Source organism: Anser brachyrhynchus, assembly GCF_964034855.1.
Source record: "Anser brachyrhynchus genome assembly, chromosome: 18".
Lineage (NCBI taxonomy): Eukaryota > Metazoa > Chordata > Aves > Anseriformes > Anatidae > Anser > Anser brachyrhynchus.
The window spans coordinates 2,060,591-2,132,276 of record NC_137711.1 but is presented as its reverse complement, the minus strand read 5'-3'; the positions used below and the strand labels follow the sequence as shown (position 1 = coordinate 2,132,276).

Sequence of the window (71,686 nt, the reverse complement as noted above, 5' to 3'; positions counted from 1 at the left end):
CTCACAGTGGGGAGACACAGCAGAGCTTTCAATTTAAGACTTATTGCAAAGCTATCCTGCTGCCCAGCTCCACGGTCTGCCTGGGAGCTGTTTAATAGACTGCTTGGGAGCAGGGTAAAAGCGTTTACAAAGAGATCGGGGTAAGTGGTGGGGATATCAAAGGAAATCAACCTGTAATATATTATATGCTCACTTTGTGGATGGGGGAGGAGGCGGTATATAAATGGGGAGATTATTCAGCACTGAATGAAACAAATGACAGCATGGACATGCTTAAAAATCTTAAAATAGGGCTTTGGGAATCCAAAAATAAGCTTTTCCTGAGTAATTTTGGCATACTGCGGTGCACAGCAGTTCCTTACTAAAAAGTGCAGACTTGTCATATAAAGTAAAATCAAAGAAATACTTCCTGCATCTCTCCTACTTTCCTCTCCTCTTCCTCCCTCATGCCTAACTTAGTGACTTTTGGAATCCCTTTTTTCTCTCTCCGTCTTGAGAAAAATAAGTGTCATCACCGGTCTGAGCATCACTAGTGGGTTACGTTTCCAGCTATAGGAGAACAAAACAAAACTAAGAAGTTCTCTATTGACTGACTGATGAATAAGGAACTCTGTTTTACAAACAGAGGTTCCCTCAGGCCACTATTTATTATAGGCCACTGAATTGCAAAACTACAGTAAAAATAACAAAAAAAAAATAACAGAATGTGTTGATTTTGCCTTAGTACAACCTGCAAATGGAATGGTACAAATGTATAAATGTAATACAACGCTAACAATAATTCCTAGCTTTTATGGAAGTGTTTTCTTTATTTAGTGGACTGTCCAGCCAGTACATGTGATGTTGTGAAACCAGTATTTGTATTGAATTGAATGGTATGGACCTGAAGTCAGTGTGAATCAGAACCTTTAGGCCCAGGGGAATGCTGCTGGCCAGCCCAAGGCTCCAGCTCTTGACGTCAATGGGCCATTTTCAGTCGTTTATTGAGATGGGGAGGTCAGTGTGAAGTTCTGATGGTTGTAGGAAGAAGCTTGAAAACATGACCTGAGATTACCCAGTTAACGAGGGGAGGGGATTCAAATTGTTATGATATAAAATCTATAAAATCGCAGGGGTTTTAAGTGAAACAAATAGTCTGTTTAAAGGGTTTAGGTGCTTAGGTGGTAACAGATTTCCATCTCCTACTACTCAGGGTATGTACTGAGCGTAAAAGACATGGCTTGTTTCATTATATAGGGACCCTGTCAGAAAAGCAGTAGTCTTTAGAAACTTGTAAGACTAATTCTTCTAATACATTGAAGCCACCTTGGGATGGGGGTAATGGATGGTAACTTCTGCTTTGGGCCCAGCAGCCTCTACAGCTCCCCAGCTTGTGCTGGAGAAGCAGCAGCTTCCTGGGCAGAAGGGGATAACTGCTCCCATTTGCCCTGGAAACAAGAGGGGAAAATGTTTGGCTTCCAAGATTAGATTTCATAGGCTGACAAATTATTTTTCATTCTGCATGAGAGGGAAAAAAAAAGGCAGTCTTCTTCATTTGCCAAACTCCACCACCTTTGCTCATGGTGAACTTAAGAACCCCAGGCATATGGGGGAAAGCTGTGGTGTGAGCAAAGGGAGCAAAAGCTGCACAGGCTGGATCGATGGAAAGTAAGCGTTTCCAGAGCGCCCTAACTCTTCCCAATTAGAACAAAACCAAAATTATTATTTGCATGAATAATGTACCATGTGTGTTTACACTGCAGTTGTTCCTAATGCTTTATTTTTATACAAAATAACAAGGCTGTAAAGCCCAGAATCCTTAGCCAGTTTATTGCAGTAGCTGAATTAAAAATAGAAGATCCTACTGAAGAATGTCTGCTCAGTGCAACCGATGTATAATTGTGTGTGGCTTCAGTTTGTTTGGCATAGGAAAACCCAGTGTAACTTGAGAATTCATTACGAGAAAAGTACAGGACTCCTGCCATCTTCTAATGGCCTTCTTACAGCTTTAAACGCAAAATTTACAAGAGAAGTCTTAAAGAAATGACAGGAAAATCTGAGAAGATAACGAAATCAGACAGGGAAATTAATAGAAGCCTTGGGTTCTCTAATCCACAATGATTAATATCTTTAAGTTCCATGATCCTTGGTTTCCACTGGAATTGATAAACTACCAACTGTGGCTTCTCTGCTTTAAATCAATACAAAAATTCTGAGTTGGCCTTGCTGGCCTATCTGTCATCCCTTTTCTAGCTGAAGGTTACACATAATACTTATTAGCTGCAGCAGCATTATATACTATTTTTTCCAGTTAAATTTTAATTTCTTTTTTTTTTTTTAACTTTAATTGTTGTGCCCAGGAGGAGATGGTGTGACCAACATACAGATGCTAATCAGTTTTCAGCATCTTGCCAAAGCCAAGAGGTTTAATGACATTTTGCCAATTTTTTCAGAGCATCCACCCCTGAAATATCAGTTGCCTTCAAGGCATCTCGGGTCCAGCAGCACAAATTAATTACTACTTTAGCGACTCTTGGCTGTCTGCAGGAGTTCAGGAAGTTCATGTGAACCAGGCAGGCGTATGGGGAGGGTTGTGTGCTGTTAGGTCCGTTTTTTGCAGATGTGGAGGCTGAGCCATGGAGAAGGGAAGTCCCCTTCTGCAGACCACAGAGCTGCTGAATAGCAGAGAGGGGGTCACACTTCCCAGCTGGGACAGACGGCTGTCTTCCAGCCACCAGTGTGCTGGTGAAGGAGCTGCTGGGCATTGCTTCTAGGCTGGTGTTGTCCTTCCCACCACTACTGTTTTTGTGAGCATCTCCCAGAGTCTTCCAGAAAAAATGCCCCCAAAAATACCAGGGAAAGAAGGGTACATTTCCACGAGCAGCTTTGGTGACAGAAGGTGCTAACTCTTGGCAGGGGAAGGAGGAGACAGCTGGGGGAAGTGATCAGTTCCCTATATATGTGGGGATCCGGATGGGGATGTCGGTCTGCAGCCATTGTCAGCCCGGGCCAACTGCAGGACTGCAAGGGAAACCTTGCCCTTGTTCATCAGCCACAGCTCACACTGCAGGCAGGAGGATCAGAAATGAAAGCCTCCGGGATTTCTGGCAGAGAAGCAGGGCTTGCCATCTCAGTCCCAAAAGATCCTAACCCGTGTATTTAAAATGAAGTGCAGAGCAAATCTGTCATGTTTAACTCTAAGGAAGAGGTATTCAATACCAACCCTGGCACTTCAGGCTGGAGGATGCAGAAGGAGATGTGGCAGGAAGCCCATGGGTGGGTTGCCCCAGGGACAGAAGGAGTTAAGGGCTGCAGTGAGCCAAGGTTCAAGTCACTGCAGGTGTTTGGTTAACAGCAACTGACTCCTAAGCCCAGTGCATAAATAGCAACAAGGCAGCTGGATCAAGGTGGAAAGGCTTAGCGCTGTGTGGGTGAGGCCAGGGTGATCTCTGCTTAGCAGGGCTGTGGATTTTGTTTCCATCTGACTGTGTTATCAGGGCTAACTTCTGCTAACTCTGCGCTAGGAGAGCTCAGAATTCTGAGCTAAAGCAAGAGAGAAAATGTACAGAGCACTAAAATTTTACTGACGTCTGCGAGTGTGAATCTCTTGGTAAATGAAGGGCATGGGCTCAGAGGAAGCAGGAGCTAGAGGGCGTTTGGCTGTACCACGCTGCACATGGCAGGGCCGTTCTGCTGCCTCTGTAGGAGTTGAGACAGGGCTTGCTAGAGCTGTAAAGCCATTTCAAATTGGGGCACCTGGCAGGGACCTGATAAAGCTGGAAAATTATGGGAAAAGGACAGTCCTACCCCTTTGATGGGTCTGTTCAGCAGGAAGTCAGGGCTCAGCTCCATCCTGCAATCAGGTCAGGGTGTCTGCTGCACGGTCCTCATGGCAAAGCCCTTCACTGCTTGTGTTTCCTTTGGTGACCAGACAATTTAGTCTGAGATTTGCCAGCAGGCCCCAGAAAGCTCCTGGGATTAGATTATTTGGGAATTATTTGCTGGCTTGTTCACATTTGCAGAGCATAGGACCAGTTTGTTTTCCAGTAAATAGCATCATGTTATTCTTCTCTTTTGACTCTGACATCTGCAACACTGGACTATAAGCATTCCTGTTAAAAAGCAACATATAAGCTCTGGGCTTTACCAGAAATCTGTCCCTTTTACTGTTTGTTTGTTTGTTTGCTTGTTTAAAAAAAGAATATATATATATATATATTATAAAGCAATTCAGATGTGTGCTGAATTGCAAACACAATTCTCTGATCTTTCAGACTTCTGATATTTTGTAGCAGCCATTACTGAATTGTCTTTAAATGCATGTTGTGGGATAGAGGTATCTCCAGATGTGACAGACAACTACCCTGACATTTTGCCCTGCCTGAATATTATCTGCCATAAATGCACCCTCACCTTCAGTGCTAGATGCACGCAATTGTAGCAAGTTACAAAATGGGGTGGGCTTATGGGTCTGCTCCAAAGCAGGATCTCTGAACAGTGACCATTGTAAGCTGGGTTTCTGTTTCAATCCTTACTTTTAAAAGTGCCGCCTCCTTCTTTGGAGAAAGCGGAAAAATACTGCGCCTTCCTGTATTTTTGCTACACACTCCCTTCCTCCGTTTAGCTGCGGTCTATTTTCCTTCACACTTATTTGACATCATGGAAATTCAATGGATGCCAATAAATTATTATGGTATATGTAGGAGACGTAGGTGTTTCTGCCATTAGAGCATTAGATCGCTTTCCCAGTTCAGTTCTCAGAAGAAGCACTGCAGCAGACCCAGCATGTCTGCCAGCTCCTGCGCCTTCCAAGCTCGTGGTGGAGCACGAGTTACAAAGCATCCTCAAGCTCACGTCTCACGTAGCTGGCATGGTTTAATGCTGTTCCTGCCTCTTGAGGGGCTGTCAGTCATTAATATTTAGATCTCTGTTCCCTAGTAATTATTCCTCCCAGATCCCTTCATAGAAGGAAAACTTGCTAGTCTGGAAAATGAACATGTCATGATGAGCTGCCTTGGGTAAATATATCTTTTTTGTTTTGTTTTGTATGAAATAAGCCCATAATTCAGACATACGTTGTGTTTATTTTTGAACATGGTTTTTTGTTAGTGAATGTGCAGCTCGACCTTACTCTCAACAGGAAAATGTTTATCCAAAGAGTTAATGCAGATGAGTAATCTGGGGCACTCCTGCCAGTTCTCGGGTGGTGGGATTCCCGTAAACAGCTAGACACTTTGAACTTATGGGTTTTACTTTATGTCATACTCCAACCACTAAAACAACACGCCACCATGGAGTTCTTCCCTGTTGAACCAAAACACAGATTAAAAAACCATGGAAACATAGGCTGAAAGTATCATTTGGGGGGACCTCCTGTTCATCATCACACCCTCTTTAATTCATTGCTGTCCTGAGATAGGTGGTAAAGTGCTGTTGTCACTGTTTGTATGGTATGGTGGTTTATTACAACACTAGTAAAGCTGTCCTGGGTCAGTGTAATACCTCTAGACATGGAGATGCAGAAGAGAGAGAGAACTGATCATAGGGAGCTGGAGGGTAACGTTTGTGCCTATAGATTTCCTTCTGGTTCCTTTAATTGGAAAATTAATCTTGAGCTGATTCTTCCATATCTCCCTGCTTTGAGTCTCCCCCTTCCCTCTGAAATGCCTGCTCTGAGGGACCATGTACTGGGCTGGTGGATCAGGGCTCTGATCCTACACAGAAGTTTCAATGTCTGTACAGGTCAGCATTCACCCTCTCTTATCTGTTTGTATCAATTATCAGTACTGTCCAAAATCACTTTGAAAAGCCTTGATTTAATGAAACCTGTGTTCATTTGTTGCGGGATATAATTACACAGGCATTATAAATTCTCTTATATCTTATTTTTATGTATCTTATATATGTAAATAGATATGTATCTATATATATAAGATATATATCTATATCTTATATTTTTCAGGCAGTACTAAAAGCCCAGTTCTGTCTAGTTGTGCTAATCGTGGATGTGGAGTTGATATGGGAGCTGTATCAATAAGGCTTTTGCAGATTTTCTGTGGGTGACAGGCAGCTCGAGTACTCGGATAATTGCTCAATATCAATACCATGTGGAATTATTAGACTGAAGTATCCAAGAAGTAATAATAATATGCATCACATGTTAAGGACATTACATAATCATTCTATTACACTGGCATGAGTCACTGTTAAAATGCCCTGTATATCTTTCAGGGTGGATAAAGGATACAAGCCACTGGGTATCATGAAGGCTGCTACAATGCTCCATAATGTCTCTAAAATGTGCAAGGTCTTTTGGAAACAACTATGAAAAATAGCCCGTTCTCATATTCAGTAAATAACTTGGTCACTGGGGAGGTCAACAGCTAAAGGCTCACATCCAGGTTGTGGATTAATGACCTGCAAAATATCAGTTTAAAAATAGGCTCTTCTTCTACTTAAAGACATGCAATAATGAAGCATCTCCTACCATTCCTTACTTGTCTTTTCAGACAGAAAAATGGGGCTTACGCTGGATGTACAGAGCTGAGTTAAGTAGTGATATAATGCACACTATGTAAATCACAGGCTAGTGGCACTACACCCTGTTTCTTATGCTGTCAGGATGTGGCACGCAGGACCAGAAACATCCAGGAGTCGTTCTTTATGTCAGAAACAATTGTGAGTGAAAAGGTTGAGGTGCGCGTGCTTGCTCACGATGTGTTTACATTGGTCCAACATCCGATGACAAGTTATAAATGTCCCCGCAGTGGACAAATTTCCATTGCGGAAGGGGAATATTTATTATGAGATTAAAAGGTATAGAATGGTGAAAGGGAAGGCAGAAAACCAACCTGTCCTGCACTGGGAGGATCGATGAGGTGACTTAGTCCTGCATGCTTTGTGTTGTAATGTCCTTGTATGTACGCCCACGACTAATGGACTGGGCTGGGCTGCTGAGAGTCGTTTTTCAGAGAATTCAGTGTCTTCAAGTTTGCCAAGATGGTTTTGCAATATGTTAGGAGGCCCTGAAATTAAAAATAAAATAAAAATCCCTCGTCTAGCTCTGCTTCTTTTTCTTGTCTTTTTTAATGAGGCTAGAAGCCACGATGAAGGGGACTATTTTGTGCCTTAAATAGGTGAAGTGGAGTCAAATTGAGAGCAACACTCGAGAGAGAGCTCCTCTCCTATAAGTTGACTAAAGGATGAAGCATATTCTGCTTTACATAGCCATGCAGATACGTCTCCATGACATTACTGGGCTGAGAACGTTAATGCACTAAAACATGGTTTGAGACCATTCAGCAGCTGTGAGCCGGTATCTCATATTTCCATCCAGTTAGCTCTTGTTTGAATGTCCCCTTCTCAGCTAGAGCAGAGGGAATCCACACGTTCTGCATGTCTGTGATCCTGTTTGTCATTTGGAGGCTGACTGCCACTCTGAGCGGATTTTTGGTTGGCTTTGTTTTCTTTTACATAGTCGTTTTAAAGCACGTAGAATACATGAGGTGGACGTTGGATCTGGAGATTTCCCATGCCTGTTTGTGGAAGGCACCTTCTCTGTAATACGGCGAGGATCAAGGCTCAGAGCAGGCTCCCTCTGAGGACAGCACTGGCTTTGCAAGTCCGCTGTAATTTGAGAAACACATTCAAAATTGTGAAATGCTTGCATTTTTAAAAGATTGTGTTTTCATGCCTTGCTTCTCTATAAAGACTAAAAAATTGCTTTTCCTCTTAAGGGAAAGTTGAGACCCACTTACAAAATATCATTAAACTTGGGATGAAGTCAACAGAGCTGGAAACGCAGACATCCCATTGCTGCCTCTACAATCACATTCTTTTTCTTTCAGTAAATGTTTTGCCACGGGTAGAGCTTTTGTCTGAGGACTAAGAGCAAAATTGCAACATTTATATATTAGCCTAACTAAGGGCAGGATTTACTGGAAAACCTCAGTGGTTTTATCCATCAGATGTGTGAATACTGCTCTCCATGTGAGACCTGTAGTGATTTTAATCCATCTGTTGTTTAAGGTGTAGCTCTGAGGAGGGCAGTGGAGCAATGTCGAAGCACATCAGCTGCAGGTAGAGCTAGGAGCACTGAATACGTGCACAGTTCACGTTGAAACAGGTTTCATCTGATGATGAAATAGGGATGGACAGAGGAAGAAAATTAGTGCATATTCTGCTTAATCAATCTGGCAAATAATAAGCACAAAGTCTTGGAGAAGGGCTGAACAAGTTCCCAGAGGAGTGCACAGGTCTGCGGAGAGGATGCATGGGCTGGGGGAGGTGGCTGGCAGGCACAGACAGCAGCTCATCGCATTCAGCTCTGCCGTCCCTACCAACATCCCTCTTCCCAGACTGTTTGTTTTTCCTTTCATTTGTCTCTCTTCACGTTCTGGAAGAACTGAGCTTTGTATTGCAGTGTTTCATCTTTATCATGAGCTATCACATAGTTAACCAGCAGCCTGGTAGCAGCTTAATTCCAGAGATCAGTAGGTTGCTCTGTGTTTCCAAAAAGCTCCTTTTATTTTGCCATTAGTGGTAATAACTAATATGAGTGAGGCTAACATTGTGTGTTATAGCCCCCCCAAAATATTAAAAATTAAAAATTGTTTGAGGAACACGTCTTGATGTGTTTAATAAGTTAAAATTAAAGCCACGTGAAAGTGTGGGACAGTGGAGCTAAACGTACTGTGGCACTTGGAGGTGCACGAACGGGGTCTCTATTATTCATGCTCACATGAGGTTGTGAGCCAGTGTTCAACTTCGAATTTCAGGTTTGAACTAATGAAAACCTTAATGCAAACCTTGAGCTGAAGCGGCTTAGTTTCATCAAAACCATATTTTGTGTGCATGTTTTCCACCTTAAGTTAGACAAAATTCACATGAAGCCTTGCTTAGCCTGGCTTGAACGTGAACCTCGGCAAGTCTTTCTAAGTCCAGCTAGGGATGTTGTGCGCTAGAAAAAATCTCATATAGTTGCAATACAAATAGAAAATAAAGTGAACGTGCGTGGAGGTTGTGACATGCATTTCCGTATCTGCATTTCACCAAACAATCCAGTTGGGCTTGGGGTTTGTTTTTGCAAGTTCCTGTTTACAGAATGTTTTCTAAAGTCCTGCTCCCTTTTGCATGGAAAGTATTCATATAGGAAATAATTTTATTTATTTGTTTATATGCCACTAACCACGTATGTTTAAACTCTTTGAGGTACTTGAAAAAACAGGATATTTCTTTCTCCAGCATAATTCCTATTAATATATTTTCTTCTCAGATGATGTCAGAATCATCTGTTTATGGCGTTATGGAGATTGTTACTTCCAAGTGGTAAACATTAAAATGTAGGTTTAAATCATGTCCAAATTTTTCTCAACTAATATTAATTCAAAATAATTGGATGCAAGACTCTTCAAAAATAATTTTTTTTTTTTTTTTAGTCTTGGCAGTGTTAGGGTAGCCCTGTTTGAGGCTATCCCAATGACAGTAACTCTCATGGAGTTATGTTTAAACCTCTATTTTATTTTTAATAAGAAGTAAATATGTGAGAAGGTTTGCAGAACCAGACTATTGGACTTCTGGAGGTAAAAGTAAATAAGGAAGTTCATTTCTTTTAAAAGTGTAGTGAAGTGTGTAAATTACAAAAATAAGTAAATAAAGGAAAGAAAAAAAAAAGAAAAAAGTTGATAAACTTAGCAAAAATCAGCATATGGAAATTCTGTTTTATTTTTGGAACCTACATACAGCTTCATTTCATTTGAGAGTTATTCACAGATCCTGTTCCTGAAACCACTCTGGCTTTGAAAAATGCAAAGCCGAGGAGGCATTAGAGTGACCTCTCTCTCAGGGCACGTTGGACACATCTTGCTCTGTTGCTGTGAGTGCCAGGGACGGCGCGGGTCCTGCACTGCAGCAAGACTGCGCCTCGGTGTGTGAGCAGCGATAGAGGAGTAAAGGGAGACCACCGGGCTCGTGTAAACCCCAGATAAAAATATGTCAATTTACACTTGAATGCACTTATTACAACTTTTCAAGTAATGTAATTTTAGAAGTGCCTTGGGTCCAAAAATATGACAATGCTTTAAGCGCAAAATCAAACTGTGGAGGTTCATTTTATTTCCATTAAATTCCACTGTGAATATTGCAGAAGCTTTGGTTTTATTATTGCTAATTCCAAGCATAATAAATATGCTTCAGAATATAGGCTGATTTATTATCACTTTAAACAGTATGATATTTGCAGCTTTTCAAATATTTAGGAAATAATATGTCTATTTCCAATTTCAGCCTTTCCTTTCATTTGAGTTAAGAGACAGCATCAGTACTAAAATCAGGTATTTAAAATATAATAATTATTTTCCCTGTATCTCTAGCTATATCTTAGATTACTCAAACTGAAGGAATATCAGAAAGGTTTGTTTTTTCTTGTCACTCTGAAGATTTTCAAAGGCAGTTAAAAATCAATGAGAACTGAACCACCGAGTTCTATTCAGAACCTTTTTATTTTTGTGCTTTTTTTGTAAGTACAAGCCAATGAAACCAGGTGGCTTTTTCATAATAATTTTTACTTTTCAAATTGTGGCTTGTACAAATCAAATACATTTTGTTCCTCTTAATATTAATTGATGAGTTATCAAATAAGAACAGATGTCAACATCTAACTAAGCCAAATGAAAACATTTCTCATTCTTAACAGTATCGATCATACCAAAATTAAGTGGTCATCTCAGACTTCTTTCTTTATCTTACGTGAGAATTTTCTATGCACATAACAAATGCCAGTTCTAAATGCTTTATATGACTCCCCATTTTTTGTTCTGAGGGTAGAAAAATATACATAGATATTCACCCAAAGACACATACAGTCAAAGGCTAGAAATGCCTACAAGTTCATTTAGAAAATGTGTTGCTTTTTTTTTTTTTTTTTTTTTAAATCAGGTTAGTCATAAATTGAAATCTGAACTCAATGGGTTGGCCCAGAAAATCCCCAAATTCAGGCTGTCACCCAGACAAGGCTTGTTAACGGGCTACTGAAGGACTGTTTGCTATTTTACACTAATCAGTTCAGCCTGCAAATAAGCAAAGGGCTGATAAATCAGAGTAGTCCCAAACCTCTGACCTTGTGGTCCAGAGAAATACACCAGAATAACTGATGCTAACCCCCTTCCCCATCTCTCTTGAGGTTGACTCTACTGTGCTTGCAGAAAGGGCTCAGCTACTCATGCTCTAGCAGGCGGACCTGAGCATCTGTGGTGCTGATTTTGTTGTTGTTCATATGAATATTTCAGACACGTAGCTTGTATACGACCTGATCCTGACACTGCTCATCTGCTCTGAAGCACAGTCAGGACAGCTAACATACCCAAGTCTCAGCATTTCGAGAAGAAGCCTGACAGCCCGGAGAATTAATGGAGCAGAGATAATGCAGTAACCTGCGGCTTTTAGTCTCGAAGTGATACGAGGGGCCAGTCGGAGTTTAAATAAAGGATAAAACATTAAATCTTCAGGGGCAATTAACTATGTCATTTACTGAGAGACTCCTCTGACTGCGGCTCGTCTCTGTTCCTATTCCTGTATATTATTAGTGTGACATGATTCTCTGATTTTGTGATGGACCCGATCCCTAGAAGAGCTGGCACAACAGCACCGCGAACGTCGCCCCACCAGGCTGGGTGGGCTCATGGGGACAAACACAGCTGGGCTGCTGCTCTCATGGGACTGTCTCCTGCCTGCACCAAGCCCTCAGCAGATCCTCAGTTTTATCAGCTGGAAAGGGCCAGGATGAACCAGGGAATGAATTAAATCTTCCTCTCAGTATCTATGGAAAACCGAATGTAAATCCCTCACAGGGCAGCGACAGGAGAGCACCGTGGGCATTTCCCTTCAGCGCTAAAAGCACTTAGTTAGATTAGAGTCATGCCCTAAATAATTTCTACCCCTGATTTATTCCTCATAGTGGTTATGGGCTATGGGAAAACAGTCCTCCTGCAAATTCCCATGTCCGTCTCTCTTCAGCTTACTTTGGAAATGCAGATCTGGATTGTCATCTCTCTTCCCGTTCAACAGCTTGTGGAGTTTTTTACTTAAATCTGTGTATTGATTTCAGCCTTTGCTTTATCACAGCTTACTTGTCCAAAGTGGCTGGGTAGATGATTTACTTTGGTGCTTGGCCAACGTGAATTCTTGAAAGCTGCTATGTTAATACACAAAATGAAATTATTCTCCTGTTGCTGAAAGTACAGGCATAGGTTCCTCTTCCTCATTGTCACACTGGAGGGCATCATGCCTTTTATATTTTATTTTCTTTGGAGAGCTGCAGCAGTTCATACGATGAGTCTTTATGATGTTGGCTGCTTAGCTGTTTTTTTATGAGACTCTTTCAAGATTTTACAGTTAGCAGTTAAGGCTTCCTAGAGAGCCATTTGCCTCTTGAAAATGTAGCAGGATATCACACTGGGGCATGAGGCAGTGCCTCAGTCTAAGGATGTATCTGATCTGTGCAGGAACATGAGAAGAGTCACGCACCTACAGTTACAAGCACAGAAAAGTGTATATAGGGATGTAAGATCTTAACACCAAAAATAAGGAAAAGGTATTCTTCAGGACATAAATGTGATTGATTGCTTACACCTGACACTGGTTTGCCACCTACGCACTGGTTTGCAGAAAACCTTCCTGCTCACATGTGCAACATATACATACAGGTCTGAAATCCTGCTTTGCAATGTGTTTTGTTTTACCTACCTTTCTGCCAGTATAATCTTGTCAGCCATTTTGCTCTTTATTTGCTAACTTTTATTCTGACACTTCAAATGTAACTTTAAATTCAGTTGTCTTCTACTGGATTGTATACAGGGGCTGTGCATAATCCTTGCATCCCGAGGATTATCCGAAGACACGTAGTACTAAATGGTGTGCAGACACTTCAAAGGTTTGTGCTGCATCTCTTCGGTCAATGAGCCATTGATCACAGCATCCACTTGAATCAGAGCAGGAAGGCAAGGAGGGATAATCAAACTTATGGAAAATGCTCCTAATTGGCAGCGAAATTTGACCAAAATAACACTTAAAGAGTAAAACAGCAGAGGCTGAAACAAATACCCCATCAGGAATCTCTCTTCTCTAACCTCTGGCATCATAATATTAGTTATTGATTAGGAGGGCAGGGTAAAGGCTGAGTGGTTTAAATTTGTATTCCTTTCTCTTAGTACATTTTGAATCCTTGAAGACTTGCTTTGATTCTGAGAGAGTTTCCTCTCTGTATGTAATGTTTCTTACCATGAAGACACTGGTTTGTGTTCTCCAGCTTGACGTTTTGGCCAGGACCCCTGCAGTTGGTGCTGGGCACCAATTGCTGCTGTGCTTGGCCTCCCCACATCGCGGTGTGCTCGGGCACAAAGAGATGCCCACGCACACACACCAAGAGGTGGGAGCCAAGGTAGGCTTTGGCTTTTAGAGGGTCTGAGCTGCCGTTTGCTTTTGCGAAGCACAATTTCTGCTCGACTCCACCCCTTCTCCCTCCAAACCAGATGAAATATTTATTGGGTTGGAGTGTAAGGGCTCAGTGTTTCGTCTGCAGAGGAACAGGGGAGTCCTGGTTCTGACCAGAAAATTCTAAGACTTCTTTGTGGCTACTAAACGTTGGAGGAAAAACCACAAATTACCATTGCAGTGGGGCTGGGCCTTGTGTCCTGGCTCCAGTGCTTCCCCATTCCCTTCCCCCTCTCCTCCTTTTTAAAGTGCACTGCATCTGTGTAAATAAGTACCCCGTGTATACGGCAAGGTAATATTTAATGTGGACACGGTGTGTACAGAATTAGCCACTGACAGGGCGGGGAAGTGAGGGAAGAGCAGAGTTGTAATTACCCACAAAATTAAGCGATTACTGTGATTAAGATATTTCTTTAATATGTAGCTGAGGAACCTCCTTTCCCCCTAAACTAGTCACAATTCATCGCCTGTATGTCATTTTCTGGCTACTCCTATTTTTTTTCCCTTGCCACACCTAATCCCTGCATTACCTGGGGCAGTCCCACCTCGCTCTGCCCATGGGCGAGGTGCTCCTGCCCCAGGGTGGCTGTGGCCCTGCTGGAGAGCCACCTTCTGCGTCAGCCTTGGGGACACCAGTTCATTCCCTCTGGCTTTGACCAGGTTTCTGGGGGCTCAGAAGCAATGTGTGTCCCCATGTGTCTCAGTATGGCTCATGGTACCTTCATAAACTCACCTTGAGATTAATTTACAGATAGTTTTAGGAATTAGTCCATAGGTGGAGTTGAGCATCCATAGTATAAGAGCATGATAGAAAATGGATGAATACAGGGAAATCCTTGCATATGTAGTGCTGACCTGTGCTGGAGATGGGAAAGAGAGGAAAACAGATGGGATTCATTATTTTGAGAGGATACAGCACCGGAAAGAAAGGTTCATCCACCCAATGTCTCAAGAAGAGTTTAGTAAGGATGGCAGAAGAGGGGGAGCAAAAATACCCATGTGAAATAAGGCTTTGGTGAGCAGCCTTCTCCTTGTCAGCACATACTTCAGTTTCAATACTGTAAATACCAATGTGATTTTTTGAGGTGATTGTTAGAAACACTCAAATTATAACACAAAACTATAAAACACGAACTATTGTGCTCCCACAAGCAACACTGCTTGCATTTCATCGTCTTACAGATGGCCCGTACTTTGCACTTCTTTCCAACATATCTTGTAAGTAAAAATGCTATGTATGTGATTAATTGACAAAAATTTGGTAATATTTCCAGTAAAATTTTCAACAAACGTTGATTAAAAAAAGGTCAACTGTTTATAGAAAAAGGAGTATTTCAACAATTTACCATCACGTTCAGAAAAATTATTTTCAGGAAAATGTCTTTTTTTAATGAAAATATTTTTCTTAGAAATAACATTGGTCAGCTCTATTAACGATATTGGGAGGGTATGAAGTGACAATGAGCAAATCATGAAAAATGGACAGAAAACAAACACAGAATCATTCCAGCCCTGGATTGCTTTTTAGTTATATTGGAGACATTCCAGAGCTTCCATTTTTCCACCGGTGTTTAATGGGCTCTCTGTTTGCATTTATGTTTTCCCGATCTTTCAATCTACAGAAATGGCTGTCTCTGGCAGGACTGTTAGCATCACCACCTTCATCCCCTCTTTTGTGTGTATGCGTGTGTGTATGTCTTTTTTTCCTGAAGTGGTAGGAAGGAAACTCCCTGATACAAATGTATAAAGGGTAAACATAAAAAAGGTTGGAAGTCAGGGGTTTCAGAGACTGCATGAGACTCCATCAGTGGATTTAGCTTGTACACGCACTCCCTGGAAAAAGTCCCTGCCCCAGAGAGTTTATGCCAATTAAAATTTAAAAAATGACATCAGTGAAATTAACCTAAATTTTGCTTGACCTGGAATTTAGGTCAGTTTAGATCATCGTCTCACCAGGGCTGTCTAAGATTCAAAACCACGTGGAGAGCTATAGAAACAGAAATGTGCTTCAGAGCAGAGGTAGCTCCTGCAAAGTCAGCGCTGAGGCAGTGCAGGACCGTGTGTTCAACGATCACCAGTACTCCTGTTGCTACCCATGTGCTGATATGAAAAACCGCCCAAAACACGGCTAAAGGGCACACAGTCAGTACCAGAGGTGTCTGATAGAGAGCTCAGCAAATGGACATGGTGCACATGGCCGCGTTATCTCCTTCCAGGACGGCTGGAGTGCAGCCTGGGGGCATTCATCTGAGTGTGTCTGGGTAGAGGCAAAGCCACGTCAGGTCCGTTAGGTGGGCACAGCACAAAAGTGACTGCTGGGCACCATACCCAAGTGCTTGGCAGCGACTGGAGGTGACTCCTAAGCCTAATGATGTTTGCTGTCTTTGACCTATAGCACTGCAGGGAAAGGAAAAGGTAAAGAATGTTTTGCTCGCTGTGTGCCATTGAGATCTGAATTCAGTGACAAAGCTCCAGCAAGCTTCACATTCTTGGTACCCTTGTAACACTTCGTACAGGATCTGAGTGCCAAAAGGGCTTTTTCAAACCCCTACGTATATATAGGTGACTAAACACACGCATGCATCCCTGTAGGCGTACATTACTGGAAATACAATGACTTTTTTCAGTTGGACTTGTTTATTTCCTGAGATGATGGTGTTTCCATAACTTGCTCATTAGATGACTACTGAAAACACTAAGAAGACAAGAAAACAAGTCATCAGTTGCCCTCTCCTTTCAATGCTTTCCACCTTGTAGCACAGCCTTTGAGGCATTCTATTTTCAATTTTTCTTGTAGTGATTTGTGCTGTCTTTGTCCTTGTGCATAATTCTAGCAATCATCAGAACAGAAAAAAATCTCATTAAAATAATGGGAATAGCTGGGTAGTGAACAGCATGTGGAAGTTCGATATCACGTACATGGGATATTTTATGCTCATTCTTCCTTCCTTGAGACGCCAGGATGGACACGCGTCCAACATTATGTTCACAATGCATTTAACAAGCAGCATAGTGCTTCTTTCTTCACAGAGTGCCACAAGCACATGCAATTAAATATTTTCCACTTCTCCAATTAAGGCAAATGGCCCTTGCAAGCAAGCTCAGTACTTTTTCCTGCAAAGCTTGCTCTGATCAAGTGGTGGCAGTAGGTTGCTTTGTTAGAATAATTTCTCCATGGATTTACATGCCCCACCCTCATGTAAATAGAGTTGGGATTTAGAAGGTGTGAGCTGGCATGGCAATGAAGTCTGCAAAATGTAAGCTGCAGTAGCCCTTTTTCCAAAGTCTTGACAGTAAGCAGAGTTAAATAAGAGACTGGGATCTCATTCAGTATCTGTGAGTGGGAGAAGTGTTGGGGAAAATAGAGTCATGCATTGCTCTAATCCAGTCCTCCCCTAAAGCTCGTTGTGGTTTTAGTTGTTATTGTTTGTTTGTTTTAACGGGAGGGGGGGTGTGCAGTTGGACGTGTTCCACAGGAATAGCTGTGAATTATCACAGTATCAGCACAGGGGTGTGGGTGGCAGAGACTGAGAGCTATCTCAGCGTGTGTTTCCTAAAGGTGGGAGGGATGTGAGGTAACCTTTTCAGAGTATCTGTGTGCTGTCCGGAGAGATGACAGCTTCCAAGGACTTCAGTCACCAAAGGTCCAGAATACCCAGCACCAGACCTGCAAATGCTACAAAACAATTTAGCTATACGTTCTCACTCGCCAGGACTCAGCCCAAACTCTGACTGTCAGACTCTGGAAAGAAGTCTCCCTTAGGGTTAGGTTATCCCATATCTGGCTGCTGTAAGGTGTCCGCAGCTCCGCCGAAGCAGCTGGTGCCACTCGCTGCTGGGGTACCTGGAGCACTGCAGGCAGGTTTTTTGGAGCCCCTGCTGAAAGCGTTGAGCTCCGCAGCCCTTGCAGTAAGCTCTGCGAGCATGTAACTTGGCAAAGCAGCAAGGAGAGAAATGCTGATTGCCTATTTCTCTAATAGACTGGCTGGTGGAGCTTTTTGTCTGTCAATGTCTCTCCTTCATGAAGCAGAAACCTTGGGTGCTCCTTTCCCCCAGGAAATGCCTAGCACAATGCAACTGCCATTGTCATGCTGCAGACAGCTGTAACACCATGAATAATACAAATTAGATTGTTCAGTAACTTTAGATAGTGATAAGGAAACTGCCCCACCCTTCTCTTTCGATAGTGGGACAGATCTGCCCGGATTATGCTACTCCTTGGCAGGCAATGGAGATCTGTATGTGCAGCTGCCTGGTATTAAGAGATTAATTATTAATTTCTATAGACCCTCACATTAGGTGATTTTTCTTATTGTGTTTAACAGCTATCCCTGTCAACTTCTCTTTCCCAAATGGCATCCTTTTTGTGATACTTTAAAGTGATGTGTTGACATCATTCCAAAGAAATAAAAGCCCGTGTGAATTGTTCTCAGACTTTGCGTACTTCCTGAGCTGGTTTCAAAGCATTGATTGCTCCAGGGCAAAGAGAGGACAGGGAGCACGAACACTGCCAAATTGGCACTGCGTTCAAAAGGGGACTTCGCATCTGAGTGGGGTTTGGATCAAACCCTTGCAGAAGAAAAATGAAGGCACTGAAACATAGTCTGGGGTAATTTCCTACCTGCACTGCAGGATGTTACACAACAGTGGGCCGGTGGGTGAGAACGGGGCTCAGCTAACCTCGCCATCCATCCAAAGTTACGTAGACTCCCTTGATAATCAAGGGGAGGATGAATCATCCTTCTGTTAGACAGCTGTCCAAGATGAGTGGGCTGAATTGTTTTCTGGATATGTCTGTCTCCTCCATTAATTACAGAGAGTTTAGGTAACTAGTTTGGACTAGAGCCCTAATTTTTAGATGGCCAAAGTGAAAGAAAACAAATCCACCCTCAATCTCTCTCTGCCTCAACTGTCCACCTGTAAAATGCAGGCTGTTTGTGTGCTTGAGTTTTGATAGTAAGCTCCTTGTGGATCTAGTGAGCCTGCCTGGATCTAATGCTAGTGTCACTACATTTGTTCACTACAAAAGGGGATTTGAGTTGGGTCCTCTATTCAGTGCAATAAGAGAAATGAGCAAAAAGCTTGGGAGCTGCAGGTGGCAGATCTCTTGAGGTCCAAGGTGTGCACGTGTGGTGGTTTATTGTTTTCATGGGGAGTAAGGGGGGGAAATAGCTTCTTGCAGGGAAATAACGATACAGCTGAGATCCTCATATTTCACGTACTATGTTGTCCTTGACAGCTTGTGGAAGTTCAGGAGGACAGGGGTTGTAGTTGCTATGATATATTGTTAGAGGATTAGTACAATTTACTTAATGGAGTTCTAGTCTTAAAGTTTTCTGATCAAAACTCACGATTAGAGAAGCAGGTTTCCAAATTGGTTATTTCGTTTAGTACAAAACTTGTTTTCAGGTACTAAAGCAACATGGAAAAGCACATTCAGTGAAGACTTTGCCCATTTTTTTCCTTTCAAAAGTGAGCACTTATTTTGAAGAGTTACAAGAAGAAACCTTATTTTCTTGCTTTTGTTTTCATGTGCAGTCTCCTTAGATTTGTTACACAAACCAGTGGTTTATTTTTATTTTGAGTAATTGCTCCAGAAATTTACAAATATGCACAATGTTATTCAGACATCATTGGAAGGCATGGGGGAGTCGCCAGAAGTTTGGTGACTCTTGTTCCACAGTTTTTTAGGATGAATAACGAAGCTGTGGTTCAAGACAATCAAAGTCTTCCTTTGGAAACAGACGCTGCCTAAGTGTTATCACCTAGATCTGAACCTTGTACCCTTCGTGGTAGGAGTTTCCATTTCCAGTTTCTGTTTCCTCTCCCATGGATATTCACCAATGTCCCGATAATCTCCGCAACAGCAGTACTGTGCTTTTTTCTTCAAAAAATACAAACGCTGGCACTGGTGCGTTGAGTCGCCTCGACATTGTGGTGCTCAAAGAAAACCTGGCAATGACCTCGCTCTCCATCTAACCTCACCTCCATTCGGCGGGCAGAGGCTCCCCTCGGCTCCGTGTAATATACAAGCACATTTTGTTTCTTCATTTGCCAGGTTGTTGCTGGTTTAAAGACATGACTCCGTTAGGCCACTCTGGGTACAGTACGGCATCTCCCAGCTTGGGCGGCTGCTTGGGCTTGGGTGATTGCTTTGATCATGAGAGCCAAGACAAGTCCACGCAGGGTAACCGTGCTCTGTGCTCACTCCGTGTCGAGCCTGCCCGTATGACTTGTATGAGTATATGTTGTCATAGACTCCTAGATTAATGTGCTGCAGTGCTGTATGAAAGAACTCCACTTCCTGGTGAATAAGGCTTAGAGGTATCTTAACACAGTTACATAGCGTGTTTAAAGGGAAAGATCAAAAAAGAGCTGTTCCAAATACCTTGAGAGCAGGATAGCAGATACAATCATGTACTTTTCTCTTTTAACTGATAAGGCAAGATGGAAAACAGCCCGTACATCTGCATGGCTACTCTCAGGAACTACCCATTCACCAACCAGCTTTACATATGGTTGGAAGAAAAAGATGTTTTTTCTAACAAACATCTGTTCCTAAAAAATAATAATAATAAAAAAAAATCAATCCTGTTATTCCTACCTCTTTTTACCCAGAACAAGTACGAACAACAAAAACTGAAGGCATCACAGCCACAAGAATGTCCTCATTGTTTTGTGCACATCACTGTGTTTCTATAAATATCAGCCCAGCTGCTATTGAAATAATCTTCATGTTTTTTAGACTATTCTGTTCTACTCATGTGTCCATATTAAATGGGTTGTTTTCATAAGGCCAAAATACCTCTTTCCAATGAACTGAATTTAGCATTCAGCAAATGCTGCTCAACCATCCCTCAGACCATTACGTTTGTAAGTTATTTTGGGGGTTTGGCAAAGCCATTAGCATCAGCTTCAGAACAGCCCTTCAAAATGTGTGCTCAGCTAAATTCACTTAATATAAAAAAATATTTAAAAGTCCAACCAAGTCGCCCACCTTCCTTTTTGCTTCCCAATCTATGGGATTGTTTTCAACTAAAATACCACGTGGGCGTATATATTCTACTCCCTTGTCCAAATGGATGTGAATATGGATTATTATGATTAGCGTGCATGCATCTACACTCTCCTGAAGAACATTTTGGGAGAGGGAATATATACCTTATATTTCACATAGAAGGTTCTGTATGTTTAAAGAATTAGAAGTATCCTCTGGTGTTTAGGAATCTAGGTACATTAGATCAGAGATTAGCTGAGTCAGAAAGCCTGTAAACCCTTGCAGTTGGAAATGGTCACATAATCTACAGTTAGTCATGTAAGATTCAAGGAAATATCCAGTCCAGAAACAACCACATACCACAATCCTTAAAGCACCTATTAAAAAAAAAAACAACACACAAAACAAAACGAGCAAAAAAATAACTGTTTACTGCCCTAGATGTAGTTGAAAGACAGACAATCAGTATAAATCCCTACAGTGGCTGGTGTTTTAAGATGCTTCAAGGAGCATTGTTGGTCTCTCTTTAGAAACCATCGATGGTTACCCAAAGTGTCCCAAAATATGGCATTTTAAAAATCACCTGTGATTTGCCCCTTGTGTGGCAGCTTTTTCACATGCGTGAACTTGCAGTAAGAAGCATGATGTTTATAAAACTTTATAATAAAACATTAAAAATTACCATAACATTATATTATCAAGTCAATACTACCTAGTTCGTTGGTAGGATTAGGGTTTAGGTCTGATTTTAATTTTGTTTTTCCTATCTATCTCATGTTTGCAGTTCAAGAAGGAATACAGAATACCCTTATACTTAAAACGTGATAGCAGAAAAGCACTGAATTAGGAATCAACAAAAAATTTCACTGAATCATAAATGACTTGAATCTGAGCATAAGTTTTGAGTCAAACTTAAATGAACAATTCTGAAAACTGGAAACTGTTCAGGACTGGGAATGGGACTGTGGGAGCTTTACTGGAGCTGGGGCTCAGTATCCCAGCTCAGATGGGATGAGCTTTGGGAAATCTGGGTGCTCACCTTGCTGCAATTTCGTCCTGTGCAGGCTCATGCCTGCTGGTTTGAAGAACTGAGGAGTGGGAGCTGAGATAGTAAGCAGTCTCCAAGTGTCTACTTCATTTCATAAATGAAGTTTCTGTCATACAGAATCACTGCTTAACTTCTGTGTTGCCATCTCAGAGACGATGCTGCTCCTTCTCCTGCTGATCAGCTCATTCGTGTTTGCTGCTCTCTCCTCTGTGCAATGGCCAATGCTAATCAAGTCACTGCAAAACCTTGCTGCTGGGTCGGAATTGTTGGCACCTGCCAACAACAGCAAAATCAGGTTTTCAAATTTGTGTTCCCAACAGTCTGCACAAGACTGACATTTCTTCAGCCCATGCTCTCTTCCCAGTCTCCACGTGTGCCCTAGGTGCCCATGGTAGAGGCCCAGCATTTAAGCCATAAAATCCAAGGGTTGTTATCTTATCCTACAGAGACTGGCTTCTTTGTGTCACTGCTGTGTTCCTTGCCATGAAAGTCATGTGCTGAAACTGCTCTCATGATACCTAAATTGTGGATAAACAGAAACTGTTAATTTTCACTGCTGGTATCATTCTTCAGGCTCTCTAAACAAGTACTGCTCACCAAATATCATGGGCTCTTGATGGGATGGATGAACACTGCCTAACCGAATGTGCAGAAAGAGGGTTTTGTTGATTTTTTTTCTCCCTTTTTCAGTTATTTAGTAGATTAAATAAATAAAAATAATTCCCTTTCACTTGCGGTCCAGTGTAAGCAACTTTGTGACGTTTGTTGCCTTGGGATTTATACATTTGAAAAACCTTTGGCTCCAACATTTTCTAAAGATTTGGAAGCAAATGTTGCTCTTTAATTTGGCTTAATCTGCACATGGTGGAGGATGGAAATGAGAAAGACTAGGAATGCCTCTTCATGCTTGTAGTAGTCTACCTTACTCATTTAAAGTCAAGCTGGATCTAAAGTAAGCAACGACTGAATTTGCATTTAAATGCAGTGTATTTTCATCAAACATCATCCAAGAGGTTTCCTTGGTACAGGGATTTCTGGCAGAATTTCTCTAGTATCCTTGTTTGCTTCTTAGCTGTGGTGATGTACAAGGAAATCGAGCTACCAGATTTGGCTGATGGTTTCAATCTTCCCCAGACATCTGGCAGATGCTGTGCTGGGTCAAACAGTTTTAAGAGGCTTTTCAAGTAGATATGATCTGAGCCACAAGATTCGGATTGTCAGACCAACTTTGGGGGCGTGTGGTTTTGGTTTGGACCCATCTTATTTTTTAATGTCGTGGATGACAAGTCCTCCTTGTTCCAATGTGCAGATTGGCTATGAAAAAAAAAAAAAAAAAAAAAAAAAGTGGAAAAAAACTTTTCATATGGACAAAACATAAAACCACTCACATGTTCTGTTTGAAATTTTCCAGGGCAATTGGAACCTTTTAAATTGCCCTGTGAAAGACCCCCCAGAAAGGCTGAAGTTTACTTTTGATGAATTACCCCAAATTTTCAGGAGGATTCAGTGCTAGGGTAAGCAGGTGTGATTCTCCTGACTAACACTTATCTTGCAGGGAAAGTTGCAGATTTATTGGTTCTATTCTAAGTGAACCATTTTTTCTCAAACTGTCCAGGGCAATCTGTTACGTCTGTAGTTGGCAGAAACAAGAGTATAATCTTGTCACTCATTGCCTTTGTTCTTTTCCCTTCCTGCTTTTAGTTTATTGTACTTGCCTGTTGGGAACTTTTTTTTTTTTGGATTCTAAGTGCATCAGGACGAGTAACGTGTCATCTATCTCTCTCTTCCAACAGTTGCATTATATGCTTTTCTGCTTGGTGTGTGGGTGGAAGAACAAGCTGGAGTTTTATCATGGATAATCTCTATGCCGACAAGCAAATACTGCTTTATGTATAATAATGAATAATGGTTCACTGGGATGGTGATAGCAGTCCCCAGGAGCACTAAGGAACTTTGTACAAGTTTACGTCACATGCAATTGCTTCTGATTCTACCATCTCCAGTGCTTCAGAGGGACAAAAATACAACAAAACAAGGAGCCAAATTATGCACTGAGGGGGAATGGGGAACATTGATCTTCCCTGTGCCTGTGATCAACCCCAATGCCTGAGATCAGAACAGTGTGAGTGTGGTGCAGACAAATAAGATAAAGAGCAATAAAACTAATTTTTAATTTAAGACAGATTAACACTTTCATTATTTTTTTCATCTTCAATGTTGCCTTGATAGAGCTTGTATTAAATATTCAGATATATTTTAATTATAGCATCTAGGCTTTATGTACAGTTATTGGAGAAAGCCTGGGCATCTTCAGATAGGAATTGAACCCAACTATCTTAGCTTGGGATGCGATACATTATCATCTGGAATTCTCTATCAGTCTCTATCTTTTGACTCCAGCCGGATAGGGCTCCTATCTTTGATTAAAAATTTAAATATTTGATGGATATATTTGAATGAAAGAAATCTGGATTTATACTAGAAAATTGAAAATAGTTTTTTCTTGGTAGTTTTTTTTTTTTTTAAAACCCTGTGTATAATAACTTTGTTCCATACCTAACTAGACAAATCCATCGTTTCTCTTGGGGAAAAAAAAAAAAAAAAAAAAAAAAAAACACAACACTTTCCTACAGCCAAAATCCTCCTCTGGAAGTGCATCTTCCAACTCATTTCTCAGCCCTGACGAAGGTAGTCTCCTGAAGACTTTGAGAGAGTAAGTTCTCATGAATCCCACAGTGACAAACAAAAAATAAACCACAAGCGATAATGAATTATTTATTTTACTTTAATATTAAAAACTTTCTGGTCATTCTACTAAATCCTCCATAAGGTATTCAGGTAGTCCCATACTGGTGGAAATAAAGTAAATTTCTCTAGTTGATTTTCTCTGTACTGAATTTATAAGTAATAGTGAAGATAGTCTAGTGTTGGTTTCAGTATAAGCGCACAGAGCTGTCTTACAAATCGCTGCTTTTTTCATGACAGGACAGTGAGATGGCAAGGCAAGAGTTATAAATTACGCTTAGTTTACTTAAGAAATAAGCCTGCATCATCAACATAGGAAAGACATCCAGCATCACTTCTACCATGAGTACGCAGTCCAAGGAAAGCAAATAACCAGCTACAAAAATCTCGGAGGGAGCCTTCCTTGGGCATTCACAGGTTCTCAAGGAGGAACAAAAATGGTCCATGATCCATCATTCATATGTTCACCGATCATATCGGGTTGTTTATAAGCGAACTTGGTTTCAAGTGGTGCCAGACACAGATGTAAATGCTGGCTGGTGCCGGCAAGGACCATCACAGCCCACACTCTGTTGTGCTGCACTCAGACAGAATACACGGGAATGAGAAGGGTTTTTATTTGGGGAATAAATAATGGCTTAAATCTCTGAAAATAATTGTTTCAATACAATATTGGGAGAATTGTTTTAGGCAGTCTGGGCTGATTTTCAGTAATCGCTTCTACAAGTCTGTAGCTGGCTAAAAGTGTCAGCAGCAAAAAAGAATGTGTTTGGAAATAGGCCTCCAACTTCCAAGGGCTTCAGGCTCCTGGGATTGCTCCCATAGGTGAGGGGAAACAACTGCTGTTTGAAGGCAGGAAAAACACCGCCAACAGTCAGCAAGCTGTTTAGAGTAGAAACTATCGATACCCTCACACTGTGCACAAGGTAAAGAAAAGTACCTTGGAACGGGATAAAAGGGACAAATTTGTAATTGCCTTAATAAATGCTTTTCCCAACAATAGCATGTAGGCACCAGGGATTAATAAAGGTATTAACCTTATGCATGCTTTCTTAAACTCAGTATTTTATAAAACTGATAGCGGTGTGTCTTTCAGAATCTATTCATATCTGAAAGATATGTCTAGCATTGTACAATAAGATTACAAGGTTTTAAAGCTTTCCCAACGTGGAGATGGAGCATGTATAGCCTCTGAGCCCATCAGAATCTGGCAGCCATTTCTGCCTCTGTTAGCATGGTACTGTTTAAATGCTCTGATTAGAAGACACCTTCAATTACCTCCTGGTAAGGCTTTACAGTTATGAGGACACTATGAAGTCACTGAGTTTACAGAATTTAGGAGAGCCGATCATTTAATATACCTTCTCAGCAATGCTTTATTGCAGAATTAGTCTTTTGAGAAAAGTTTAAATACTGAAAAAACTCTGAATTAAATAAAATATACTTTTTTTTTTTTTTTAAGAATAACTTTCTTAATATCTGAAAAGTTTCCCTAGAGCACTGTTGAATTTATCAATATCAAACCATGAAGGACTCGGCTCCCAGTGACTTCCATGGAAGAGCTGCATTGCAGTTTGGGCATTGCAGCACTTCAGGATGCTGCTTTCCCTCTGGTGTCCAAGGAGCGATGCTCTGCGACGTGTTTGCCTGTTTGATGGCACCTTTCTGGTGAAGTCTGCGACGAGTCAAGCAGATGAAGACTGAAGAGGCAGAAGGGATGAGAGAGCAAATGTTTCACTTTTACTGTGGTCCCCACAAACTGGTGACTTTGGAAGAACCTCTTCTCTAAGATAATTTTGATTATAATTTATTACATACTATGTTTTGACTAGCTAAATAGAAAATAAAAGAATAAGCACAGTGTTCGGCCACAGAGATCTGTCTGGCAAAAGAAAAAAAAAAAAAAGCACAAGCTTACACAGATGTGTGTAAAAATGTAGGGAGTGAATCACTGGCAATGGGAGCTCTGTCAGAATTAGGAAATTAAGTTCATTAAAGGTGTGGTAACTTAATTTTCTATGCAAGCATGTAATGATGAGGGTTGGGCAGAAAAAAAAACGTTCAGACATCCAATTTAACACAAACCCACCCAAACTTGGCAAAGGGGAGCATCCCCAGCTCAGCCCAGCCTCCTGGCTCCCTAGTTAGATTACATTTGCTCTAAATAGTCCAGACGAGCCTTGGACTGTGTACCCTCCTTGTCCCCTTCATCAGCATCGCGTTGTGGCAACAGCCTGAGAGCAGACGGGCTCTGCGGGCTGCCGCGAGCTTCCACGTGGGACCGTCCTCCAAGCCCCCCACCGAGGAGCCCCTGCGTGGTCCTGCATCCCAGGAGGGGGAGCAGATGTGTTCTGGCAGAGACGTGGCCCTGCTCCCACCCCTCGTGCTGCTGCTCAGGAGGATTCCCTCTCTCCATGCCTTTCACCTGTTTGTCTGTCTGAGCATTTGTGTTTGTGGCATTGTTTGTTCTCTGCCCCTTCTCTGCATCCCTGGGACCATGGCCATTGCTTTTCCCCAGAAGGGTTCAGGCTTTTTGCTTGCTAACTTCTTTAAACGTCTTCCATAAACTAATCACATAAACACACTTGAATCACATAATGCTCCTGTCAAGCATCAGTGTCCCATGTTGCTGTCAATTCTCTAAGGTGTATTTATGTTTAAGTGTGTGGTAGAGGAATAAGTCTTCCTTCTGATTATTGACAGAAAACCCAGAGAAGAAACCTCCTTTGTACTCAGATTGCACTCAGCTCCTTATAGTCACTACCTCTTAATTCAAAGCAAAGGCTTAAAAACAAAGCAATATCTGCTTTGACCTCATCACATTGTCCTACAGCTAAAGGGGCCCAGGTGTTTCCAAATCCCTCTCTTTGCCTCGCTTATCCTTAGAATGCTTAAACGAAAATTAAGCAAATTTTGGTTTCCAAAGAAATCCAGAGATTTTACTCCCTTCTAGTCCTGCTGAGGATCGTGTGGATTGCCTATCCCAAAAAGAGATCTCTGACTGATTTAGCAAAGCCCATGAAATCACTCTGGATCATATCCATGTGCCTAAAACGAGAATCTTGTCCACGTTCTTTAATTCTCTGTGTAGGGTCATTACTATAGCCAAATTTCTGGTGGCCTATTAGCATTATATAAAACTATAAAAATTTCCCGTTCCAGCAAACAGCGGGTCTCACAGAAAATCTGACCCGGGTTGGTTCAGGGAAAGTCAGTGAAAAATCCCAGCGAGAGACATCTCTGAAACACCGACATGCCACCAAAGGTTTCTGCTGCCCACACAAAAAAAGCACCTCCTGGATGAAGAGTTATTTCGGGTACAGTACAGCACAAGTCAGCTGAGATCCTGAGGGATATATAACAGCAGCCTCATGGCTTCAGTGGAGCTGGGTTGATCGGCGTTGATAAGAACAGGGAACAGGGGCTGCAATTTTGCATTTCTTTCTCACCACTGATCGTGTATCTCCTTTTGGCTTCGCAGCATGCTGTTATTAATGCTGGCCTTATTGCCTGTGCCTGGCGGCAGTGATTAATCCAGGTCCAATTAGTGTTTGTTTCCACGCCATCTAAATCGTGTGCTACGGCTTCCTGAGTGGGAGACGAGCCCCAAGCGGCCGGCCACAAACTGCGTCTTCATCCTCCTCCTCCTCCTCCTCCTCCTCCTCCTCCTCCTCCTCGGCCGCTGGGGCTGCAGGGGAGGAACGAGGGGAGCTCCCTCTGAGCCAGGCAGGTGACTGGTTCTAACGTGGGTTTTCGACACCGCACATTTCACTGTGGATTTGCTGTGTTTTTATTCTGCTTTCTGAAAGCTCTGAGTGAACATTATTAAAAAAAAAAAAAAAAAAAGGGCAAAAAGAAAACAGTGAAAAGCAACAAGGAAGGTTTCTGTCCAAAAAAAAGTCCGAAACTGGCTCCAATTGGACCTCAGTACGGAAATGCTGGAACTTGTACCCTCCAGTGGCAAAATAAAACAGGCTACCATTATTAGAAATTTTCTACAGCTAAAGATGTAACATCATAGCTAAATTCAGTCAGAGACAGGTCGAGCAACAAAAACCAGGAGCCAAGGCAGTCTAGTCTGGTCTGAAACCTGATTCAGGCACCAGATTATGAATAGATTTAACTAGTTTGCCAAATGAAAATGTAGATTTTGGCAGTGTAGGGACTTTTTTATTTTTTTATTTTTTTGGTGTGCTATATGTGGAGTCCTATTGCACGCTGTGGGGATATGAGAAAAGAGCCTTTTTATATTATATAACTACTTGACGCGCATGTGTGTGTGTATATAATACAAAAAACACAATTAACCCCATAAATGCTAAAAACCTCAAGCACCTCTGCCTGGCGTCCCTTAGCGAGGAGCACGCTCGGTGCCGCAGATCGCAGGCAAACAGGTTGCACTTTTCCCTGTTATTCCTAACTCATCCAGGGCTGCTGCAGCTTTAGTTACATGACATGCAGTTTTTTCTTTGCCATGAGCTCCCCAAAGAAGCTCTATCTTCTTGCTTGACTTTTCAGGCTGACTTATGGAGATGGGGAGCAGTTCTTTGGGTATTTCAGAGCAGCCTGTAAAATATTTCTCCCAGTCCCTGCGCATGTCAGAAAAGAGGGTTTGACCAGGATAGAAACATCCCAGTTCAATCCCAACAGGCCACCAAGGAGCTTTCTGAACCTCCCAGGTCCTGTCCGAGCTTCCCAGAGGAACTCACTGGCCTGCAAGGAAGCTGGGGAGATGCAGCACCGCCTGCAAAGCTCGATCAGGTGTGGGTGCTCAGCCTGCGCTCTGTAGGGTGCCAGGGCACAGCAGGGCCTCCTCCTTCAAGAACCCTTGGACATTTAAAATCTTGAGTAATTAGGGTGAAAATAAATAAATAAATAATCTATTCTTCATGGAAATCCTATACAGTATCATCTAAAACACCCCTGCAAGAGATGGGTATTTCACAGTAAAAAAGGTTAAAAATACCCACAATGCTGCAGCGCACATGTGTACAGCAAGAAAAACAAACAGGCGGTCTCTGGAGGTATATTTTGATGACAGATGCCAGTTCTCTGTGGTCAAATTTCGCTCTGATTCCGTTCAGGTATGTGATCTAGGAAGCAGTAAAAAAGGTAGAAGTTTAAAAAAGAAAATACAATCAAGGTGGGAGGAGGGGATTGTCAAGGGAGCAGATGCCTGCTTTCTGTGGCTGCTCCTTGACTGTGGGCTTTTTCGGAGTATTTCACTAACAAGGAAAGTACACATCAGTCTGTGCATGTGTGTACTTGCCAGATGTCACAGCTGAATCTTACCATCAATATCTCTATTACCCCATGAGCTCCAGAACTACTGTCACTAAGACAAAGGACACAAATCCTCATTTGTGCAGCTCAAGGTATCAGAGTCTCCTTGAATCACTGAGCACTTCAGTCAACATCTTGAACTGAAGTGTCTCTGCATTAATAAATCGCAGCGGAGATACGGTGAAACACAGAACAGGGCTCTGAGAGTTGTGTAAACACATATACACAGGAGATAGCATAACTGTCAAGCTGAGCCTCTTAGAAGAACCCAAATGTTGTCGCTGCTTATATCTAGTGTATTGCACAGCTGGTTATTTCGTAAGATGTAATGCTAAGGATTTATTATGAAACTGCATTGTACATTTGGAATAACTTGAATTAATCTCTCCAACCACTGCATGCATCCATAAATTCAATTACTAATTGTAATCTTTTATTTTATTAAATCATTCTGCACACACTAAATCACTGGAAATAGCACCGGCACGACAGTACACCAGATGTTTTACCCTTCTTTACTGCGGAAGTGTTGATTGACTAGGTCCTACAAGAATTACAATGTCTGCTGGTGTCTGCGCCAGCTCTGGGCCCAGATGAAATGCAGCTTTATCACCATGGTGCTGTGTCCTTATCAGAGCAGGTTTTGCCACCCAGGCAACTATTGCTGCATAACACTGCTTTTCACCTGGGGAAGTGCCAGATCGGGTCAGCACGAGGTTAGGTGTCATCATACCTGTGGTGCCATAGGCATACCCAAACCATTCCTGCTATTTTAAATTGTTTCGTTTGCAGTGAACCCAAATTACCCCCCTTGCTCCCCCACCCGAGGTCCACCCAGGACATAAAGTGTTACTACACGCTTGAAAGTACCGTGGTGATCCTCAGTGCTTATCAGCAGCTCTTGTAATTCAAGCGCTTGCCTGGCTGCTTGTTGGGAGGTTTGCCGTAGGGCCCCTCTCCATAAAGCTGTCCTCAGGGATGCGGATCTGGTAGAGGTCAGACTACATTTAAAGGAGATATTTCTCACCTCAACACCTATTTCTGGACTCTCGGTGTTTTCTCTGATATATTGTTTATTAAAAAAAAAAAAAAGGCTGAAAGGACACTGTGGTTAGAAACCACCTTCCTCAGTGATGCCCACATCTGCCGAGGAGACACTCTGCAATGCAAACAGCAGAGACAGCTCTGCGGCAGCAGATTTCACACTGGGCTGAAGCATCACAGAGGAGAATCCACATGCTGTTTTTGATATTCATTAATCATCCAGCTAATTTGTTTTTACACAGGAGCGCTGACAGCAAACGAATGTTATTATAGCAACAGCGCACTGCATAATCCAGACTATTATGGTATTAGCATTGATGAAAACGGCTGCTCTGTGTTCGCTTATGCTCAACTCTGTATCCAACTGCAATTGTAAATATATCTATTTTTATTCACATCTGCTGAAAGAAATAGACCTACCATATGTGGCCAGAAGGATAAAAGGATTGCTGCTGTCTTTTTCTTCGTCCTCCCTCTGGTCCTTATCTCAGGAACATGAGTTGAAATCTGGCCCAGAATTTACTGGCTGTTCTGAGACTTTTTATGAGGCAATGCTTTCTCAGGCTGATATTGAGAATATATATATTTATATATATGTACACACATGCACACACGTATTATTGTGCCTCAGGTTATTTCTCCAGTAAATCTCTTTCATATTTGTATACAGTATGCATAGGCAGTATTCACACAAGAGAGAAAAAATAATCCAGTGGTTAAGGTTAACTTGGGATTTGAGAGACCTGTTTTTAATTCTTTCCCCTGCCACAGGCTTCCTTTTTAAAATATATATATACATATATATTTTTATATATATACACCATGGAAAAGGCACACAGGGCATTGTCTATGCTGTCCTTCAAATGGAGACCTGAAGCCACACTGGAGCCTAAATATAATGCAGTTTTTGGATGGGATTTTGCATTCAGCAAAGAGTTTCGGTGGGCTTTGACCAGACAGGGACAGACTGGGGACACATCCCTCAGGATAAGCCAAAACCCTTACAGCGCAGTCACACATAAGCTATATTTCATTTGTCTCCTACCCTTCGCCCACATACCACAGGGGCATCACAGGGTTAGACAATGCAAAGAAAAAAGGTGAACCCACGCAGTGTTCAACCCTGCCAGAGGACCCATTAGAAAAGCTAATTAATTTTGCTCCTCTCCCTCTGCTTACTCCTGGCTCCTCTCTAGACCCAACAGTCAGCTCACCTTTTGTGCCCAGCTGCTTTGCCATCACAGCAGATTTGGGGCAGAGAGCACAGAGTGTGTATACCTACAAAAAGCCTCGTTATGGAGACTTTCGTGTTCCTGTGGGCATCATCCCTGGGTTGGACAGCGGAGGAGGAACCCTCCCTGCAGGAGCTGTGCGGGTTATCCAGGAGGGCCGTGTTAGCGCCCTGTCAGTGCAGTTGCTCTAATGTTGTCACACTGAATAATGCATTTCCTTATATTTGACACCCCGCGATCTTAAAGCATTTAAAGCTTAACTATAGCTATAAGAGTTATTTTGAAACAGATGGGCACCTGGCCTTTCATGACATAGCAACTCCCTGCACTCCCTTATTTTGTGCAATACCCTCACAAAAATGAAGCGTGCCAATAAAGGGAGGAGAAGAAGGATTTGAGGTGTTTAGTGGCTGCAAAAGTATTAATCCCAGTTTCAAATATTGTGTTATTACTGACAGTGCAGTATAAAAACAATCACAGTGATAACATACACATAAAAAAGGAAAGCCGTTTGTTGCAATAGTTTCAGAAGTTGTGCACATGGCCTTTATTATACCAGGATTTTAACCATTTGGGTAGCTGCAGATTCATAATGGAGTCCTGCTTTACATAGCTGCAGAAAGATTTACAAGAGTTCGTTTTAGCCCGTTATCAAACACAGGCTGAATATGCTACAAAATGGAGCAAAACCCCAAATCCATCTTCAGTCTGCTTTAAGGAAGAGCTGAAGAGACGTAAGAGACCAAATCATAAATACATTGACACCCATTTCTACCTGGAAAACTTAATGGGCATGGAAAATGAATTGCTCCTTCTCGTATCTGTTTATCTTCCATTATTTGTGGTCTCTCACACAGTAGGAAAGTTGTGGTTCCCCTGATTTGCTCACTCATTCTGTTATTAGAGGAGATCTTGCCCTGCACCACAGGGACCCATTTTTCTGTCCTCACTCTTTAGCCAGTGCGGGGATCCCCGTTCATCAAAACAGTTTGTCAGAAAGTTAAAACATGTCTATACTTCTTCCTTCCCATTTTCTGTTGTTCAAATACTGACAGCCAAAAATGTGTTCATATGCTTTATGCATGAGGAAAGGTGACTATTGATGTTAGCAAATGTGTGGTCATTTTTTTTCTTGTCAAAAATCAGTCTCTGGAATCACTGATGCCTTGTGAAATTACAGTCTAATGTAACCAACTAGGGTATAATATAACCAATTTTTTTACTTTTTAAGAAAATTGTTCTCCTGGAGGTTGAAACACAAAACCAAGAAATATATGAAGTTATTTTTGTCCCTAGTCAGGGGAAATTAATGAAATGGCACCTCCCATTCTGTTGATATTGGACAAGACTGGCCAAGTCCTTAGTAATATTGGGGTTCCCGTTATGGGGAATACGGTAATCACAGGAGGGGTTAGGAATATTATACTGGTGGGAATGTCCATTTAAGCGCCAACGCAGCCGAGTACTTAAGCTCATGCTTAACTTTAAGCAAATAATCAGTTAGGGTCCATAGCTACAGAACTATGATGAAATATATGCTTACATGCTGGATTGAATGCTGTAATGAAAAATATGTACAGTGAAAGTCTGATTTGAAACATTAGAAACCATCAGTAAATATTGTCTGAAAAAACGTTTTATTCATAAGGTGTATTCAGGAATACGTATCCATACTTAAAAAGCAATATTTTAGTGACTTTTCTATAATTGCCAGGATTATTTTTGAGAATCATGATATTTTCAACACAGTTTTTCAGTTTGCAGTATTTTCCCAGTTAAACAGAACTGGCTAAACCAAATAAATAGACTTCATTTTTCCCTTCCAGCTCCAGTCTGAAAATTTTGCTCAGTATTTTTGAACAATTTGTCTGTGCTTTCAGCTTGTGGAAACTAGAGGCATCGCTATATCAAACACTGTATTGCTGCCTCTCTGTGATGAATTCGTGACGGAAATGACACGGGGAGGCCAAACATACACAGTAAAATAAGGAACCCTGTAAGAAGCAAACATATTGTTCTTGGCTAAACAAGCCATTAGTCAGCATCCATTTGATAACAATCTTTGAAAATACAGAGTTTTCTTTGCACAGATAGGTTTGCTTAGTGCAGTTCTCCCTGGAGTTTGGCTTTCTTCAATACTTTTAAACTGCTGGTTTTGCACTACATCAAAAACTCTATGCCAAGCAATTTGTACATCAAATTATAATCGCTGGACATATTAATAAAATTATCTTGAAAAGTTAAACATATATGAAGTGGATTTTTTTTAACTACATATGTTTTTGGAAGCCGTAATTGATATTCAACCTGATTTGTGCTAAAAAAAAAAAAAAAAAAGGATTTAATTTACTGCATAAGTGTGTAATTACATGCCTTGATATAACTGAAGACATTCTCTTCTCATATAAAGAAGAGCTATTATGTGAAGTTTAATTTGGCCCACAAAGATACAGTTTCCTCGGAGTAATTCCAGTATCTTTATTTTTTGTTGTTTGTTTTCTTTTAATCTGTGTTTATAGAAAGCATACCTAATGAAGAGCTAGTTAAACAGATGAGGACTAACTCCGGTTTCCACTGGCTTTCCCAGGGGATGGGTCCCACCCAGGACAGCCGCGTGGCTCCGGACAGACGCTGCTGGAGGATGCCGGAGGACGGGGATGGGACGAGATAGCTGGCACCAGCCCAGTGCTTGCAGAGCTGGCAGGGATCCCATGCAGGTGAAGGATGGGGTGTCACAGCCGTCCCCCTCTCTGTTTGCATCTCGCTCCGTTTTCCCTCTCTCTTTGGATCCTTTCTGCAAAGAGAGCAGCGGTACCCACACAGCAATGCCGGAGCTGAGCCTCAGCTTGCTCCACAAGTCCCAAATCCGATTCTTGGGGTATAACGGGGTATGGAGAACCCTGAAAGCGTGGCAGGAGCAGGCCCAGTGACAGGGGGAAGCTGTACTCAAAACTAAAAGGGAAAGAAAAATAGTTATTACAGCGTCACGTAGCTCCTTCTCCTCTTCAGAGAAAGCCCTCCGTAAACATTTCCCTTCTAATCTCCCTGATAGCAAGTGTAGCGAATTGTCAGCAGAGGTATGAAACCCGAGACCGGGTCCACGAGCTCTGGGTTAGGAGCAGACCTTGGCGAAGGCCCTTTCCCTTTCACACCCGTCCCAGCGTGCGCTCCCCCTCTCCCCCGTGCCTTCCCTCCCACCCATTGTACGGCTTCCAAGATTTCTCATGGAAATACCCCATGGCTTGTTTTCCATTGCAGGTTAATACCGGATTTCAGGCTGTTATTTTCTTTTTCCTGACATGTCGCCCATCACATTATGATTATTAGAGTTTTCTTTTGAAGAGTTACCTGAGGTGAAGCCTAATTGGACTCGAGGCTGCTGAGGAAGGATGCCAGGGCTCGGGAGCGCTGCCAGCCGCTGATGTGGCTCACGCACAGACAGCAAGCACAGTGAAGGGCTCGATTTCATGCCGTGATTTAAGATACAGCCTGTAAGAGGACACCGATGATAAAGCCTCGGTGCCTGCTCGAGAGCTGGAAGCAGGAACGGTGCCACTTCAATGCACAGAGACTGAGCAGCGTTTAATATAATATTTAAGGGCAAAACAGCTATATATCAAATGACAGAATGCAACAAAGGAGAGGCTTAATGGCTGCGAACTTTAATCCCGTTAGAGTTTCCAGGCTCTCTTGCTGGTTCTGGGAAGCCAGCAGCGGCTAACAGATAGTGCAAAGCCTACCTGTTAGTGGTTTAAATAAAATTACCTTGAATACAGTGAAGGTCTTATTCTGCAAAATATTGCACACTGGATTCTGCCACCCAAACTTGCATAAAATCTGTCTCGGGGATTACGGTACTAATCTCACCTTTGCACCACTGCTCGCATAGACTTTAGTGGGATGGCTACTGCAGGTGAATGCTGCTCAGTGAATACACCGGTGAGGAGAGCTTGGAAGCCGGGGTTGTCATTTTCTCTCAATGTATTTGACAATAACCGAGCTAGAAGTAGCGGCAGGACACTGAGCATCCCTGGTGAAACTCCACCGGTTTAAGCCCGTAAGTTTATATATGTTTTCCCTTCATTTATATCAACTTTCATCTGATTCTAGCTAAGGCCTGGATGTGTTGATAACAAATAAAATGTATGGTCCAGAGGTGTGTTTTTTTCCTGGTAGATTAGATTGACTGCTGGAGAAGCGACCTTAGTTTCTTGCTTTTTACCAATGTACCTATTACCTTTTTGAACTACTAAGATAGAAACACAAGGGAGGGAAGAGGACCCAAATGCTGTCACAGCTCCCCTTCTGGACCTCGAGCACGCTGCTACACAGGCACTACCCGTGGTGTTAGGAGCGTGCGTTTTTTCTGTCTCGGCATTTTGGAGCACAAATGTCAGCTACACATCCAAGTCAGTGTGTTTTCATCATGTGCTTCAAATTGAATTGTTTTATCAGCAGCTGACTAAGATGATAGCTAGGCAAAGAGATAGTGGGGAAAAAAAAAAAAAAAAAGAAAAAGAAAAAAAACAGCAGAAAAGAAACAGAAATAAAAGGTTGAAATGTTTGATTTTTTCTGTCTCGACTTCTTTTATTTTCCCTTTAAGCAAGCTCTAGAGAACATTTTGATGTGGTCTGTGGGACTGTTCCCTCAGAGATGATTAAAAGCAAATCCCATCAGCCATTAGGCCCTTTCAATATGATCATGTTTTTCCATCTAATTTTATCAGCCCAAATGATGACTTAACTGGGAGCAAACGCCAGTTGACCAACTCTCCCAAAGCATTTTCCTAACCAAAGGTGGTAAAGGCTCCCTTAATGAATTCTGATTTTCCATTTATAAAAATGTCCAGCACGCACGTGCACACACACACAAGTGCATACATAGGAGGGAGAAACTAAAGCCTTTGTTTACTGTTTCTCTACAATCAGATGTTTTACAGATTAAGAGAAAAGGAGAAGGGGGGAAAGGAGCAGAGGAAAATCACGTGGGACAAAAGAAAAAAAAAAAAAGCCACATTTTCTATCTCTTCCTACTGTTTTTTGTTGTTGTTTTTTTGGTCTGGGGTTGTGTGTGTGTTGGTTTTTTTTTGTTTGTTTTTGTTTTTGTTTTTTTCGGTTTCCAGCCTCATGTTGTGACTTTGACAAATGATGATGCGCAGAGAAATTTATGCCAAGTCTTGGAGCATTAGCACATTATCACGAGCAAAACAGAGCCCTTGGTTGACATCATTGGGGACCCATTGAAAAATTCTTTGAAAGTGATATATGGGCCAAGGCCCATCTCCGAGAGAGCTGCGGTGCTGTCCTGCTGCATGAAGTCTGGGGAAATGCCCAGAGAGAGCCAGGTGAAGACACTGAGCATTAGATGAGAAATGGTTAGTAAAAACCCATTCTGGAAAGGAAAGAGGAATCTCTGTGCTCTCAGGGGGCCAGTGTGTTGAATGATTTAATGGCTACCTTTAGGAAATGCCTTTTGCTTTATTGCTCTCTTTCTGCTTTTTTCTTTTTTCATTTTTTTTTTTTAAGGAAAAGAAATACACTGTAGGCTCTTCCCCTCATTTTCACCGCAGTATCCCAACTCAGTGCTCCTGCAAAGCCACTTCTTGAGACTTGTCATCTTTACAAAAAAAACTCCCAAAGTGTCTACAGATGGCCTTACAGATCACGACATTCTGAACTGACTACTTGTTGAAACAAACTGGGAAGGAAAAAAAATATATATATATGAATTTGCTACAAATGCAAAAGGATTTCTAAAGTTCACTGCAGACAGTTCCCACTCCTGTTAACTTCGTTCTCAAGTCATTCCAAACACAGCTCAAGAGCAGGGCTGCAGCTCCCAGGATTAAGCTGCGCAGACTTTCCAGAGAGGTGTCAGAAATTGCATGGAAAACTGGTGGGGTTTTCAGAGCTCCTTGAGGCATTGGCCCAATTCTCTTTATCCCGCTTTGGTGCCAAAACTTCTTTAAAATGCTTCCCATTCCCCCACACAAGAAACTGTGTGAAACTTAATTTGCTGACAACACTCATTGTGCTTCTGGAACCAAAGGTTGGATTTCCAGTATTTCATTAGAATTATTTTATTTTATTTTATTTTATTTTATTTGGGGAATGAACATTAACATTTCAGTTCAAAGATCTTACTCCCTAATTTGGTTTGTGATTCACAAAATTTGGAAGTCAGTATTTTAGTTCTGGTTCATCTGTGACTGAGATCTCGAGACATTATTTCATTTTCCATATTTTTGTTATTTTGGGCCTGAGTTTTCTAGGAAGGATTAAGATTTCAGAACTTTTTTGCTTCAAACAACCAATGTAGCTACAGTTTATAATTTCAGAGGAATTTTAGACTGTTCTTTTAGGAACTTGTATATCTTTTCTAGAGCTACATAAAGCTTTAGAAGCCAAAATAGTCTCACAGATGATATTGAGAGACTTTGGGGTACAGTATGCCTGAGATTAACACACATAAAAATTTTTGATAGGGACTAGAAACTTTAGAAATTGTATATGTGGCCCCTAAAAATTGGATTGATTAAATTTGTCTCATTGAAAATTCCATTTTTTCCAGAGGTGTCTAAATATTGGTAATATATGTGCCATAGTTGAGGAATTCAGTCATTTATTTTGCATCCAAAGCGCTCTGAATGATCTGTGACTCTCAGAATACCACAATTCAGCTGGAAATCTTAAAACCAAAACAAAGCACTGGAATTAGCAGAAAAGTTTCAAAGTTTAAAGGGGTAAAGTTAATACAAGTAGGTCTTTTATCACTTGTAAATGTGCTGCACGTCCATGTTTTGAATAAAAGTGCTACCGAATGAAGACTCAGTCATTCTAGTTTCATATACAAACTACAAAAGTTAAACCCATACTGTAAACAATGAATAGTGAATGCAAAGATTTCAGTGCTATTATGGAAGTTTTTAAGGGCGCACACAGATAAAGAAAACATTTTTGAGTAAATGACTTGTATCTTTTCAGCACTGTTTCAAGTACAGTGTGTCAAGATGATTGATGATATAAGCCTGTAGCGGCTTCATGACAAATTAGTGATTTTGACATATGTTTGATGCTCTAAGCATTTTTCACTTGAAAGTAAGAAGACTTGCTTTTCAGGTGCTGCTTTTGCTCATAAGCTTGCAATTGAGTCTGGGAATTCAGTTATCTGGAGGACAGCAGCATTTCTGGAAATATCATCAGAGCACCCAACTATCAGTGTGCTCCCAGAACTACTGCCTTACTTTGTCTAAAGCGATACAGTCAAAATGTAGGAGGAATGTCAATACAAAGATAAGGGATTTGGATGGTAAGTTCAGAAGGGATGAAGGGTGACACTGGTATGGTCCTACTTCTCCAGGAAAATGTCTTTCTTTCTGGAAACAGGGTCTTTTACTTATTTTCTTAATTTGTTTTTATAATTTGTTTGGTCCTGCCAATTTACACCTTACTGTGTTTGGACATCAGAAACATTCTACGAGTGATCAGAATTGGATTATCATGTCAGGTCACTTGTCTTCCAAACAAAAAGAAGCAGAAAATATGGATCCTTGGTTAAAAATCAAAATCATGTTGCAAACCTAATCTACAGGAAACACTGAGAGTCCTAATTTCACCAGCTGCCTTGCTCTGGGTGCAACCTCGGTATCACAGGAGCAGGCCAGAGCTCTGAGCAAGCCTTGCAAACCATGATCCCTTCTTTTCCTTTGCTTGGTATGGAGACCCCCTGTGCTGATGAGTTAGTGGCTCTGCGTAAATGCATGTGGCAGAATCAGATCCAGTATTTTATCACGGATCGGAAAAAAAAAAGAGAGGAAAAAAGGGCATTTTCCACAAATAATGCTGCTCAGTGTTGCTGCCAGCTCTACACTGAGATATCAGACCGTGCTTGCGCTCTTTCCTCCTTGGACAAAAACAAACCAGTGTTTTGAGAGAGTACCGTTGTAATTGTGGGCAGTTATATGGAGGGGAAAAATAATGTGGTTTGTCATCAATCTCTCGGTGTGGCACACAAGAGCTGACTTGTTGAAATTTTGTAGGCTGTATTTACAGAGAAAACATAGACCTGGTGCTGTGCAGGGCCCTATCAGTCCCTAGGTCTGGAAGAATCATATCGGAGAAAAGGGGAAGGCTTGAATCATAACCTTTCAGGATAATCTAATCCATAAGGAAATGAAAATTACTCTGCTCCTTTGAGGAAGATCAAAACCCTAAGAATTTAATTATTAGGGACTTATTTGTGCATATATGCCTAGTGATTCAATAGCAATCATTATTGGCCCTAACTGATGGTTGTGTTTAATGCAGCCACAGACAATGGGGAAAATTAAAGGTGGATGCTTCCACCCTTGAAAAATGCTACGTTGGAGTAAACTGATGTGCTGTGTTGCTGTACATAGGCGATGTTAGCAAAAGGTCCAATAGAGCTCCAACCCAACGGACACCATTCAGACTATGTGCTGTCATTCAGACCAGGGCACATTTTGCTTCGGGGCTATCTTGCATATAGCTTTCATCGGCACAGTGTCCTTTATTTTCACGTGCCTGTCAAAAGTACCTGATAGGCCCAGTGGATTTTGTAATTCAATTATGGATTATTTAATTCAAGGATGAACTGAAAAAGTGGGGGGCCACACTGATAGAATTTGGAAGGGTATTTTTCTAGAAACTGATTTTACATTGCTTACATTTGTGAATGTTATAGGTGTCCTTTTTCCCTTCCCTCTGTTACCATTCTTTTTAGTATTATGTTTTAGAATAGTGTTTTTACATGGAAGAAAGCTAACCTGGCTCCAAAAGGTGAAAGACCTTATAGTGTAAAAGCTCTGAAAAAATCCCATAGCAAGACAGAATCCCTGCTATTTAGCTGTTCAAGATGGAACTATCACGTGTACCACAATGCTGACAAAGACCGAAAGCAGAAACACATGAGAAATGGGCTTCTTCTGAGTTCATTTTTGCCCTGTAAAAGCTAGGCAACTCCTCCATATCTGCAAGATCCATCTACAGTCAATGGGGAACAGAGCTGGACAGCTAAAGAGGAAGAGTCATGCTTTACAGCATTCTGTGCTATTGTCACCCTGAAACAAACCATGTCTTAGACTGAAAAGTTCATAGTCCTTCCCAGGCATGAGCTGTACCTACAACTCTGCAACAAAAATATCCCCAGCCTGGCTTTCCTTTGGACAAGTTCTATTTGCAACTCATACCGTTTTTTTTTTTTTTTTCTTTTTTGTTTTGTTTTGTTTTGAACTTGCTATTCTGCAAAATTAGGAACACCATATGAAAGGTAAAACCCTCCCAATGTAGTAAAGGAGCTCTTTCTGCAATTTGACTATTTTCTCTCTTTCACTTACATAATTTTTTTAGGAGATTTCAAAAGAAAACTGAGTCCACTTCTTATTAATATTGCCAAATGAGTCACCCACATACATAACTCTAACATATAAAAGAAGCATTTTCTTTTACTTCCATAAAAATATCCAGAGGGCAATGGCAGTGGGAGTAAATTGAGAAGACCAAAGTTAAACAAAACCAGTCTCATACATTTTCTGCAACTTCATTGTCTACTTTCTGTCTTACAGGGGAAAATGTGCAGGTTTGCACTGTGCAAGTCCTAAAGTTGGAGAAATTATCATAAAAACCCAATGGCTATTTTAACTAGCTCACTACTTACGCATACATATATAGGTTTAATTTTCATATTCTATCTTGTTAAGACCATGTTAGGTAGTTGGTGGGTAATTGTTTGTAATATCACCCCAAAACGATTTGAAATTTGCCAACTTTCAGGTTTTGTTGCAAGTCCAAATCTAGGACAGATTTATGGAGTTTTATTACTGAAATTGATAGGTTCGTATATCTTGAGCTGACATGCCTGGAGTCCACAAAATTCCAGAGAATAATTGACTGACCAACCAGTCTAGTGTCTATAAATGTATAAGTTGAATACAGTTGCCCTTCAAGTCTGAACCCTCCTTCAGTATGCTAATTCTTGGAGCAGCGTTTGCTAATTAAGTGGCAAAACTTTTAGAGACCCCCAAGAGTTTAGGATTTGGCCTGCAGAGTCTTGTGCAGAAAAGAAAGATGAAATTTCTTGCATGCTTTATTTGCCAGCTGTTGTAGTTTCCAGTTAATGTGAGCTGTTTACAAATCATGCTTTCCACTGTAGTTCTGACCTACACAAATGAGAAAAAAAATTCAACACTAACAACGCGGGTCACTGCAATGTTTCTGACACAGAAATGCTTTGATATCCATGATTCTTTCTTTCCGAATAGTCCTTTATTTGATTGCAAAAAAAGATTTAATTACATTTTCAAAATGAAATTGGAAGACTTTTTGTCTTTTTAAAGTTAACTGGAAGGAAAACTTTTGCTCAATGTGTTCCTCGGGTCAGCCAGCCAACTAGAAAGCCTGCTGCTTGCACAGTTCAATAATTTTTTTTGCCTGCTTTCATTAATGTACATAAAAATACCACTTTAATAACTCAGAAACTATGAAAACAGCTCCAAGCAGAAATTTTAAACAAAATCTGAGCAGCTTTAAGACAAGAGCAACTAAAAGTGAAGAGTTTAGGGAAGAATCAACCTTGCAATAGCTTGAAGGCATTCATTCAGGCATGCTACTTCTTACACAGGCTGTGTGCAGCAGCAGCTTTTGGATAACTGAATAACAATGATATTACTGTTTTAAAATTGCATTGTGTCTTCAGTCCCAAAGGAAAGCTTTTCAAAGTTTTTTTACATCTATAATATCTAGTGGAATAGAGCTGTTTCGTGGCCAGGTCAGGAGCTCAGATTCTGCGCATCAGCTGTCAGGTGCAGGGAGGTGGGAATGCTGACCCTGATCTGGGGTCAACCCCTGCTCTTCCTGAAAGACGTGTCCCAGAAGCATGGGCTGCAATGCCAGCTTCACACAACACCTTATGTGGCGTCTTTGGAGGAAACCTCTGATACTGAGCATTGGTTTGCTCTGTGCTGAGTTTTAGTTTGTTCTGCTCTAGCACCTGAAACATGCACACACACAGAAAACAGCTTAAAAGCAGTTTCGCTGGTCTCTTTAAGGTGAATATATTGGCCATCCGCATCCCTCAGATACTTGCTGAACCTGGCTCCTGAGCAGCATAAAGAACATTATTTGTCTGCTGCCTCTGCCCCAGCAGTGGTGGCACCTCAGTGTCCCACTGTTGAGTGAAAAAAGCTTCAATTCCTGTAACCACGAAGGCTTTGTTAGTTAGAAAAGTACCAGTGGTGCAGAGAATTAGGGAAATAATTTCAGGTGTATAAAAAGTGAGATAGGATTTCGATTTGGGGGATTATAAAGCTCACGATATTCTTCAGTTACAGTGAATGTGTGAGGTTTCAAGAAAGGCAGAACAAATAAAAGAGAGAAAAGAGAGAGGAAAACTGGTTCAAGCAACAGCAAAAATACTTCTAAAACACACAGTATGACCCAGTAATCAATACAAATAATTCAATGGCATTGTAAAACATTCATTGTAAATACAGTTGTCTTTAAAAGGACTCTGAATAGCTGGAGATATCCGATATTAATTGATTTTGAGAAGCATTTGAATATAGACAGAGACAGTAATCAGCTTTTGCCTGCTTTCTTATCTAGATCAAAATAGATTTATGTAGGAATCCACAGACACAAGATAACTGAATATACATGGTTTTGTCCCACAGACTACCAGAGGAAAATATATAGGTTTTAAAAACGAACCTCTGGGATTTTGTAATGAATTATTTCCTATTTTTAGCCTCACCGAAATTTCTTAACTCTTTAATCCAAAGCTCATTGGAATCAGTGGAAATCTTTTCATTTACAACATGGGATTTTGAATAAGTAGCGATGAAATAAATGTAGCTCTATAAAAATTAAACATAAATACGCCCAGAAATCATTTTAAATCTGTTCAGATTTTCAGGGAGAACAAGATCTTTTCTACAGGATTTTTACACTGTTTTCTGGATCTCATTGACAGAAATGTAATTTCCCATTAGATGTCAGAAGCTGGCTTAATATGTCTGTATATAGGATCTCATTTGCTATTATTCTTTGTGAGACAGAATGTCCGTCTTTCTAAATAGAAGACAGTAATTCTGCAGGGATTAATCCTGAATTAGCTTCTCACTACAAAACTACCCTACGTGATCAAGTTTGCCTTTTCAAAGCGTGGAAAAATACATGACAACGAGCAGTTTTAAACCCATCCCCAGAAGTTCCTGACTCTCTTTTAAAAACTTTTTTCTGGGATTTTACAGCTCTTTGTTTCAAATGCAGGCTGCACAATGGTGCCACTGCAAAGCTTCCTCCTGTTAGGAAACTCAGCTATTTTTCACCTGTGTAGTCATTTGATTTAGCAGGTTTTCACTCATCTTCTGGCTTCCTCTCTCTATTCTTCACATATGTACATGTCTATCCATGCCTATATACGCATGTTCTCCTGCAATGCTGAGGGACGTTGCAGTTTGTTTTCAGCTTAGTGGAAAAGCAGCCCTTCTTCATTAGTGCCAGCAACGGTGTCTTTTGGGATAGATTTCAGTATCAATCCCCAAAAGACTTGTTCCTTCACTGAAGTAAATTATTGCATTATTATTTCTTCTTCTGTATTTGAGAAGGTGATGAGATCATTTATTGTTTTTAAGGGTTAATAGAGCCTGTCAGGGTCTTTTCCCCTCAGCTGGTTTCGCTGCTGCTACAGGATCAGTAACAGCTCCGAGCTACACGATGCTAAATCAGACCACACTTTCCTGAAGAAAAGAAAAGAAAAAAAGAAAACTTACCACCAAGCGAAGAAGCAGTTCAGTCTGGTTTAAAGGAAGGGGAGGGAGGGAGGCAGGGGGAACAGGGACTAACTTTGGAGAGAAAATAACAAACTTTAAGTCCTGAGGTCTTTCCTCTGTATTGAAAAGGCAGTTTGGAAAGGAAATTAGTAAAAACAAACAGAAGGTGCCAAGGTTTCTTTATCATACCTGGAGTAGGATATGCTAAATTCCACAAGCCCTCGCACTGGCGCCTGGTGCTGTGCTGGAAAAAATGGTACCCATGGCTCTATAAAATGATCTATTGGGACTTCAAAGTCGTGGCAGCCCCGTGTGGCACAGGATGTGCTCAATTAATTATGTGATTTTTAAATGACAGGGGTTGGGAAAAGTAAAAATAATAAAAAGGAGGAAAAAAGAGAAAATTATGAAGAAGAAAAAGGTTTTTAAAGAAAATAATATAAAAAAAAAATAAAATTGAGAAGTAAACTGAAAGGCCTTGTTGTCTGTCTGCCAAACAGCAGCAGCAGATAAGGTCCGTAGTTGCCGTGGAAACACAGGCCTGTAGGAGCCAGAATCCAATTTCAGAAACCACAAAATCAACATAAACGTGTGCAAAAATAAAAAGGTTTGTTTGGCAAGTAATAAGTAGAAGGCTACCAATGTATAAAACAGATGAACCGGGGTGACCTTAGCCAACTTTAAGCCATAATAATGACAATGTCCCATGTAGCTTTGGCACCTCCAAAATGAGCAGTAACGAGACGCAATCCATGCTGCCTACTCTTGTCTTCTAGTTGCCACCCTTTTTCTGCAGTACTCCAACCCCCCATCTCCCTCCCCAGTTGTCCCCTCTTCTTTAGGAAAAAAAAAAAAAAAAAAGGAAAAATATTCATTAAAGCAATGATGGTAATCTCATGCTAAACCTCAAAAGGCTAAGGGATTCAGGACTGAGGCTTTTAATTCAGTTTTCACCTACATATCGTCCACTACTACTTTCCAAAGTATTATATGTAAAAAAGTCATTTTCTTCTTTTCCTGCTTTCTGTCGTATGTGGCCAGAAATGACCAGACCTTACACCATTAAACCCTTAAACCATTTCCAAGTCTATGAAGACTTTGTAATCACAACCTTTGCAGTTTTCCTGGAAAAATGCTGTAGTACATGGGTGACTTATCACTATTTCAAAGCAGGCATCACTGAAAAGACACGGGGATACCCCTTCTTTTTGTATCAGCTCAAGGGATTTCTTTACTGCAGATGGCTTTGGGATACTTCAGGCAACTTTCAAACCAAACTATATAGGTCTGGGGTTAAGTTGGATGGCCAGCACTTTCCCTTGCTTATAATTTTTGCAGAACGTTTAGCATCTTCTGCCATTCTGTGAGACACCCCAGAAAAATTCAAATGCCTGTTTCTTTCCTCCCTTCCCTGCCTCCAGGCCTGCCTGCACAGACAGTAGGAGGAAAGAGCATTCATTGGGATACGTCAGACTCAGCTCCCTGGTTCAAGCCAGGTATCCCATCACGTCCCCCATCTGAAGATCCCTTCCTTACTGGGCTGCTGTGGGATGACCTGGGTGCTCTTAGGCACATCTCAAGCAGAAATACCACCCTGGACCTAAGGAACACTTCCCAGAGAAGTGTCGTGGAAATTGAGGAACATTCTGAGCAAAGTTCCTAATAAACTATTAGGTCAAAAAATTCCTTCTCTCACACCCGGTGAGTAAACTGTGCAGGGGTTCATCCAGTGTGGTTTTGGTGCCTGCAAGTGGGATGTAGGCAGCAAGTCTTTCAGGGTCTTCCACAGTTAGAAACGCTCCCTGATTTCTGCTTTGCTCCTCTAAAGAATATTTCTTAACTTAATCCAGCCAAACAGCAGGAAGATCTCAAAAGTAATCTTAAATAATATCACCAGTGAGCTGGGAAAGCAGCAGGGGGAGACAAATAATTGTACTTATGGGGTAAAAACTCAATTTTATATTTTATTACAACCTGTCTGCTGGGAGCCCCTGACAGCAAGAAGGGACGCATTCACTTTATTACAAGGGTCCATTTCCAAAAGAAACAACAGAATGGATCATGCCTCCATTCAGTGCTGAATGCCTATTTCTGGTTTAGAAAATAACACTTTATCTTCTCTATCTGATGATTACTCACTGTGTTTCTTTTTCCTATATGTCAGGAACAAGGAGCTGTGTGTTAGCCCGATACTAGCGCTGTCCTGCTCGGAGCGCTGCAGTCTGGTGGGGAATGAGATGCAAAAGAGAGTCCCAAGCAGCAATCCCTCCAGCACGGCTCCTCAGCTTCAGGGGAAAGAGCTCTTGCTCAATTATTCCTCATAGTTGCATGATATAAGGGTTGCTTTTCCATTCCTAGGAAATATCCCCTATAAAAAACTCAACTGGTGCTGACTAGGACGCTTTTTGGCAGAGGGTTGGGTTTATTCACTAAGGACAGCAAAATTTAAAAGCCATTGACATTAATAGGGTCCTTATTCTTGTGTAGCTATGTCCTATAATTTCTTTCAGCGAAGGCCTCAGTTACATGTTAATCGTCCTTATTCAGGCTCAGTGCGACCGATTTCAGTGTTGGTCAGCTAGCTTCACTGGAGGTTTTGTCTTCATGAGCATGGAGCAAGGCATTCGTCTGTACAGTGAGCTGAAACCAATATTTATGGGCAGGAGAGTTTTTGCAAGGATTTGCCAGGTAAAAGCCTGGTACTCCTCTGCACTTTGTACAGCCCATTGCGTTTTCGCTTTGTGCTAATATTTTCTTGCTTCCAACAGTGGCATGTGGGCGAAACAGCCAACAGCTTCTTCAAACACCGTCATTCATCACTTTTTTTAAGAACACAGTTATACAACCACATGGACTTTAAATTACTTTAACAAGAAAAAGGCAGAAAATTGAGGTGGAAGGTGTAGGACTAATGTGTTTTCACAATTTACACGTCCCCAGTTCTTTTGCTGTCTTTGTGATTTCATCCAACAGGGTAGCAAGCTTATCCTTCTGCAGCTTTATTTTGGGAGCTTCGGTTCCTGCTGTACCCCCAAACTGACTGATTTTCTGCTACTTTGCAAACTTGTGGGCAGCAGGATTGAGAGCTTGTACATTATAGACATCCAGGGACTCTCTATTTCCCTCTCTAAGGTTGGCTTTATTATGAAAAAACCTCACGATGGAAGCAGAGAGGAGTCAGGAGGAAAGAGATGGGAGGAAAATCTAAGCAGGGAAAAATAAGAACATCCCTCATTGTTACAAGAGTAATTTGCACTTTCAGCTAAATTCACCGCAGCTTTTCAGCGAGTTTAAGAGAAAAGCGTTTCTGTGTCACTGAGCAAGCTTAATAAGAAGTCGTGCCAGCATGGGCTTTTCATGTCTCGCTGCACGAGGACTCGGTGTGCACAATGCGTGGTGACCCTCGGCGCAGCAGGCCCAGGGCCGGGCTTGCCAGGTTCCCCTCCTCGCTCTCCCAGACCTGCTCCGTCAGCTAAATCCAAGCCAAGGTGGCTCACTTGCCATCCAGAGGCCGGATCCGTCACCTCGCCTCTGATGTCCCTGGCCGGTGGAGCCGTGCCAGGTTCCCACACTCCCATCGCACATGGAGAGGGCTCCTTGGTGTCACCAGGGCACTGCGGGCTCCTCCAAGCGCTCGCAGCCTGAGCGGCTCCTCTTGGTTTTGCCTTTCACTGAGCAAGCCCGAGCAGTTTGCAGAACTGTGACAAAAGGAAGAGGTGCAGCCCCGGCGACACGGGCCAGGTTACGTGAGCGAGGGATGAGCTCGAAGCCGGCGTGAGGGGCTGGGAATAAAGAGGTCTGTGTTCCAGCCCCACGGCTGCCAGCAGCGCGCTGCGTGACAGGGAGGGAGTTATTTTGGCCCCGACTTTCCAAAGTGCCCACAAGCTTGGATGCATCGGTTTTTTTGCATGGTCAATTTGGCTTACTCGCATTATGAAGGGCCCGGTTCTCAGAAGCAATTACGGCCTGCAGCTGTAGCTCACTTCCCCACGGGCCGCGAGAGGCAGACGCTCGTTATCCGCAGGCAGACACCAGGAATTAGTGACAGCTCCTCTGCCCAGGTACACAGCGTGGGGAAAGATAATTGCTCCTTCTCTGCTGCACATCTGCACCGGGCCAAATATAATGAAGGCCTATATTTTAATGGGCAGTAATGTTTAATATTTGACATTAGGTAAATATACTTTCCTTGCCGCTAGAATAATTTCATACAGATTTAGGGTGGAGCTTTGAAAAGCTCCTGGGTAATGGAGTACAAATTCGACTGCGCTCAAGGCTCGCACTGTTTTGAAAGTCCCACCCTTAATCTCTGATCATCATCAACTCTTACCAGCCAGTAAATCTCGACCGCTGTCTTTTCAATAATGGTTATGCCCAAAAACCCAACACCTGAGGTCAATCCTGTGACGCTGCCGGGCGGTGTTTCTGAGGACAAGCGGTGATGTCACGCGCGGCCCCGCGGGCTCCGCCGCACGGCTCCGGCGGGGGGAGCCGAAAGGGAAAATTTCTATTTATGCGAAAGCCTTGGCAATTCAGAGCAATGGAAAACGACATAAAGAGAGAAAGTATATAGCTGAAATGTAAATAGCAGTTTTTATGAAATATGTCTCCAAGTGAGTCCATACCCGACAAAAGTTCTTGAAACATATCTGGATATATTGTAATGTCTTTTTTTTTTTAAGTACTTTACCAGTCTATCTATGGCAGTTCAGTGAATGTCAGCAGCAGCGCTGCGTTTAAAATGATAGATATTTTAGAAAGAAACTATAAATCTTTAGAGAGTTACAATCTACTTCCTTTTAAGAAATGTGGGTAATGGCAAATGGAAATTTACAATGCTGAAGGAACGTGTGGTGACGGCAGTCGGGCTTGATGCAGCAAACACGCCTCTGCTTTAGTTAAGGGGGTGGTTGTCCTCGTTGGCTTGAAGTCCAGCACAGGCATCAGTGAGGAATGACCCATGAACTGTGTTCGTGGAAAAGATACACTACTGATCTAGCTGCTCTCATCAAGGAAAACACCTTAGAAATACTACTCATTGTATAGGAATAGCGAAATGATAAGGGCTTTAGTAAACAGGGTAGACTGCAAAAAAAAAAAAAAATAGAGAGAGACAATGGGGGAGTTTAGAACATCAAAATAACTTTTAGTACGGGGTTGCTTGGACCACAGCAGCTTTAAAGGTTTGGATTTGGTGGAGATCTAAATGAACATAAAACAGCTCTGCCACCAATCAAGACACAGCTGGATGCACACAGGCGTGGACATTCCCCCTCTGCTGCTGATGCTCACTGAGGTTTGCTGTGTTTCCCTGTGCCTCTGATCGCTTCCGAGTGCTGGAGAAGGAAGGCAAGGCTACATCAGCCATGGCTTGACTCTGCCAGGCGTCTTTGGGAAGGCAGAGAGGGGAGGAAGGGATAATTCTCTAGAAGCTATAATGCTTATCCTGTACCAAAGCCTGGGTAAACCTGATGGGTATAGCAGAGGAAATTTTATCATGATGCTAAGCCAGCAGCTACACCTGGTTTGCATGAGGGAAGTGGCAAAACAAAGGTTTAACAATGCAGAGAAAGTGGCTTCTGAGCCTCACCTACTCTCACACAGTTCAGAAATAATACTTCAAGCATTTGGTAATGTGCTATCTGAAGACGGTTTCTGTTCCCAGACAGTGACCTTATGAAGCACACCAGCATTCTGTGAGACCTCTTCCATTATTTTTCTGTACAAGATAACAATATAATAAATTATCCTGAAATAGAATAACAGAGCCTCCTTAAATCACAACACTGAGAACCTGAATTGTTTTTGAAAGGAAAATTAAATAGCCCATTATATGATATATTCTCTTTTGTTACACATGTAGGGAAAAGATTTTTTCCATTAAAATTTATCTGGCCTCCAAGTACAAGAAAGAAAAATGCTTGCAAACACTACATTTTTTTGGACTGGTTGAGTTGGAATAAACTTCAGGTATCACCTTTTTATATTTGATACATATACTAATGCTGTGCAGTCTCATCTGAGGTATTTTTCAGGATCAAAATACCAAAAAGAGGTGCTTCGGCTTCCATTACAGGGAACTGGCTCAGCCCCATGATCTAAGTTCGGTCAATGGATGATTTGTGTGGGTGGGTACATTTTCTGCCCGGTATATCACAAAATCACACGGCTAAGCTTAAAACCTTCAGTGAAATAGGCTCTGTTTCTTGTGGGGCTGATTAAGCAAGACAAAATCAATTAACATCTGAGACCTCACAGGGTTCTGCAGGCAAATTGTTCCAATTACCAGCACCAGAGATCAAATTAGGAGGCAATTAAAAGGAGCAGCTGTGATTTCACTAAGTTACTCTTGTCACTGTCATATACATTCCACCTTAGGGTCATTAAAAATGCCTTTTGTCATTTTAATTTTTCTTTAACTGTGGCATTTTTATTTAAAAAATTAAAACCACCACTAATTTTATATGGAATAATTCCCTGAAATTGAGATAGGCAAGGGTATGTGTGCACAGAGATTTGTATCGCATGTGGCTCAGGTAAATGCCTTTGAAGGAGTCGCTGTTGATAATTATTCCAAGAACAGATTTGCATGCACAGAAATTTTAGGAAAACTTTCCAAAATATCTATGAGAAAGCTTTTTCTCTCTTCTCATTTTTCTTTTATCTATCCATCTTTTTGCCTGAAACAAACCAATGAAGTCTGGTTTTATTAGCTTATGTTCACAAAAATCACATACAAACCATACTGCGACCACAGTCATTAAGTTTATAGTCAAGGATCTCAGGTCACGATTCAAATATGAATTAATTATGTTTTGTTCTAGTTTCGCTTCACAGGCAGATTAAGTGGGAATTAAGATTTAAATTACTCAGCATCACATAGGAAATAGGAATCCTAACCTTTAATATTTCCTAAATAAATTCGACATCCTTAACTCCTTCCAATTGAATGAAAAATTCACGCTATGCAACCTTGGACCATCAAGCCCAACTTTCCTCATCCGACTTTCTTCCTTAAACACCATCTGCTGTCCCCAGCCATCCTGTCCCGGGCTCTGCTTTTTTCCATTAGCATTCCTAAATGTTTTGGAGATCCTCCATCTTCTGTACCTTCAGTCTCAGGGCACTGCCTAATCCCATCGTGTTTAATGCTCTGGGTGCTGGCCGGCTTCCTTGGCCTTGGAGCTGTTCAGTGGTGGAAGGCTTCATGCCAAGGAGGGAACATTTCGGGTCAGCGGGAGGCAGAAGCAGCCCCAAGCACGAGGAGGAACAAAGCCACTTTTCTTGGCTTTTACTCGGTGATGGACCCACCTCAGCTCCTCACCTAGCCCATGATTTTAGCCAGAGCAGTCACCGCTCACCACTGAATCCGAATCCCCTTGGAAGTCTGAAGGCAAACCACACGGGGAGCGGAGCTGACTACCAGTGGCTGGAGTGAGCGTTTTTTTGGCAAGCAAGGCACTTGCAGTCATACCGAATCACTGCACGAATCCATCTCATTTGGGAGAAAGGGAGAGGAGGAGCCGGTGCAGATGTGGCACTTGGCACCGCAAAGGGCGACCGGCGGGATGATGGCAGCGGCCCCTCGAAACGTGCAAGGACGCGTGCTCCTGCGTGAAGGAACGAGAAAAGTGAGAGAGGAGACCCCATGTCTGGGATGTGGGAAGGAGAGGCTGAGACAGGGCTGCAGCAGGGAACAGGAGCAAGGAGAGGATGGGGAGATTTAGAGACACATTTCAGGGCTTTGGGATGCCTGCTGCATTCGTTCCCGAGCATTTAAGAGGTTAATAGTCTCATTGGTTAAACACCATGTGTTAGTCTGAGAGGTACCACCCAAGGGAAAAAAAAAAAAAAAAAAAGCAAATTAAAAAATAAGCCTCACACCCACTAGTTTGCAATCAAATCTGCTCCGTCATGCTGAGGGACTGGTGGAGGAGAAGGAAGAAAAGGAAAGCAGCTTGCTCCAGCCCTAATAATTCTGATGATTCATCGCTCCGAATTAACAGAGGTCTTTGGGGACAGCAGCAACGGGATTGCGCTGCTTCTTTAGGGATAATAAACACTCCTGGTAAACACGCCTTCCCCAGCCCCTAAATATTCACCTCACGCAAATAATGTGAGTCATAGATCCCACCCAACTGCAGGTCCGTGGCTGCTCCTCGCCCAGACGTTCCCTTAGCCCAGCCCTCCTACCACCCAGCATCGGTCCTCCCTGGGCAGAGGCTTCTGGAAGGCATACAGGGCTTATTTTTATTTATTTGGATGCAGATGCCCATACACACAAGCAGACATGCACACTCACACATATATCTGTGCAAGAAAGACTTTTTTTTTTTTTTTTTAAGGGAGCCTGGAAAGGCATCTTGCCAAATAACCGACACTAAGCGGCGCGTTCCATTTTAGGTGTTGACAGTGTATAATAAATCCCGGCCCTACCTAACATTTACAGGAACATTATAAAATAAGTGAAACGGCGTGAGCTGGTTCCCAGGGCAACCAGACAAACACAATAAACAGGCCGCAGAGGCAAGAGTAAGTTACACCATCCTCTTGGGTCTCAAATATATCACTTTACATTAGCCTTCTGCTGTTGCTGCTCCTGAAAGCTCTTTGTTTTATTATTATTTAAGGAAAAAAAAAAAACTTTTTTTTTTTTCTTTTGGTGCACATCAGTGTGAAATAGATGAGTTCCTTTGGTTGCTTGTCTTTATAGGTCTTTTACTGTACATTAAAGCTTCTGTGAAAATAATAATGACTAATAAATCTTTATAAAGAACTACATCCCCCTCCTACAGAAGAATATTATTAATAAGGTGTTTAGCAACCCAGGGCCTTTGTTGGCCAACTAAAGACTAGTTTCAAGGGGGATTTTTCCTCAGCCTAGATAAAAGATTAACTGTAAAACATATGGGGTGGCCAAACCAGCTTTCTCTTGATTCAACAGCCTCCCTCCACCTTTTCATGTAGCTCAGCTACGGCTTTGGATCTGCCACTCATTTGAGAAAGCTATTCTAGACCCAGCCAGGTTATAGCAGCTGTACAAAATGATGGCATTTAGTTCTCCCCTTAACTGGCTGCTACTTTTCACCTACCTACTGGACTGTGCATATACGGCATCAATATTTTCAGGCCCATTCCCTGAATGCACGGTTTTTTCAATACTTCCCAAAAACAGGAAAAAGGAGCTCCATATGAGATGGGAGAAGGGAGGTGGGGTATTTAGAGAGGCACAGAACAAGGAGGTGGTAGGTTTGGGAATGTGAAGATGACCTTAGAAGTTCCTCTGCTTTTAAGACCACCCACAGGTGATTCAGCCACTGATATACCATCGGTGCTGAATGAACCCATCTTTGCAATTTTTCTCCAGTTTTGCCCATCTATTACTGCAAACCGTGCTCTGCTTAAAGCTCCCTGAGCACTTACGCTTACTGAGACACCTTTTTGTGGTTTCCGTAACTGTTTTGGCTTGTCCTGTTTCAGGATGGGCTGAAATGGGGAGGCTCCATCTCAGAGAAGTGTCCTGGCGATTCTACCTGGATAGGAACTGGGTGAGTCAAAGGGAGTATATGGAGCACGAGAAGCTGGAAATCATAAAAGCAGCAGCAGGAGTCATTCAGCCCATCTACCTCCCCTTCTCCTGAACTGCCCTTCTTGTGTGAGGACCAAGTAATACTGACCAAAGGAAAATTGCTTGGAAGTACGTGGGTGCCTGTTAATAACCCCGGAATTTTAAAGGTGCTTTGGCAATGCCTGGAACCCTTCCCTGTGTGTTATCCAGGGATTTCTGCACAGTAATGACATTTGGAAGTGCGGATACCAGACGGAGTTACAAGTGAAGGGTGGGGTAATCACATGCTCTTGGTTTCTTTGCCATATTTAGCTCCGTCCTTTCCAGACTGCCGCAGTTTACAGGCTCAGGTTTAGTGGCCGTGCCAAGAAACAAGCTGCTGGCCCGCGAACGCCGGGGTGGATGGCTGCTGAGTGAGAACACATCCACCCGCTCCAGGCTGCGAGCAGGGAGTCATGTGTAATAGCTCTGCGTAAAGGCAGGACGAGGAAAGTGGAGGTGGTGGTTTTTTTCTTTTTTTTCTTTTTTTTTTTTTTTATGACCAAATCACCGCCCTATTGATGACTAATTAGAATGAGTGGGGTCCAGATGGCCAGCTTCTTTAATGAGGCCAATTAAGGATCCAAATGTTTTCCTACAGTGCCCTTTTTCCTAGAAAGACTAAGCAGCAATGGAGGTCCCACCTTCTGCTCCAGACACAGGTCAGCAACACGATCCTGGAGTGCTTAAAAAGAAAACACAAATGTGATAAGGAAAAAACAGTGCAGGTTTTCAGTATGGAGGCTTTCTGGCATGCTTCAGGCTCCAAGATTTATGCCAAAGTCCACCCCCAAACACCTTCTCAAAAATTCTGGAAACCTTTTCTTGGTGAGGTTGCCCAGATTCACTTTCTCTATTTATTTATTTTTATTTTTTTTTCTGATGCAGACTTTGCACTCCTTAGTCATGGTCATGAGGAGAGAAGCCGTAACACTGTGATACAGAATTTCCGATTTCTAACCTGAACAGACAGCTCACGAGGTTTCCACCCTTGTTTTGCAGGTTTTCAATAGAGTGTCTAAGCAACTGGTTTGGGGTGTTTATTTGAACTGAAGGAGCTTCCTGAGGCTCTGCTGTCACCAGGGCTTCTTCCGTCTGGCCACCTGAGGTTTACAGGACACTCATCCCTGCATTGCAATAGTACCTGAGGACCTCTTGAGCTTTTAGTATATTTTTCTTCACAAGACTACCATGAAACACTTCCATTTTACAGATGCGAATCAGAATCTATCTGTAGTGCACTGAATGAAAAAAATGAAGCAAAGAATCCAAATTTCCAAACTCCAGGTATTTTGCTGCCAAATAAATCTTCTTGCTTCTACACTTCATGGACTTAAAGAAAGAAAATAGACTCCAATTCTATCATGGGTCAGATATTTGCAACCTTTACTCTGATTAAGAAATACTTATTTACAAAGGCAACCACACTAATTTGATTCCAGTAGAGCTGCTCAGATGAAAAGCTCCCAAACCTGCAAACAGCTGTATTTCCTAGTGGCTTTAGGGATGTAAAATTTATCTCAATTCTGAACAGGTCTCCAAACTCAAAAATTTATTACTGTATTTGATAAACAAGATATTTATCAAAAAATACATTAAATCCATTCTTTAATCCTTTTGTTCACAAAACATTTAATTTTTACAAAACAGCTTTTTTTCTTTAGTAACCCAAAGGGATAAAGGCAAGTTCTGTTTTAATATTTACAATAGCTGGAGTAACTCCTCTGCAGGCCTGATCAGCAGCTTGGTCTCAGGGTAGCTGCGAGCCTGGCTTAGATGTTTTAGGGTCACAGCCTCCATCAGGTGAGTGAGTTCTCCCACGTGGGAAATGGCAGGAGAGGAATGCCGTGCATTCCAAAATGCCTAAAGGCTATTTGGAAACGTCCACGTCTGAGTGCACTGGACTGGATCAACCACAGACATTATGAGGTTTGTGGTGTGTCTGAGTGTAACAATAGCGGCAGGAGTCTATATGAGATTTCCCGGACGTGTAAGGCTAATATAGATTACATATGTTCCATTAAATACACTGCAAGCTCCAGGAAAGCTGCACTGGAGTTGTAGCACAGTTGGCTCCTCAGATGTGTGGGAACAACATTGGTGTTGCCAGGATGCATGACCAAGTGGTGTTAGGTATATTCCACTGTTATCAAAAGCTGTACGTAGGAAAGTTTACTCTCTGTGTGGTCGCCCACCCACCTCTGTCCCAGGAGGATGGGTCCCAGTCCTGGGGAGGACCATACCCTGACCACTGCTGTCCCGTGCAGAGGACAGGGAACCCAGTGTTTCATGTGATACAAGATCTCGGTCTCTTTTCCAACAAAAAGGAAAGAGATAACAGCCTTTAGAAAAGTTGGTGCTCCAAAAAGTTGGGAGTAGAGAGAACTTTTGAAGCCCCCGGCAGCTAAAATGCCAATGTGTTTGAGAAGTGATTGACCCAGGGCCTACTGGAAGCATTGCTGTAATTTTCAAGATTTTATCAGGTGAGTGGCAGGAAATGTCTGTGGCAATGAACCTTTTCCACAAATTCCTTAAAAAATTAAATGAATAGAAAGAAGTATATGTCTGGAGAAAAACCCTTGTGTTGAGCAGAGGTGGGGAGACCAAATGCTCTACCTGATGTGATTATAGAGGGACTTGTTTTCATTTAGATTAGAAAAAAATACAAATAAAATTACAAATTTCTTTGCTGAGTTTGATAAGTTCATGAAAACCATATGCCTAGCAAATGGACAGGCTGACGCTCCTAAAAATGTCTAAATAGTTTGGATTTCTGGCAGGAGAGAGGCTAATGGGTAGTTAGAGGGAGAGGCTGGGAGAGAGCAAAAAAACACTGCCCACGGGCCCTGTGGGTGCGGGAGCAGATGGAGGCCTGAAGGAAGCATGAGGCCATTTAAGGCCAGAAAAGTCTCTTGGGAGTTTCTGACGTATTTTGGGGATAAGCAGAGGCAAACAGAACAGGGACTTAAAACACTAATATTGGGCAGAGCAGAGACAGCCTGAAAACCCAGAGGTCAGGCTCCCTTTGTAGTTATTTGTGGTGCTGGGTAGGGTTGCACTCGTGGTTTCTATTCTTTCCCTCACCCTTAAAAAATGTGATGAATTCAATAAGCTTTCTGACTGCCAAACAGGTCCGGCGTTGCAAAACCAGCCGACCATCCCCACTCGCACAGTCCCGGCTCCGAACCAGGCTTCGGTGCTGAGCATCCAGAGCGTGCTGGGGTTATCCAGCCCTCCTCAAAGGCTGCGTCACAGCACACGGTTAACCGGGCTGGTCTTTATTTCAGAGCGACCGTCCCACATTTTGCAGGGTGTCCAAAGGGAAGGCTTCTTTCTGCCATTTGTTGAGGCTGCCGGTAGTGGTAGTCTGGGGAAGCTGGGTGAAAAGCTGACAGACTTTGTCTCCCGATTTATTTCATTTTTCCCTGAAATCTTATTCTGAGGCTTCTCTCTTCCATCTGCACCCGTATACCAGTGTCAATGCCTTTGCCCCAGAGCACAGTGCTCCTGCCAGCAATAGCGCACGGCACGGGGCAGAGCGCTGCCTTCACCCCCGCTCCGGCTGCCGTGACCCCAGCTGGGTGCTCTGCAGGATTTGACCCCATGTTTTTAGATTCCTCGTGGGTCACCCTAAATACCTTTCCACCACAGTCGCTCATTTATTATGTAGGGATGGAAATGTTACAAATTTCCGAAGCAAATTGCTCTTATTTTGGTCAGGTACTGAATATTTTTCCTTACATTAGTGCAGAAAGGCTGACTTAGTGCACTGAAGAGGCCACTTTCTGTCCACCTGTGTTAATGCTTCAGGTAGAAATAAAATCCCTTTTCCAGATGCATCTTTCTGCCCATAATTGAATAAAATGGACCTGAGGCACACAGCAACCCGTAAGCCTTTTGCTGAGTGCTCTTTAACGACGCTCCCAAGCCAACTGACCACCCAGGCATCCTCTAAGCTATTGCTCTGTATGTGTGGCAGGTTATAAACATCTATTTGGCCCCTACTTAAGGAGCCCCTTCCAGATTCGAGCCAGCTAGCTGAGCCATTTCCCTCAAAATGCTCCTGGCAGCTTCATCATACTGCTCTGAGAGCTCCTTGGCCAGACCGATTTTTTGGATGTTCTCTCTCAGATTACCTTCTAGCCGTACCTGGTCCAGATACTCAGGGTTTGCAGTTTTGATCCTCTCCTCCAGCTGAGCCTGGCTCTGGAGCAGCGAGCGGATCATTTCCTGGAGTGTCGTTTTTCTCGCGAGGACACGCTTTGTGGAACGACTCAGCTCCCCCACCTGCTGCTGGGCCTGCTTCAGTTTGTCAGGCACTTTCTTGTCTTTTACAACGAGGAAAAAGCTATAGCCCTCCACGTGCACCTGCACAGTGCAGGCACCTGAAAAGACAAAACAAGGTCTATCCTGTGACTTGCATGTGGTTGGAGTCCAACAAAGAGATGTCTGAGCACTTTTGTTTCTGCAAAACTAAGCGCACGAAGCAATAAGCTCTCCCGTGACCGACTGAGAAAGGCATCCATAAAATAAGCTTGTTTCCAGTTTCCTTATCACTGTGGCTGCTCTGCGTGCACGCATTATGTAATAGAGGCATTTGCCAGTAGTAAGCCAACAGACTCCACATAACGTCCTTGAGCACACAGGGCCAAAATGAGCCCTGATACTGTGGCTTCCCTCTGGTGAAATCAATAGTCTTTCCACCTGGTTCAATTTGATCCATCTTTTCTGTTTGTTCAAGTAGTGAAAAGCACAGGGTATTGGGTGATTTTTTCTGAAAAGCGTAGTGCAAATCCATCCTAATCTTCTGTGAGACACCTCATTGTTCTGATCAGGGCCACCGACTTGTGGCTTTTCTGTCCCCTGTGTTTCGGGGCTGGTTCTGTGGTATGGCAAAGGCTGATGTCACATAGCTGGGCTGGCGTTAATGCCACACGAAGTAGCACTACAAAGCCAGATCTCATGATGTGTCGTCAGAATCAGTCAGCCCATTTGTAAACTTTACATTGTACCATAAAGTAGAAACAAGCTGTAAAAATGACCAGGATCTCCATGAAATGTAAAATCTATCTATACTCTGTCGTACAGCATGCAAAGGAGCAGTGATTCGGGCTCTGATCAGGCTCCAGACACAGGTGCTGTGACACAGCAGCCGCTATAAGAATGATGCCAACTTGAATGGTTCTGATTATTTTAAAGTTGGCCTCACTTAATCCTTACCCTTGGTCTGCTTACCATGTTCCCGCTGAATCGTGTCTATGCAGGCTGTAAGAGTAGCAGTGGGAGCACAGCCAGAAACCTCCTTCAGCTTTTGGGCAGCCCTCATCATGGCAGAGTGATCGTTGTGCTGCTTGTTGAAAGTTTTCGCGATATCTGAGAAGCGGGTGTCAACGGCACATACGTTCACCAGCTTCAACGTGAGGGTCCCCTCCTTACTGAAGACCCCTGAGGAAATTAAAAACCCAAAGGCATTTAAAAGACAGCAGTAGAATAAATCAACCAGGGACTAGGGGAAGGGGTGAAGGAGCATGAAAACTTGTTTGAAATGAGCATGGGAAGTCGACTTGCGAGCCGTGATCAGCTACAGACCCTTCATTTGCCTGTGGGAGTTCTTCGGTTACCACTGGCTGCCCTCATCAGTCATTCCAAAACTGGATTTCTTGGCAGTCTGAGAAAGTAACAGGAGGTAGGTGACCATTCACCTTTATGAAGATGAAGAAGGTAAAGCCAACTTGGAACATGGGGTTTTTTGAAAACTCTTACCCTGAGCGAAACCCCCAAGTCTTGCACTGAACAGAGCAGGGAAGTGAAGCCAGATCCCCTGAGTGCCCAGCACGCTACCTGTGTAGCTAGCTGGGAATTTTCCATGAAATACATTGTTTGGGATTTTTATACTCCCCTGTTCCCCTAGTCACAAATGCTGCTTTGCTGAAATCAAACCTTTACAAGAGGAAAGAGAGATTCCCATAAATTTCTTAGCAAAGTTATTTGGGACAGGAGAGTGGGGGATCACTGAAATGGTTGAAACAGCCTGTATTAAGTGGGATACAAATTTCAGTGACTTTTTATTTTTAATGTAAATTGACTATTGAATCATTCATTTCATTCCCTGCAAGTTTCTGGAAATGCCATACAGTCGAAGAACTCCCCATAGTGAGCAGAAACACATAATCTGTTATCAGGTCGGAGACCAGATCACGCTGAAAAGCTTTCCAACACAGCAAGTGTGATATCGCTATGCCAGACGCTTCAGGGGGAAGGCAAAGAAACCCTTGGTACGGAGCTGTGGATCATGTGGCCTCCACAAGGCTCCCTTTTGCCAGGAAAACAAAAGACAGTGGCTCTTATGGGGCTAAAAATCATCCCAGCATCCCATTGAAATTGGATAAAATATGCTGATTTACAGTAGCACAGGATCTAGTTCAGTAATTTTTCATACCTATAGTAGACTAAAGTTTTTCTCTACTATGTAAATCCTTCCGTGTTATACGAAGTGAATATATAGGCCAAAAGTTTCAAAGCCTCTTAGAGCATGCTCCGTTCGCAATAATCGTAATTAGAATTTGACATTCAAATCCCTTAGGTAGCTTTAGAAATTGCAAAGCGGTTGCACCACTGGAGCCCTAATTAAAAGCTCAGTTATCCAACTGGAAATCAGAGCAGTGGTTCCATGACAGCGCTCCTAGAACATAGTTTGTTTTACAAACCTGCAGAAATCTAATTGCATCTCCTGTGCAATGGAATACATGATCCATTCGCTAGCAGTATTTCCAGCAAATGTCAGAGAGGTTTGTTTTTTTATAGAGGGAAAACTTCAAGTCTCGGTTTTAAACAATAAAATCTGTTTTAGTAAGTTTCCCTGTTGCCAAATTAATGCTGAGTGTGCTTTGTTTTGCTTCTCTCTTTTGCTCTTCTGTGTCTAAGTTTCCTATTAGCAAAAAAAAAGGGGGGGAAGCAGGGAGGGAACTTTATTTTTTTCCCAATAAAGTGATGGATCCTAATGATAAGTAGAAATGAATTTGTTCTCTGTGGTGCCACAGAAGATCATGATGGTCCTTCACATTTGCAACAGTATAAAAATAAAGAAAAAGGAGAAATTGCCTTCTATCAAATTCCATTTAGTTCCATAAAATTTATTTAAAGTAGAGTCAATGAAAAAACAAATACTTCATTGGACTACCCTGAAATGTATTGTGTACAAATAATTTAAGGAAAAGTTCAGAGTGAAGTCAGAACTTGTTATTGATCCCATAGCTTACTCTCTTCAGTACAAGTTCTTGGCCTCCTTCCCACTAAAAAGCTAGGACTCGTCTTTGACAGAAACACAAGTCTTTAAGAAAATTAAAATATTCAAATGTCTACTTTTCTGGAGAAAATTAGACTTCTATTTGAAAAAAAAAATATATATATATCCTGGAAAACATTTAAATTTTTGTCTTTACTTAGAGGTAAACTATTCCATTAGAAGCCTAAACAGTTGCTTTCAGAAAGACCATCTCAGTGTTTCTTGGAAGGGTATTTCAGCTCTCGCAGTTTTAGTCTGTAAGTGGCTTCCCTGGGCTCTCGTCCCCTCCTGCGATGCCCCATTTCCCACCCATGAGACAGGAGGTTGGGGCTCATCGCGAGGGATGCAGTGAGACAAGGTGTGTTGGCCCACACAGGGAAACTGCTGGCACCCAATTCGCAGCTCCCACAAACTGAGAAAATACTAGCTTTTAACTGTTTTTTTTTCTTTGAGGAATTCAAATTTTGTCAGGTTTCTTTCAGCCAGCTGAATAAGATTCCTTTTATTTCCCCTCCTGTGACCCCACCAACACTTTAGTTATTCGAAGCTTTGGGAACTTTTTACACGAGTGAATGGCACAGAGCTGGATTCGTGTTGGAGAATTTATGACTAAGTTAGCATCACAAATGGAAACTGTCCTTGCACGCTCCTCTAAATGAAACTTTGCATTCACACACATTATTGTAAAGTCAGCACATCCAACTCATTGGGCTGGAAAAAATGTCCTATTTTGTCATATGCTTTTTGCTCACACAATGTTATTTTGATCTTCACTGGAGTTTCTATGTCATATAAATAACCCATTGCACATTCTTTTTCTTTCTTTCTTTCTCTTTCTTTCTTTCTTTCTTTCTTTCTTTCTTTCTCTCTCTCTCTCTTTCTCTCTTTCTTTCTCTCTTTTTCTTTCTCTCTTTCTCTCTTTCTCTCTTTCTCTCTCTCTCTCTTTCTCTCTCTCTTTCTTTTCTTTTTCTTTCTTTTCTTTCTCTCTTTCTTTTTCTTTCTCTCTTTCTCTCTTTCTCTCTTTCTCTCTTTCTTTCTCTCTTTCTCTCTTTCTTTCTTTTCTTTTTTTTTCTTTCTTTCTTTCATTCATTCATTCTTTCTTTCTTTTTCTTTCTTTCTCTCTTTCTCTCTTTCTTTCTCTCTTTCTTTTCTTTTTCTTTCTTTCTTTCTTTCTTTCTTTCTTTCTTTCTTTCTTTCTTTCTTTCTTTCTTTCTTTCTTTCTTTCTTCTTTTTTTTTCTTTAATCTGTATTTCTTGTAAACAAGCTATTTGGGGGGATCCCTGCATTTTCCTCCATTTCTACTGAATTTTAGTATTTTTCACTTCCTGTCCTAAATTGTCCCATAGTGACCACCCATTACAGCCCTGCAGTGACTTTCAGAAAGGCTTGGCAGTTTGCAAAGCAGTTAGGTTTCTTCTGGATGAAAAGCACTGTTTAAATGTGAGGTCATTACCATTTAACATACTCTTTTATAACTGCATGTTTACAGTCGCTGGCAGGGGGTCTGTGCCATTATTTTTTGTTTCTACTGATGGCAGAAAGTGGGGTGCTGACAATTTGTGTACACGTGTTTCTTGTGTGCCTGTGTACAATTTCAGCACTGGAGCATTTTTGGATGAGTACCAGAATTTACTAATTATCACTTTAACCACTATCCACAAAGAAGGGGGCGAGGGGGTGAAACTTCCAAAGAAAATAGTTAAAATCTTATTACCAATGTTTCGACAGGGCTGTCTTGTATTTACAGGAAGAGGTTCCCGCTGTGAAGGAGAAAGAAAGCTATGATGTCGTTTTCAACGGAGGAGGAATTGGCTCACTTCACACAACAGTTTCTGTGACATTTTCCCAGAAGACGATACATTCTCCAGAGGCAAACACCGCGCTCCAAGGGTGAGGGGCTCTCGAGCAGACCAAGGAAGCAGGAGGGTTCGGCTGGGTCGGACGCGTCCCCAGGGACCGGGGTTACCTCCCGCTGCCATGAGGCTGGGCCCCACCACCTCCCACCTCGCTTTCGGTCATAACTCAGCAGACGGACCTCACGTTCTGCAAATGCACGAACCACGTGGCCCAAAGAAGGGAAAACTTTACATCCAAATCCCCATTAAAAATCAGGTCTGGAAAGTTCTGAGCAGGGCAAAATGCTGGTTTCTCTCACCTCTCCCACCAGTCTGTATAAGTTTCCCTACATCTTTTGCATCTCCACCGGCAGAAACCTTGTCAGCTCCCCGTCCATCTGCTTCTGAGCCAACATCCAAATGCTTTCCTCATGCTTGGCTACCCTGGAGAACAGGCAATGCCTGAACCCTGAGCAGCAATCAAAGGTAATCTATCAGGTGGTGCTTGATGCTCTGCTGGCACCAACCTCTCTTACCGATCTTTGGTTAAGCAGAGAAGGCTTTTTCTGGTTTTAGCCTCCGTTACATTCCCTGATATTACCACCAGAAGCTGTTACCTGCCTATCGTCACTACATTGCACACTTCATAATTCCCTGTACCAAATCCTACCTCCAGCTTCCCAGCCTGTCCTGGGATGAAATGCTGGAAAAAGCATTTGCCAGTCAGTTCAGGAAGTCTTTAAAAGGCAAAAAAAAAAGAAAGGTTAAAGAAATTAACTCTCATTCTATCCTCCCAATGCCTCCATTTCTTTTTTTCTTTTCATTTTTTTCTTTTTTTCTTTTGTTCTTTTTTTTTTCCTTTTTTTTTTCCTTTTTTCTTTTTCCTTTTTCCTTTCTCCCCCCCCCCCCCCCTTTTTTTTTTTTTTTTAATTACAAGCTGAGGATACTAAGTCCTACCTATTTGGCATTGAGTCCAGTTCAGCTCAGGTACTGAACAGTAATTCTGAGAACTACAGAGCAAATCTTGCAGGAAAAAAAAAAAATATCACTTGAGAACTAAGACTTCAGGCCTTTACACACACAATTCAAAATATTAATAAAGCCTTTCATTGTGATTTTGAAATCTATAATAGCAACTACATTCGGATTGAAAAGCTGGGTTGTGACAGCGAAATAACAGGCAAGCATGATGGCAACTTAAAAATAGCAGTAATAGCTCTACCTCTTGATTGGAAAATCAGTGGACAATCAGCAAAATTTGTCTTAGGAATATTTTATGTGTTAATACATCAGGCGAGTATGTCACTGTTAAAATTATTTAGTACGGAACACGCTCTCCCTTGAAAAATTAAGGCAAAATCTGCTTTTTTAAGTATGGAAAAAGAGTACCAAAGCAAACTTGTTAATCAAGGCACTGTCACTGCCTCCTTAATCCTCATGCGGACCCACAGAGCAGGATTAGGCCACCCTGTGTAAGAGCAGTGGCCAGCTGGCCCTGCCTGGCGCATTACAAAATCTTTGTAGGTCCGCAGAGCGCTGGGGGTGGTGGATCTGGAGGGGGCTGCAGGTGGGACCCAACAGCAGGGGGGAGCAGGGCTGGAGGTGCCGCTGGGTTGGCACGGGGGGCTCGGTGCTGCCCCTCCGTTCCTCCTGCCGAGGGGCACTCGGTTCAGCCTGGCCCCCGCCGAGGGTGATCGCCTCCCTCCATCCCGACCGGCCGCTCCTTCTCCCAGCTCTGCTGCTCAGGCACGAGCAGCCGGAGATCTTGTCATGCCCCGAAGCTGCTTTCTTACCTCTTCTGGAGTCGACGAGAGACAGCAACAGCAAAGGATGGGCATGTTTATCTTAAAAAAAAAAAAAAACAATCCCGGAAAAAAAACAGGACATAAAGGTAAAGCACCTTACTGGGACCTTCTAAAAGCACCACAGGGAAACAGCAGCAGCCCAGTTGCAAAACCACTGGAGCCCAAATCGTCAGGACTTCATGTCACAGCATGTCTGGGGACTTCCCAGTGCAAAGTGCTCTCCTGGTCAAATATTCACTGGCAACATTTCTTTTTTAGTCTACAGTTTTCCTCTTGGCAATGTGATGGCGTCTGACGGGTTGGATTCTCTCCCTTTGCAAACACACCCGGGGTTATCAAACAAACGCCTTGCACTTGACTTCCTCGAGGCCTTTCCGGGATGGGGCGAGGCCGAGGACAGCCCAGGTTGCTGCAGACACCACGAGGAATGAGGCCGGCCCTGGGGACAGCTGGTGACCAAAAGCACTTCTGTGCACGTTGAGCAATGTCATCCTGAAAACACGGGGCTGCACCTGCAACAGGGTGGCTTTCGTGGCAGCAACCGTGACGGATTAGGACTGGTTGTTGGTATGTTGAGCGATGCTCACCTTTGATTGTCATGATTGCTTCCCCACTTTGTGTTGCGACTTCTCTCGAGTGACACGTCACTCACACGTGACAGATCCTGATCACAAGGATCGTTTCCTACCTGGCGCTGCATCTCAGCGCATCTCCTCTCTGAGCTCCGTGGGCTCAGACAATTTTTAGAAGCATTTCTGGTTCCACCCTGCACATACTGATTGGCCAATTTGTTATATATTCTCTTAAACTGGACAAAATTCAGCCTTCCCTCTACAGACTAAGACAAATTTTACTCTAAGGGAGCAATGCAGGGAGCTGTAGCACACCCGGCGGGCTCCATCAGCACAGCCAGGCAGCGATCTGTTACCAGCAGCACGGGAACTCGGGTCCTTCCTAGGATAAAATGAGAACTGGAGAGATGGGCATCTCCCCCAAAGAGCCTTCTCTGAGTTTTCAAGGGCTCCTGTAATACAGTCAGACAATCATTTTCTGGCCAATAAAAGGCAGAGACACAGATTCACAGAAACTTTTTGTATCTCGTAAAGAAATAAAATACAATTGCTAGCTTAGAAATTCAGCTTTCCCATGTACTTGGCTGAATGGAAATTGAGACTCCAAATTGTTTATTGTTAACCACAATGTGCTGGGCTGGTTTTGCGTTTTTCCTCCAGATCCCCTTCCCACTCCGCTATGACATCTTTTCTCTTTTTCATACCAGTCTTTCAACCACGAATCCCAAGTCATCGTCAGATTGGTGTTTCAGTCTCAGGTCTCCTGCCCATTCTCTTACTCATATAAAATGGTGCAATTAATTTATTGCAGTCTCGCCACAGTTGTTTTATTCATCATAACTGTAAAGCTCCTGTGAAGTACGCCCAAGAGAGGTAATATCATTTTAACAAAACTGTCCTGATGAAAGAAAGCTGAGAACCCAGGGAGAAACAGTAAGCTTATATAGCTAGAGTATGTTTCTGAGATAATATTTCTTCCACTAAAACATTATTTCATATTATAATGAGTAAACGGCCTGGTCAGTGAAGAATCCACACAGTAAACAGATGTGGAAGAAGTCAGAGAGAAAAAACACCGTTGGCAGACACCAGAATTAAGCTAAGCAAGCTACGGCTTATCACTGAGGGATCCCCTTTTACCTTGTGAATGAGTTTGGGATTAAAAAGTAACTGTCTTGAAAGTGTGGGCATACCCAACACAGAAATGATCAGGACTATTCCATAGGTGCTAAAATGCAGCTGTGACGGATGTTAAGAGCGTGCCGATATCTAAAGAGGTAGTGTTAGAGCTCAAGGATTGCCCATGGATCGTCTCATGGGAGGAGGATGGTCCTTCCACAGGAAAAAGGAAGATCTGGGTCCTGGAGCTCTGAGAGCCAAGACTCATTTTGTAATGTCTTTTGATCAGCTAAGGTAACTTGATGTGTGCTGGCTACTCATGGTGATATTTAAGGATATAAAGGATAAAAAAAGTCAGGCCAAGCTTACAAACCAGCAACCTGAGCAGGCTGCCACGAGGTTAGCTACTCCTTTTTGTCAATCCAAGCTACATTTTGGTTCGGTTAGATCAAGCTGAGGTTGCTGGTAGAAGTTTTGACATGTAATGGGTTTTTACGGATTGTAGGATTTGAATTTTACTGTCTAAAATGGTAGGGACATGTGAGTCTGAGTCTTGGTCTTCAACCTGTCTCCCCCAGTGATTTCTTATTGCCAAGCTGAAGTTCTGAAGTGAGTTCTACATTTTCAAATTTTTATTCTAAAATTTTTCAGTCAGTACTTGAAACCCTCTGAAGTTACTTTACCCTGGGCGATTGACAAATACCTGACATTCTGCTCCCAGCCTATCTCTACAGCCCAGCAGATTTTGTTGTAGCTCATTTTAATGGCTGTATAGAACACTAAAAGGGTCTGCATATATATAAAAAAAATAACAACAACAGGCTGAGATACAAAACTGGACTGTCTCACTATGACATAGTGCCATGAGGTTCCCAGACTGCTCTTAAGAAAATATAGCTCATACGCGTGGTGCCCCTGCCCAGCTATGTTTCATCTGCCAGGGGATGTTGAAATTGTGCCTTCCTGGCGCTGCCTTTATTTACCACAGTGGCATTGACTTCATGCGCTGGGGCCCTTTCCATTTGGGTTGCCTCAGCCAAGGTCATCATTGCGTAAAGCATGAGCCCGCAAATAGCAATTTCTTGCTATTTCTGAGGAGAATTACTAGTTCTGTTTGCATCAAGGACTGTGAGGAATCCCTGCTACACTTGGGACGTGGCAGAGCTGACTTAGTCAGAGTTTCTTGGATTAAGCAGTAAGAAAAAAAAAAAAAAAGAAGAGAGTTAGAAAGATGAGTCACTGCTGAGTGAAAATGTACTCTGTAGCTTCTCGTGGAAAGCAAGCTTTCTTAAAAATCATATGATGTGCATCTATATATATTTTCTTCTATATACTGATAGAGACATGTGAGAATATATGCATATAAATAAACAAAGAAAGATTCAAGTACACATACACCCAGAAATGGATGCCTACAAACGTGTAACACCAAATTCTGGAAGGAGGTGAGTGTATATGCCTAGGCCATAAAACAAATCTACTGAAGGAATTGTACAACATACCATCACACGCCTTTTTTGTGACTACACAGAAAAAAAAAAAACTTTAGGAAAATAAATAATCATGAAGAAATGATCCTCTGTGTAAGAACTGAGACACCTCCAATAGAGGATTTTAAGGTATTTCAGTGCCCAACTCTTGAGGAAATCACAAACCAGATGTTCTGCTCTTCCTCTGTCCCATGTGCAGGGCAATGCAGAAGCTCAGACATTTCATACATGTGGACTTCTGACATTATAGTAACGTGTCTTCTCTTCAAGGTTTTACTTTGAGCTTCCCTTTTCCAGGTACTAAGGTAATGAAATATTATGGGGAAAAAAGTAAATGTCAAATGGATGAAAAATACAGATTCAAGATTTAATGACTAGTAGAAATATTTCTTTATTCTGCAAAATTGCTTTGTATGAACTCTTATCAGCTGATAAGACTGCATTTACACTTTAGTGTAACTTTCACAATTTTGACACTGTTGAAATTACCTAGAAAAGCAACATCAAGCACAAGTCTATAGGCTTGATGTAGCATTTGTCATTTTTCACTTTCCCAATAGCTGATTCATCATCTCTGACGATTTCTTAGGCATATCCACCAATGAAAGCGAGACATTTCAGCCGATCCTTTAAGTGCTCATGGAAGAAGTCCAAACATTGGAAAATATCTCACTTCTCCAGGTACTCTCTGAACTGTGCTTTCCCTGTACTGGGGATTTGTCCCAGGTACAGGGTGTACACAAGAGCATTGGCTGCTGAAGAGCTGAGCTTTGTTCCTGGGCTGACGTATGTACTGCAATGTCCCTCCAGATTTCTTACCTGGAAAATACCCTCCTGTTCCACACTGCATTAGGGAGCAGCGTGGCCATTGATCAAGATACCTAAATAATAACACATCCTGTAACTAATTACAATCTGTGTCTTGCATCTATAACAGAAATAAACATTGATGTTGTTTTTCCTAATGGATCTAGATCTGTTCAACTATTAATTCTAACCGAAGAGGTCAGCTATCACTTGTTTCTTATGGTAGGTCTTATTAGGTCTAAACTAATGACTTTGACTTAGAAGGTACAAGGTGAAATGTAAGAGGCAAGAAAATAATTACAGAAAGAGTCCCATACCTCCAGCACAGTTTGGTTTCTCATGCTTTGCTATGTCTAATTAAGGTTTTACAAGATGCTGCAAGCCCCATTCTCTCCCCACCTCCCCGAGAAGCCCATCCTGCATGGCCACCACATCACGAAGAGGCATCCCCATATAAAAAACACAGCTGCAAACTCTACAGACAATTTACAGGTCTCCGAGATCGCATTTACGCAGAGGTCCTGCAGCAGGGAGGTTCTGAATGTCGGACCCGGTTGGTGGAATGTCATTAATCAGAGGATAATGGACAGGAAGGTGGGTGGCTGCTGATAGTTTTGGCTCATTTAAGACGGTTTTGGAAGGCTGCCAGATTGTGTGGAGAATTTCTGAAATGTTTTAAACAATACCGTCTTTACAATGTTATAAAATACTGGGGTGGCTTGAGTGGGTTTCAAACTGGCTCCTGGCCAGCAAAACCTCAGGATTCCAGGCGGCTGTGACCTGGACTCCAGTGGGTGTCTGGGGTGTCCCAGGCCACCCCTTTCCTTTTTCCCTTCCCTCATGTTTGTGCACTGCCATAAAGGAGACAACGTCCAGGGTGCTCGAGCTTCTGCTGGGCCTCAAAGCTCTTCTCTCAACAGCTTTGCTACTGCAGCTATTGCTCTTCTGTAACTCGTGGAGATCCCCTTCCCTTCATGCAAAGGTGCGTGTTGTGTCCTACTGAAAAGAACCAGTGCATTTATGAACAGGTAGGGCCGAATCTGCCATGGTATTTCCAGCTGGAGTCCAAAGTCTGTCTTGCCACAAAGGGAAATGGTGTGTTGTGGAGAATAGACAGATGCTTGCAAGGACAGAAAGAATGTGCAGTAAAGAGTCTGCATTTGTCTTAGACAAATTAATAAAATAAAATAAAGTAAAATAAAATAAAATAAAATGAAATAAAATAAAATAAAATAAAATAAAATAAAAATAAAAATAATAAAAAGTAAAATAAAATAAAATAAGCATTCATGGGCTTTGTTTGTTTCTTATTTGCTTCCCAGTGCCCTGCACTCATCAGCTCCTTAGAAGCTGCTTTGCTCAGGGGGCCCAAGCCATGCTGACCGCGTTCAGAGGCCGCAGTGGCACAACGCTGGGCAGCACCGCCTTGCCTCCAGCCCTCCTGTTGCAGGCAGACATGCCATGCAAGTCCCATGTGCAACCACACCAGTTCCCATCTTGTACAGCTCTTTATTTCAGTGCCTGCTGAGCCACGGGTGTAATTCCTGTGCGCTGGTGTCAGCTACCGTACCACGTGTGTCATAAGCAAGCCTGCAATGAGCATCATCTGGTTTGTACATAATTAGTGTGCCTGTTGCTCTTGGGTACTACTTGATCATACAAAGAAGTGAACTAATTGTATTCATATGAACAAATGCTGTAAGTCACAGACCAGGCTCTTTATTCTTATCCACGGGAGGTAGTCACACTTTCATTAAAATTAGGGAAACTTTTCTGTGCTCTCTTGAGAGCTATAACACTGAAGTCTTTCAGCTTTTTAAGAGTAAAACTTTCCCATACTGGTAGAAGTGATATTATTTCATTTTATTAAATTAATATTTTTTGTTTTAATCTTATGTTAGTAAAATATCATCCTGATTTTTTTCTATTATTTTTGTTACAGAAAATGATTCCAACATTCTACATCCAAATGAGACACAGTTCAGAAGGCTTTATTTATAGGAAAGTAAAGCCTAAACCTGAAGCTATCTTTTCCTCCCTTCTGTGTTTCCATAAATAAGATTTCTCCCAATAGAAAAAGTAGTAGAAGTAACTTGTCATAATATCATTCATCAAAAGCAGTCTGATAATCCCAGACATTTGAAGCCATGTTTGAAAGTAAAACACACTAAATGGAAACAGAACGCTCTAAGAATTAACTGGTTTGCATTTCTTTTCCTTCCTATGTTTAAAAAAAAAAAAAGAGAGAGAGAGAAGAAAAAAAAAAAGACTGTAAGGCTCTTGATATGATGCCTTCTTTATGTTTTAAATCTAGACAAAATAGCTACAGAAGCACAGCACTGTCATTCCATCCTTACCTACATGACACCCTACGTAACCAAATTCCACATCTGGAGAAGGAGCTCCATTTTCCTGAGGACAGAGCCAGGTCCCCTGAGCAAGCCCACCTTCTTGCCAAGGCCCTCCTTCTTTCTGCACGTGACTGTGCAGCAGATTATTTGTTGCTTGAGCGCATGGCGTATGTCAGGGACATACTTCCCCTTTTCAGCAGATTTTAGT

General features: G+C 42.1%; 1 protein-coding gene and 1 long non-coding RNA gene across 9 annotated transcripts; both read right to left on the bottom strand.

The window, feature by feature from the left end:
• Positions 1-34,528: 34,528 nt before the first annotated feature.
• LOC308179845 lies at positions 34,529-45,422 on the bottom strand. 2 transcript variants are annotated; one of them, XR_013940628.1, is made up of 3 exons: positions 44,608-45,422; positions 35,165-35,305; positions 34,529-34,768 (listed from the first exon to the last, which is right to left on the bottom strand). It is a non-coding gene; the product is annotated as an uncharacterized lncRNA (long non-coding RNA). The 2 variants fall into 2 exon arrangements; XR_013940629.1 differs by having other exon boundaries at positions 44,797-45,422.
• A 1,604-nt stretch (positions 45,423-47,026) lies between these two features.
• On the bottom strand, positions 47,027-65,568 carry LOC308179841 (uncharacterized protein). Of its 7 annotated transcripts, none has more exons than XM_080560579.1 (6): positions 65,128-65,568; positions 63,214-63,259; positions 59,450-59,659; positions 58,351-58,599; positions 54,859-54,899; positions 47,027-52,217 (listed from the first exon to the last, which is right to left on the bottom strand). In XM_080560579.1, the coding sequence occupies exons 1-6, from the start codon at positions 65,170-65,172 to the stop codon at positions 52,104-52,106; spliced, it is 705 nt and encodes a 234-aa protein (XP_080416705.1). In that variant the 5' UTR covers positions 65,173-65,568; the 3' UTR covers positions 47,027-52,103. The 7 variants fall into 7 exon arrangements, 6 of the variants coding, with proteins under 6 accessions (XP_080416705.1, XP_080416704.1, XP_080416707.1 ...); XM_080560578.1 differs by having other exon boundaries at positions 58,364-58,599; positions 65,128-65,567; XM_080560581.1 differs by lacking the exon at positions 54,859-54,899 and adding an exon at positions 59,804-59,882 and having other exon boundaries at positions 65,128-65,175.
• Positions 65,569-71,686: the final 6,118 nt, after the last annotated feature.

What these genes read in the sequence shown, in the direction of transcription:
- LOC308179841 (XM_080560577.1), bottom strand. Translation starts at nt 65,172, where the DNA reads ATGCCCATCCTTTGCTGTTGCTGTCTCTCGTCGACTCCAGAAGAG. An exon ending in TCTCGTCGACTCCAGAAGAG is followed by an intron (nt 63,260 to 65,127) that starts GTAAGAAAGCAG and finishes TCTCCTTCACAG; the next exon opens with CGGGAACCTCTTCCTGTAAA. An exon ending in ACAGCCCTGTCGAAACATTG is followed by an intron (nt 59,660 to 63,213) that starts GTAATAAGATTT and finishes TAATTTCCTCAG; the next exon opens with GGGTCTTCAGTAAGGAGGGG.